Source organism: Crinia signifera, chromosome 4, assembly GCF_055691185.1.
Source record: "Crinia signifera chromosome 4, ASM5569118v1, whole genome shotgun sequence".
Taxonomy (NCBI): domain Eukaryota; kingdom Metazoa; phylum Chordata; class Amphibia; order Anura; family Myobatrachidae; genus Crinia; species Crinia signifera.
The window spans coordinates 35,497,141-35,568,146 of record NC_139220.1 but is presented as its reverse complement, the minus strand read 5'-3'; the positions used below and the strand labels follow the sequence as shown (position 1 = coordinate 35,568,146).

General features: G+C 46.9%; 3 protein-coding genes and 1 pseudogene across 4 annotated transcripts in view; all 4 read left to right on the top strand.

Annotated features, from left to right (window-relative positions):
- LOC146073948 (zona pellucida sperm-binding protein 4-like) overlaps positions 1-7,162 on the top strand; it is a 9,062-nt gene extending 1,900 nt beyond the window's left edge. The window contains exons 3-12 of the mRNA XM_083181561.1: positions 1,412-1,505; positions 2,915-3,070; positions 3,834-4,024; positions 4,815-4,912; positions 4,988-5,115; positions 5,602-5,791; positions 5,880-6,030; positions 6,307-6,385; positions 6,460-6,564; positions 6,994-7,162. Of these exons, the coding sequence (XP_083037687.1) occupies positions 1,412-1,505; positions 2,915-3,070; positions 3,834-4,024; positions 4,815-4,912; positions 4,988-5,115; positions 5,602-5,791; positions 5,880-6,030; positions 6,307-6,385; positions 6,460-6,564; positions 6,994-7,139 (1,338 nt within the window). The 3' untranslated portion in view covers positions 7,140-7,162. The remainder of the gene's footprint in view (positions 1-1,411; positions 1,506-2,914; positions 3,071-3,833; positions 4,025-4,814; positions 4,913-4,987; positions 5,116-5,601; positions 5,792-5,879; positions 6,031-6,306; positions 6,386-6,459; positions 6,565-6,993) is intronic.
- Positions 7,163-20,120: 12,958 nt separating this feature from the next.
- On the top strand, positions 20,121-51,274 carry LOC146073950 (zona pellucida sperm-binding protein 4-like; annotated as a pseudogene). Its single transcript, XR_014473349.1, has 12 exons — positions 20,121-20,303; positions 21,023-21,144; positions 41,654-41,747; positions 42,868-43,021; positions 43,782-43,972; positions 48,925-49,022; positions 49,098-49,225; positions 49,714-49,903; positions 49,992-50,142; positions 50,425-50,503; positions 50,580-50,684; positions 51,106-51,274. The product of XR_014473349.1 is annotated as a zona pellucida sperm-binding protein 4-like (transcript).
- LOC146072157 (zona pellucida sperm-binding protein 4-like) lies at positions 24,544-27,785 on the top strand. The gene is made up of 8 exons (XM_083179491.1): positions 24,544-24,718; positions 25,501-25,598; positions 25,674-25,801; positions 26,286-26,475; positions 26,564-26,714; positions 26,968-27,046; positions 27,122-27,226; positions 27,640-27,785. Exons 1-8 carry the CDS (start codon positions 24,650-24,652, stop codon positions 27,783-27,785), a joined length of 966 nt encoding a protein of 321 aa, XP_083035617.1. The 5' UTR covers positions 24,544-24,649.
- An 11,073-nt stretch (positions 51,275-62,347) lies between the features above and the next one.
- On the top strand, positions 62,348-70,585 carry LOC146073949 (zona pellucida sperm-binding protein 4-like). The gene is made up of 12 exons (XM_083181562.1): positions 62,348-62,530; positions 63,243-63,364; positions 65,476-65,569; positions 66,588-66,743; positions 67,278-67,468; positions 68,248-68,345; positions 68,421-68,548; positions 69,042-69,231; positions 69,320-69,470; positions 69,726-69,804; positions 69,880-69,984; positions 70,417-70,585. The coding sequence occupies exons 1-12, from the start codon at positions 62,356-62,358 to the stop codon at positions 70,560-70,562; spliced, it is 1,635 nt and encodes a 544-aa protein (XP_083037688.1). The 5' UTR covers positions 62,348-62,355; the 3' UTR covers positions 70,563-70,585.
- The last annotated feature ends 421 nt before the right edge of the window (positions 70,586-71,006 follow it).

Here is a 71,006-nt window from a genome sequence, read left to right as displayed (position 1 = left end):
GACCGGTCCCTGTGTTCCTGCTGCTAGTATGAAAAGTCCCCCACCTTACAGCAGTCTCCTCTAGCATCCAAAAAAGTGTGCTATAAGGGACTGACTTTTTGTGAGGGAGCTCTTTCATTATAGCAGGAGCTGGGACTGGTCACCGCAGAGAAGTAGATCTTCTTGTGTTAGAGGCGGCGGCAACTGGGGTAGGGCAGGCGGCAGTGGAGAAGTGATAAAGTGCCTGGTACTTTATCACTGGCCAATTGGCTCCTGACTGTTTATTTACGGGCTGGATCTAAAAAGGGACAGCTAGAAGCTGACTGGCCGGTTATAAAGTACCAGGCACTTTATCACTTCTACTCCCTTATTACTGGTCTGGTATGATATGCCGGCGGTCGGAATCCCAACCGCCGCAATGCTGACAGGGGGAGGGGGGCGTGGATCACCCCTCCCCCTTGTGGGCTCACCACGCAGTGGGCCTGGTGCCTCGCGCTACGCTCGGCACACTATTTTATTCCCCCTCTATGGGTGTGTTTTTCAGACTTTGCCAACTTGGTATGCGCCTTATCTGTAGAAATCTCATTATTCCCCTTTCTATTACCTAAGAATATTCGGTACTTGTGTAATATCTGGGCGCCCGATTTTGACATCGGGTCCGAAAAATCGGTCGCATTGCATGCGACTTGACCGATTCGACCCGCTTTTTACATCTGATTCGATGTTAAATACCCCATTTTTAATTGTATACCCACCCTGATGGGTAATTACTATGTGAAATGCCGCCGCCCCCCCATTGTTAACGCCACGATCAACCCAAAGCTTAGCGGGGCGGCGGTACGTGTCCTCAGACCTTTTCATAACCCCCACCTATCCACACATCGGCGTGGAGTTGATTTTATATAGTGTGGCGAGCCCTGCGAGGGGATGCGGAATACATGTTAAGTAATCCGCATCCGCTCGCCACGCTTCGGGCTTGGTGGCACACTGCGCTCGCCACACTAAATTAAATCAACTCCACGACGACGTGGATAGTGGGGGTATGAAAAGGTCGGAGGACGTGTACCGCTGCGCTTGCCATGCTTCAGGGTGTGGTGGCATTAACAATGGGGGGGGGGGGGGGGGGCATTTGATATAATAATTAACCATCAGGGTGGGTATACAATGAAAAACTGGGTCTGGGGGGCATTTAACATTGGGTCCAATGGAAAAATCGGGTTGGTCGACTCTTTTTTTTTTTTTATTATTGTACAGGAACGTCTTAAACCCCATCGCATGCTTTAAGTTAAGGCATGCGATTAATAAATCGGGCGCCCAGATATTACACAAGTACCGAATACTCTCCCTCTGTCATGCTAGACAAATGCTGTTACACGAGTCTATAAACCGAAATATGCCATGTAACCTGTGTAATATCCATCCTATTCCACAGAATGGAGAACATGTGATGACTCTGATCGCAGAACAAATTTCAAACGGTGCAGTGGATTACCACAAGCGAGACCTCCGGTGCCCGTTCCTGCCAGGTAACACTCTGTGTAGATGTAACCAGGGCAGACATGACCAGGGGTTGTGATTACTCACTATGAGTAAATCCTGCTCCAGCCAACTGGTGTTTAGCTGTCATGTGTATGTAAAAATGACAGGAGCTGATTGGCTGGAGCACAATGTGGTCACTTGTTACCAATGGCAGTGGCAAACACAGGATTTTCAGGAGGGGGTTTCCAGATTGGTGGAGCAAAGCACGGAGATGGACACTTAGGTGACCCAGTATATGCCGGGTCAGTAAAAGTATTATAGATAGACGATAATAATACTAATCTGGACATAGCAAGGTATTGGGGCCCCTTCCGATCCTCCAGCGGTAGGGGTGGGGGAAGCTTTGATGTCCTGCGGGTGGTAGGGGGTATTATATCAACCGCTCTGCATGTCATTTCCGCTAATTACCCCTTTACTGCACAGATGGTGGGAGAAGGGGGCATTGGGTTGAATGAAGGGGCCCTGATACATAACTTCCAGGGTGGTAGAGGATGTTTAATACGCAGATGAGGGGTGTATAGTGGAATGGGCTTATTCATAATTTTCTGGTGGGAGGACAGCTTGCTTGACTGCAGATCTCTCCAGTTTCCGGAAATAGATTTCTTAGATTTTAAAGAATCCCACCTACCAAATAGTATTGGGGACTAGGGGATCAGAGTTCAGGAGGCAGAGCAATCTGCCAACGAGTATATAAAACTACATACCAGGTGTGTGGAGCTGGAGCAGTAACCAGCTGCTGGAAGACTGATATCTCTGGTTATGGGAACAATAGAGACAAGCTTCTAGTGTCCATCAAATGGGGAGAGTCCCAGCTTTTGTAATATACCCTCAGAAAAACTCTAAGTCAGACAGAACCTGAAATATCTGACTGGGAATAACAGGCTTGGATGGGGACCACTGCTTTGAAGTCAGATATCTCCAGTTCCCAAGGGCCGATTTTTACAATTCTTGTACCCAGGGAAAGAGGGGACCCTCAGCTTTTAGTTGAGGGCCCTTAGACTCCTGGGGGGGTTTTTGGGTACTCAGAAACCCCCCCTGCATGCACTACTGAATGGTACAAAATGTCACTCGTTGTCAAATCTACTCCTAGGCTACACGAGGAACTGAGTGATCAAAGGCATAGTCTGAGAGGCAGTGACCGGTGCTATGCACATGCACACAGCCCCAATATGTACAAGTATAAAACAATCACTAGCCCCCTGATGCTCGGTGGGCTTATCACTATCATAATTAAGATGTAACTGACAGCCTGCAGGACGAAGAAACCAAGTAATCCCATTAACTGTCAGCTACTATATTGTCTTAAATAATGATAGGGGGTGGTGGACTTCTTTAAACACTGTTACTAGATAACTATGTATCTGGGACTACACTAAGGACTGTCTCTCCCCCACAGCTATGGATGCTCCGAGCCCCAGTGCCTGCGCTGCTGTCCAGAGTACTGACCGCTTGCCCTGTGCCAATGCCTCTGTGACCAGTGCAGTTTGTGCCAGCCTAGGCTGCTGCTTCTCTTCCAGTTACCCCTCCGTTCCCTGTTACTATGGAAACAAAGGTAAGCTTGTTCTATGGGGGGTCAGATACCTAACCTGGACCAGAGTTCTATAAGCACAAATGGGAGGGCCTCAAAGATGTTGCCCATAGTACAAGACAGATATTAGATGCAGATTTGGTTGCTGGGTGAAAGCTGGTTAAATCTGCCGCCGGGCTCCTGCTCCCAAGGGGGGCACCTCCCCTCCCCTGTGAGTTTGAATCCGTTAATTGAATGCTGTCAATATCACTACTTTGGCTGACTCCTCCTCCTAACATCATTTTTGCAAGTGTCACCCTGTATTAGACCCATTATCTGTCTTACTGGAGACAGACACCTTACTGATTTAATTATTGGGGGGGATACCAATATGTATCTTGCCTCCGGGCAACTGGGACTAACTTACACCACTGCCTGCCACCTTATACCAGGCATTGTACCAGCTCTGCCTGGAGTATCCCACGAAGCTACCCTCTTGTTCCTACTTAGCTGTATGTCTCACCCATGCCTCTGACTGCTGCTGTATCTGAGCAGCCTGGATAGTATCTGATTCAGGTAGGACTTTGTCTTATTCTAAAGTGAACATGCCAGTTGTGCCGCTATGGTGGGAACAGTCCTAACGCGGCATTGCAGATGGGCATCTGTTGTAGGTAGAATTATGGTCACCTGGAATATCTGGCCTTGCTACTAAACAGTCCAGAACCTAAGAGGGACAAGGCTCTTCCATATGAGATGAGGAACTTAAATTGACAAACTGCTGTTATGTCTGTCCATTCCCCCCCTCCAGTGACTGCACAGTGTACAGATGATGGCCAGGTTCTGATTGCTATCTCTGAGGATGTGACTACACCATCCCTGATCTTGGGTTCTGTCAGTGTCCACAACGTGGACTTGGCCTCATGTCCCGTGATGAGTGTTTCAGCGACTTCAGCTTTCATCCTGTTCCAGTTCCCTCTCTCCTGTGGAGGAGCCAGACAGGTAAGTCTGCTGTTGGTGGATGTGAGAAGCTAAACTGGTGCGTAGCCTGTATAGACTGTTTCTTGACCCTTTTATCTGAGTCTGTACCCAGTAAGAGCACTTAATCTTGTGCAAGTGGTGAGTATCTGTTCCAGGTAACCCACCATATGGGGCAACTGAAGTAATTAAATATTCATGGTTGGTTGGTGCTACAGGAAGATGAGGGTCCCTAATGTCTCTCTGGTTCTTTTCCTTTTGACAGCTTAGATTCTAGTCAACTGGCATGTTACAGGCTGTCTGAAAGATGAGTTCTATCCCTTTCACACCAGAAAATGCAGGGACATACCTGGGAATTCAGTCCTGGGATCATGCTGGCATTCCTAGCTAGTAGGGTTAAAATGCCTTGGAAGTCCCAGGATTTTTGGCCTGGGACCCATTCACACCAGCACTAGACCTGGGTCAACACAAGAATCTAGGCTGGTGTGAAAGGAGCCAACCCGTGAATGCCTGCCATGATCTTGGGACCACATTCCTGGGTATGTTCCTGCATTTTCTGGTGTGAAAAGGTTATTAGGAACTGGTTATTGCCCTCCAATTTTTAGGCCCTTACTGGCAAATTATCTGTAATTGCTGCATAATTCTAATCCAGGCTACCATCCATATACTGTATATATCTTGCCAGAGCGTGTCATTGTTTGCCTAGGAACGTCCACAACTGGCCCAAAGGCCCCCTCAGAATAGTCACTTAGCTATTTAGCATGAGTTATACAGTTTATTTAGCATTTGTCTATAACTGGTCTCCCTTTGGCAGGCACTGGCTAACACTGTGGTGTATGAGAATACAATCTATGCCACTAGAGACAAAAGGACATGGCAAGGATCATCCATCTCAAGAGACAGCACATTTAGGTAAGCCATAAAGTGGTGCAGGCCTGGGACTCTTCTGTATAGAGACCAAAGCTAACCCTGTATTTACTGCACTAGGCTGACTGTCCGCTGCATCTACTCTAACACTGGTGTTGTCCCGCTGCAAGTAGAGGTCCTCACCCTGCCGCCACCACTTCCAGTGTCCACCTCAGGCCCTCTGCTCCTGCAGATGAATATAGCTCAAGGTAATGACCAGTGTTAAATTCTTTACAGCTGGATGAATGCGCTTAAACTTGTATGATAGAATCGGTTGGGGCAGACAGTTTAGAAAACTCATCTTGTAAACCAGGTTAAGATATTGTAAACTAAAATGGGAGTGTGTTAGTAATGCAGAGGTTAGCAGTATGGACTACTAGTGCACTGACCAAGTCCTGCAGAACTATGCTACTAGCGTAACTTTGCAGAGCAGGCACACACTGCCTCTATCTAATTTCAGGAGAGGTGAGTTGACTGGCTAATGGGGCCCATACATCTACAGATCGATTGGGCAGGTTGGAACAAAATCCTGGTAATGGATGAGAGCAAATGACAGTTGACCATTTGCTTTGAAATGCTGGAAAACTGCCAAACTGGAACAAAAACCTGGTAGATTGTCAGATTGGGCTGGTTTCTATCTGTAGATGTATGGCCAGCTTAGGAATCAATGTTAACAAAGTTTCTCCTCCTGGCAGACATACAGTATTCCTCATACTACTTGACTAAAGACTACCCTGTGGTCAAAGTGCTCAGAGATCCAGTCTACTTGGAGGTCCAAATACTACAAAAAACAGACCCTAATTTGTTCCTGGTCTTAAATGACTGCTGGGCCACACCCTCTACAGACCCCACCCAACAAGTTCAATGGTCCATTCTTGTGGACGGGTAAGGCTGGCATTCCACTTTGTTGAATACAGAGTTATAGAACCAAGAGGCAGAATTCTATGCCCATGCCTGATCATTCTCGTTCCAGGTGCCCTTTTACTGGAGACAACTACCTGACTCAGCTTGTCCCACTTGGAGCGCCCACACAGAGCGTTCCATTCCCATCCCACTACCAACGCTTCATCGTCAGCACCTTCACCTTTGTGGACCAGAGTTCCCAGCTTGCACTTAAAGGAATGGTAAAGCCTCTCCTACATAGGTCATGGCACAGTTAATGCCTTGATTAGAATATTTGTATATTGTGCAGTGGTTGACTGAAGTCATTGGTATACAGTGACTGCTGAGCTATGATGGGTTTAAACATTTAAATAAAAAATCCTATGGTATTTTATCCATAAATGGTGTAGTTTCCTTGCAAATGTGGCTTTCAACTGATAATGTGACAGTAAAGAGATGTTTGGTATAAAAAAATCCTCTCTCTCAAACTGCTGCTGGTCTTTACCTCTATTCCACAGGTCTACTTCCACTGCAGTGCTTCTGTGTGTGTACCATCTGCTACTGCTTCCTGCACAACTTCCTGTGGCAACAGGAAAAGTAAGTCCTGTGTGTGTTCAGGCTGCCTCTTTTCTAGAGAAGGCACATGACTAACCTTCATTCTATATTTGCAGAACGAGCAGCCAATGAGCCAGTGCTGGAGACCACAGTAAGCCAAGGCCCAGTGGACTTCATTGAGGAATTTCCATCAAATAAGAAACATGTGATGTCTAGTGAAGGTAATATATTCTAATAAAGCAGTGCCATTGCTTGCTGCAGTGTACCCAGATCCTAGTTGCAGATGCTATTGTGTGGCTGGTTTGGCAGAACTTGTGTTGTCTTGGAGACATGGCTCTGACTGCTACCATATTGGCTCTTGATGCTCTAAAGCCGGATGCTGCTAGAGCCTGAGCCTCTACTGTGGCTTGTGGATGTATAGCAAAGAATTTATTAATTGCCTAAAGTAAGCGGTTAGGGAACTTGCCCACTTGCGTATTGACCATTGTAATAGTCCCCTGCCCCCATATTTACTATGAGCTGCCCTAATTGCTAGGTCTGCCATCTCTTGCTCTTCCAGTGTTCTGTCTTGTTAATTTGTAGGGGAAATCCTTCCTGGTGGCCTAGACACTACTTAGTTTTGAGTCTTGACTTTATTTTCCTATTCTCAGGTATCTCTGGTCCGGTCTCCTCTCCTGTGATGTGGCTAAGGGGAGCTGCTGTGGGAGGAGTCTTCTTGGTGGTGACGGTCACAGTACTAGGTGTCTGGCGGCATTGCAGGAGACAGAGCCACACCATGCTTACTGTCAAAATCTGAATAAAGTGTTACTCCCAAACTGACTTGCTCATGTGTTATTTGTTGGAGATGGGTTTTCAATTGGTGTACAGACAGGGCCTGATTAAAGGTTCCCTAGGCTAATCTACATGTAGCACCCCCTTGTAATGCTTCTAAACAGAAGCATATGTGTGCTCAGATGCTCTCCAGTTATACTGATTAGATAATAAGGGTTATCCAACAATGCGCCTCATGTACTGATCTATTCGCCATAGGGAAGGATAGATGAGCATGGCTACATCTATAGAACAACCCGCCACATGGTGCAGATACCACAAACCCCACTGCTACAGTTGAGGATAAAAGCAACTATCCTGTTTGCTGATGCTAGTCTTACTGCTGTAGGGGTGGGAGAACATCCTGAACAAGTTACTGTCTATGGGTGATGGCCAATGATCACTGATGGTCGATGGGTTTTCTGAACGTTGCTAGCAGTGACAGGTTTTTTTTTTCATTTCCATACCTATGTTACCCCATGTGAATGGGGCTTGGCTGTGACACCCTTCTGCTCAATTGTTTAGCCTGCTGAATGCTGGTTCCCACTTGCTGCTGCACTAATAGCAGTCAATGGGTTTCATGACTATCATCCACGGTAGACCTACTACTGACAATACCTGGGATGTGTGTTATAGGTAAATAGAAACCATATACCAGGCAGAATGAACAGTTGTCAGCACCACTTTTACCAGACGACAGTAAAAACTGTTGTGCCCATACACTAGTCCGCATTGGGCTGGTTTCACCATGCACATCGTACCTGAGTTGGAGGTAGAACTTGTTGCCCGTCTGACCTCCGACTTGGCCATAGACTACTGCGATACATTGCAGTAGTGTATGGACATCTTAAGGCTGTCCCCACCCATGTGTAATGTGATACTATTATACCACTTCTTACAAGGACTTGTCTTCTGCTTGGCTCGGATTAATAGGCACATCGGCAAGTCTGTAACTACAGCCCCCTGCCCTTCATGTATCTGGATCTGATGTGACTGGAGTATGACCAGAGGGTTTTTTGTTTTTTTTGGGAACTAAAAATTTGCAGTACACAATGGAAACACATTACAGGCAATCACCGGCTAGCAGGGGTTCTGGTGTAGATCAGGCATGGCATAACTATGGCCCTCCAGCTGTTGTGAAACTACAGTTCCCATCATTCCTTGCCACAATTTTGCTATTAGGGAATGCTAAAACTATGGCAAGGCATGCTGGGATGTGTAGTCTTTTTCAGCAGCTGGAGGGCCAAAGTTTGGTAATGCCTGGTATAGATGGTTGACAGTCACTAGATCAACCACTAGGGGTTGACACCTATGAATGGTAAACATGCATTAGATTGACAATGACAGAAGGTCAACATAAGCATGGTTGACTCAGGAAAGGGTTGAGTTTTTATTTTTTTCTGAAAAATTCCTGTCAAGCTTTTCCAGCGTTGACCATGTTCATGATGACGTTTTGCTTGTTTTGACCTGTCAATGTCGACCATTTTTAGGTGTAAAACTACATACCATAGTGGAGCATCTTCCTTCACCACATAGGCAGGTGTCCCCTTCCCCCAGCTAATACCCCTTTCACACCAGGAAATGCAGGGACTTACCTGCGAATACAGTTCAGGGATCACACTGGCATTCCTGGGTTGGCCCCTTTCAAATGGGCCAGTCCCTGTGTGATAACCACAGGTGTATGTCGGTGTGCTGTCTTACCGCTTGGATGGTGCTGCTGCTTCTAAGTCGTAGAGGATTGGAGGCAGGAGATTCAGAGTGGTTCAAAAGAGGTTAACACTTTATTTGCGCAGTATTGGACAACCTGCGCCTTCAAGAACAATAAGTAATGCACAATGACAGTTAAATAATTCACCCGCCTGTCTGATTAATTATAATTCCAGGGAGTCGCTACTTACTCTAACTGAAAACTTTAAACAAAAAACAACTACGTATACATCGCTTTCTCTATATCGTATGAAACTGCCTAGGCTTCACATGGCATAAAAACTTCAGCATCACACTTGCACAAATCAAAATATCACATATTTTCTTATTTGTAATCCACAGGATCTGTTAAGCTCAGTTCAGGTGTTTCCTTGAAAGTTCCTTGGCTGTGTAAGGAGCCCAAAGTCAGTGGCCAAACTAACAAGCAGAGTGATGCTCGTCAATAAATTAAACCGGTTCTTTAGTACTCCAAGCTATGGAGGGTAGCACAGGGGTTAATTGGGTTCAGGCTTTGGCAGGGTTCTGGTTGCACAGTCTACCATGTGAGGGTACAGTGGGCACCCTTTTGGTGTCACCAGCGTGGGGGGGTGGTTTAGGCATCTGTACTCACCAGCGGTCTTCTCATAGCCTCCCTGGCAGTGGGCTCTGCTCAATCTGGTCCCCGGCTGCACGCTACTGCCTTTCCCTCAGCTGATCTCCGCCTGGTTTCTCCTGCGTGATGTACCACTAGGCTGTTGCTGTATCAGGTCCCGGGGCTCCCTCCTCCTGTCAATCCCCGCCAGCAGCCCCCAGTTGCGGCTCTCATCTCCACCACCGCTGTGTCCAGGCACCCTCCAGTCCTTGCTGCCGCTGGTCACCCTTCCTCTATTCTTGTGGTGCCGTATGCTCTGAGTGAAGCGCAGTGACCGCTGGTGTCACTCACGCCTGGCATCCCCGTATGTGCCCGATCATCCCTGCTCCCACTCTTCATAAACCGGGAGACACACCGCTCCCTCCTTCAAGTGGGGCTCTCTTCTTCTGCTCCTCAAATCCCACTTTGCGCGCTTCCCCCTGCACAAGTCAGTCACCTCTTTCTCTGACACAATTTTATTTAACATGGACAAATGCCCAAAGTCTAAGTGGATAGGGCAGTCCATTCCTACATGCATATCACATTCTTCCCTTCTAAAATTTTGCATGTCCTCATGCAACTTTACACATCTTCTCTTATATCAATAAAAAATGTACATAAGCAAATTTAAATACAATTATTCTCTGAATCGGAGGGGTTTGACAGCCGGATGTCTGTTCTACACCATCTTCATGGAGGAATGGGCCACATCCCTCAGCTTCCTTTCTTTCATCTGCGGCAACACCGTGTGGTGCGGTTGGGGTTATTTCGCCTCTTGAGGTACACAGGAGTGGTTCTCCCATAAAGAGTATGGATCTGTTGGGTCTTGCAGAGGATGGTCGAGGGCTTGTGTTAACGCTAATTCTTCTGTGCAGTCTAGCACTCCGTCTTCCGGACTTGTTCTGCTACGGCCTAGCTCGAGTTGGTTTCTGGGTACTATTTTAAAAACAGGTTTGTCACTTCCATATCCCTTTGTCCCATACACCATAGCTTCTGTAGACGAAAGGTGGACAATCACATAAGGTATGGATTCCCAGAAGGGATCTAACTCGTTACTCCATTGGTTATACATCCTCCAAACTCGGTCTCCCACTTGGAACGATGCAGCCTTTTCATCCTGGCCATAACTTGTCCCTTGTCGGTGGTGGGCTATCTCCATCCTTTCTTACACTACTTTCTTGGCCAGTTCAAGCCGATGCTTGTGTTCGTTCACCCCGTCGGTATGTATAACTTCTGTCCCCTTGGGGAGGGTGTTAAGCTCCTGATTCGCTACTCTGTTTCCCCTACCAAAATGTAATTGGTGGAAGAATGGTGGTGGACTTCTGCACTGGACGGGTCTCTGCTAAGGGAACGCTTACTCCACTCTCTCCCCTTAACTTGCTTGGTCTGTCCTTATGCCTTCTCCACCAGATTCTGCAGCATACTCTACTTTTGGCTGGTAGGACCGTCTGCGGAACTGACATCTGTTGGGAGCAAACCAGCTTCCTTTTACACCACCAGGGCCCTTCTCTCCTTCTACCACATCAAATTCCACCATCTTGACATCTCCAACACTGCACAGCAACTTCCAGGGGTTGTTTCTCTTTATGGCCGTCTGATGGACAAAGACATAATCTTTTCTGTCATTCCTGTTGATGAAGCCATACCTCTTCCAGACATTAAACCACTTGATGGTTCCTTGTACCTGTGTAGCCAGCACTCTCTTCCCCACCTGGCTTCTCCAGTCATAGATGGTGTATTGCATGATTCGTCTCAGTCTGAGGTCGGATGAACAGTTCTTGTGTCAGTGTTGAGATTAGTTCTTTAGGGCAATTTCTTAAGACATTCATTCCAATAATTATGGGCGGTAAACATTGGTCTTTAACGGCCGTAATTAAACATCCTTGATTGATGAGTTGAGCTTGTCCTATCTCGATCTCGGCCTCCCAGTACCCGCAACACTCAATACTTTGTCCATTACTGGCTAACAAATTTAACCCGGCTGGTGGTGGGGCTATGATACTTTCCTCCATCCAATGCTTAATAAACTCGTCCCATCGAATTGTAGTCACTTGTGACCCGGTATCCAACAATGCTGGTAGACTGACTCCATTCACTTTGATTTCAATGATAGGGCAACACCCGACAAATTTTGGTATCCACTCTTGCGATGTGGGACCTTCTACTGAAGAGTCTCCTGGCGGTTGGTCCGGGACCTCGAGAGGTCTTCATTCAAATGTTTGGGTTGTCTACAGTTCCTCTCAGTGTGTCCGCTTTCCTGACATCGTCTGCATTTCGGCCTTTCCTGTTCGTCACACCAGTCCAATGGAAGGGGACGGGGGTTCCATGGGGTATTCCTCTCTTCATTACTGTACCAGGGTTCACTTTCCGTAATCCAAGAATTTCATTAGAATTTCAACCTTCTGCATTTCGTTCAGTCTGTGTACATTAAACAGGATCTCCATCTGATCCCTGAAGTCACGGAATCCGCTGGATTCTGATGATCTGTTCTCTCCAGCATAGGTGGGGAACCACGATGCTCAAAAGTCATATGGCATGTTAATCATCGCCGGTATCCATGCAGTGGAGCTACCTCCTCCTGGTGCATCTTCTTGGTCCAAGCCCCACATGGCTTGCGGGTTTCCTTGAGCTTCTTCTTGAGACATCTTGAATGACGCTGGGTTGGGTTTTCTCCGCTTTTAATGTATTTATCCTGTTCGTGACGCCCATTGTGATAACCACAGGTGTATGTCGGTGTGCTGTCTTACCGGAGTTGCCGCTTGGATGGTGCTGCTGCTTCTAAGTCGTAGAGGATTGGAGGCAGGAGATTCAGAGTGGTTCAAAAGAGGTTAACACTTTATTTGCGCAGTATTGGGCAACCTGCGCCTTCAAGAACAATAAGGGCCTTATTTTGGTTCATTCTTTCTGACAAAATCCTTCTTAGATGGACAAAACTATGTGCACTGCAGGGGGGGGGGGGCAGATGTAACATGTGCAGAGAGAATTAGATTTGGGTGAGTAATTTTGTTTCTGTGCAGGGAAAATACTGACTGCTTTATTTTTACACTGCAATACAGATCTCACTTTGAAGTAAAACCCCACCCAAATCTAATTCTCTCTGCACATGTTACATCTGCCCCACCTGCAGTGCACATGGTTTTGCCCATCTAAGAAGGATTTTGTCAGAAAGAATGAACCAAAATAAGGCCCTAAGTAATGCACAATGACAGTTAAATAATTCACCCGCCTGTCTGACTAACTATGACTCCAAGGAGTCGCTACTTCTTCTTACTCTAACTGAAAACTTTAAACAACTAATCGGTATACATCACTTTCTCCTCTATCACCTGAGTGATATCACCATCAGTCATTGACTCAACGTGTCCTTCCTTTGGTATATCCCAAACAGAGTCTTTAACAGAAGTTCCTTGCCTCCAAATGAGGCCTAAGGGGTATTTGTAATCCACAGGGTCTATTACATTGCTAAGCTCAGTTCAGGTGTTTCCTTGAAAGTTCCTTGGCTGTGTAAGGAGCCCAAAGTCAGGGGCCAAACTAACAAGCAGAGTGCTGCTCGTCAATAAATTAAACAGATGTTCTTTAGTACTCCCAGCTATAAAGGGGTAGAGGGTAGCACAGGGGTTAATTGGGCTCAGGCTTTCTCTCTTTCTCAGTGTTTGGCAGGGTTCTGGTTGCACAGTCTACCATGTGAGGGTACAGTGGGCACCCTTTTGGTGTCACCAGCGTGGTTTTTTTTTTTTAGGCATCTGCACTCACCAGCAGTCTTCTCATAGCCTCCCCGGCAGTGGGCTCTGCTCACTCTGGTTCCCTCAGCAAATCTCTGCCCGGTCTCTCATGGGTGATGTACAGCTAGGCTGCTGCTGTAGCAGGTCCCGGGGCTCTCCCCTCCTGTCAATCACCGCCAGCAGCCCCCAGTTGCGGCTCTCATCTTATCACCACCACGGCTCTGTATCCAGACACCTCGCCGTCGCTCTGCACAACGCACCCTCCAGTCCTTGCTGCCTCTGGTCTCTCCTCTCCTCTCCTCTATTTTTGTGGCGCCAGGTTGCGCCGTGTGCTCCGAGTGAAGTGCAGTGACCGCTGGCATCACTCCCGGCATCCCCGTCTGCGCCCGATCGTCCCTTCTCCCACTCTTCATAAACTGGGAGACACACCGCTCCCTGCTTCTTCTTCAAGTGGGGCTTTCTTCTTCCGCTCAAGTCCCACTTTGCACGCTTCCCTTGCGCAAGTCAGTCACCTCTTTCTCTGCCACAACTTTATTTAACATGGACAAATGCCCAAAGTCTAAGTGGATAGGGCAATCCATTCCTACATGCATATCACACCTGCATTTTCTGGTGTGAGGGGGGAGAGAAACCATCCCATTCCCCCCCCCCCCCCCGCCTATGTGCAGTAGTGGGTCCGGACAGCGGGAGCTTGTAGCGCTATTTGCCGGGCAGCAGGGGCGGAAAGCGCTGCTGAATTTGAAAACACTGTCCAGACGCTGCCCAGGTAAGCACCTTTCACACCTGCCAGTAACCCGGGCTGGTCCCAGGAGCAACTCTGCTGGCTAGCAGGGTTGAAATCCTGGCAAATTTTCCCGGGAATTTGGCCCAGGAACCTTTAGTATGGCACACTCTTAGGGGGAAATTTACTAAGATGGGAGTTCTATTTCACATGAGATGTTGCTATAAGCAACCAATCAGATACTATCTATCATCTTCTAGAAGGTGCTAAATCTTTAATAAGTAGATTTTGATTGGTTTCCCAAAGCAACATCCCATATAAAATACAGTAGAACTCCCATCTTAGTAAATTCCCAAGTGCAGTGAAATTAAAATTGAAATAAACTGTTACAGCAGTTTTAGTGATTTTGCATAAATAGGTGTGTCTTCAGATGCAACCAATGAGACACAGTCGTCATTTCAGCAGAGGTATAGTATGCCTCCAAAAGGTCGGTGCTAGGGTGTCCGGCGCCCTCCTTCAAACCATAACCTTTGCACCCTTTCACATTGCCATTGCAGCAAGCTGCAGCTCGTTTGTGGGAGCGTATGCACTGTCCACCATCCCCGCTGCCTATGGACTGTTGCAGGGGCATCACTTCAGCATTTAAGGCAAGCATCCGTCAACACCCACCCACCCTCCCCGCTGCTGATGGCCTGTTGTGAGGGCATTGCTTCAGCATTTCATGCGAGTGGTCGAGACAATGCAGGCATGTCAGGTGGAGGGCTTCGACGGCTAGGTGACATCACACACAACCCAACACATGGCTGGCCTGCATCTGGCTTCACAGCTACTGTAGGCTGCGCAGCCAGGATGCTGACGATACTGTGCAAGTGTTTCACTGTGTAGCAAACCGCTCCCATCTCAGTGCTGTGTCTGCGAAATGTTGTTGGCATTATTTAAAAAGATATACAATAAAAAAATATACAATTATTAAAAAAATGTGTTATAAACATATATAATAAAATACTCACTGTTCTTTGCTGTTTAAATCTTGTACAGTCCCTCCTCTTCTATCTGCGTAGGCAGGGCACTGAGGATGCCATTTCCCCTCTTGTGACTGAGGGGGAAAGGAGGGGAGAGAAGAGAAGGAGGAGATGGAAGAAGAGGGGAGGAGATAGAGAGGGCGGAGTGTTGAGGACTGGGCTGCACTGCACACTGCAAGAGGGAAGGAAGAGGAGGCGGCCTGTTCATCATTTGATTGACAGGCACAGGGAGCAATGGGTAGGGGGTGGACCTGGACATGACATCCAGGCATTCACAGTGTCAGTGAGTGAGGGGAGCTGCTCTTCAGGCTACTTTCTGCCTGTCACAATGTTTGACAGGCTGCAACAGCCAGTAGCCATGATCAAAATATATATAAAAAATATAAAGTTATGATGAGCGCAAGGCACGGCACTGGCTGCACAGGCTGTACAGAGACTGGGCAGGAGGGAATCAAGCACTGCAAGTAACCGCCGCTCTTTGTTATTACAGCGCTGCCTGCCACAGCACAAGAGTCCGATGACCTTACGTTGAGGAAGAGGGGGCAAGAGGAGAACTTTGGAGGACAGTGTGTGTGTGTGTTTTGTGCACTGGGGGTGAGGGAGCATCCTTTCATGCTGCCACCCACTATTAGACAGGCGCTGCAGGCGGCGTCCAGGCAGTGACAGTGAGGGCTGAGGCAGCTTTAGCAGAGCAGGGAGAGAACGCCTTTTCAGCATGGCGCCTCCCTGCTTTGCAGGAACTGCTGAGTGGGTAGCGCCGGCCCTGGCCTCCAACATCTGAAGCGCAAATTACGGTTCATATTAGGAAAGTGGGCATGGCCACGGGTAAAAGGGCTCTGCCCCCTTTCCTATACTTACAATGGGCAGTTTTAGAACCAAAAGAAGGTACAGGCCATAAAAAAAATGGTACTGTACCTGCCACGGCCATTTTAGACCATATGGCTGCTACTGCACACATACCCTGCAACATCACGCCCATTCCAGCCAAAGCTCTGGAATTCTAGTCATACACAGTCCACAGTGGCATATACTGTAAGAGAGAAAGAGGTCCATTTACAGTCTGGTTAGTGAGCACTGGTAGACTCTTGTGCTGCGTCAGAGTCTACTGTGCATGCACAAAACACCAGGAAAATGGCTGCTGTGGCATTTTGCCAGTGGTTTGTGCAGAGATGGAGCTATAGATTTGGGACTCTGCAGAGGTAAGTACTCATACCTCCCAACACTCACGATTTCAGCGGGACAGCTCATTTGCATAAGCCGTGCCCCTCATTTACATAAGCCGCGCTCCTCATTTACATAAACCGTGCCCCCTTTTTCGGCGCTCGCGCGGAGAAGCCGCTCGAGTGTCCCTATTTCTGCAGCTACAAAGTTAGGAGGTATGAGTACTGAAGAAGAGGGAGCAGGGTGTCCGGTGTGGGCGTCCCTGGAACCAGGGTATATGTACTCGGCACACCCTGCACCAATTATAGATACGCCACTGAGACTCGCACATCTGTAGCACAACGGATAAAAACATTCAAGACGTGCATGCATGTCCACAAATGAACGTGTGGCAAAAATGACACAAATTGTGTTGGGAAGCAGTGGAAAGGTCTACAGCAGGCCTGGCCGACCTATGGCTAGCTAGCTGTAGTGAAACTACAAGTCCCAGCATGCCTTGACACAGTTTTAACATTCCCTATCAGTAAAACTGTGGCAGGGCATGCTGGGAATTGTGGTTTCATAACAATTGGAGGGCCACAGGTTGGCCATGCCTGCTACAATATCTATGTAGGTCGACCCAAAAGGTGGGCATTCACTAGGTCGACATTGAAAAAGGTTGACATGCAATAGGTCAACTTTGACAAAGGTGAACACAAGTATTAGGTCGATCAGAATGTCGACATGAGGTTATCACAATTTTTTTTTACTTTTTTCATAAGTTACCATCCACGTGAAGTGGGAACCGCAAAAATGTGCTGAGCCTACCACCAAAGGAGAGAGGCACCTGTCCCGAAGTAAGGCCAGCAAAGTGCTACACTAATTGAGGATTTATATCAACATTTTGCTATTAGGGAATGTTAAAACTATGGCAAGGCATGCTGGGATGTGTAGTTTCACAACAGCTAGAGGGCCACAGTTTGGACATGCCTGCAGTAGACCTTTCAGTCCACACCTCTCACTCTGAATAAGGCCAATGGTGAATTATGTATTAGACACAGCCTAGGGGAGGCACTTGTTTGGGAGGCATCGCTTGTTGGGGGGCACTTGTTGGGATCTGATTTTAGATGTCTGTGTTGGTATTGTCAGCCTGAAATGCACCAGTAACATACCTCCCAACATGACCCTCTTCAGGAGGGACACAATGCTCTGTTTCTGGACTTCCCTCTTGTTGTATGATTGCCAGTGGTGTAGACAGCGTAAGGCAGCCCCCGCTGCTGCTTGGGGGCAGGGCCGGTGCAAGGCATCTAGGCGCCCTAGGCAAACCTACAGGCTACCGCCCCCCCCCCCCCCCCCACAAAAAAAAACAACAACTTACACCACAACACTTCCCCTGCCACTGAGCAAACTGGGATGCTCTGTGTGGCTAACCTTATATTTATAGACTGTTATTTTTAATTCTACAAAAGTGTGTAAGAATCAGGACAATCCCCATAGCCTATATGATATAGGCTATGGGGATTGTCCTGATTCTTAGATTCTTAGAAACAGGGACATTCCTTCTTAAACAGCTATTGCTCTGGATTCCTAAATTTGGATTGTGCTTTCTTAGCACGCACCTGGCATGCGCCTACACTTTTTTCTTCTTCTTTCTTTTTCTCTTTTCTTGTTTCTGATTCTCTCTTTTTTCTCCATGTTCTAGGTACGGAGGCATTTCCTCCCCTAATTGCTTAGTTAGGCTTATGGATTACTAAGAGAGTATTGTGTTGCATTTGACCCATATATTTTTCCACATGCTGTATCACTCTTTGGGCCAGATGTATCAAACTTCAAAGAGTGATAAAATGGAGAGTGATAAACAGGGATCCAAGCAGCTCCTACCTGCCATGTTACAGGCTGTGTTTGAAAAAAGACAGGTAGGAGCTGATTGGCTGGTTGTTTATCACTCTCCATTTTATCACTTTTCAAGCTTAGTAAATCTGGCCCTTTGTCTTATGTGAGTTTCTGCTCCTCAGCATGGGGGCTATTTATATTAGAATGTCCTGGTTTTGTCATGTCATATTTGTGTACCCTATATAATGTTCCCTTTCTTTTTATCTGTATCCCTATTTACCATTAATTCTTACCTAAATAAACCACTATTGTTTAAAAAAAAATATATTGGTTGTTCATCACAAGACACTTCAGTGTTGGCGATGTTTTTGGATTCTGTATATAATTTGTTCTTTTTCTAAAGTCTCTGGTCCTCGCTTCTTGCATTTTTCTGAACGCCGAAAGTTTTTCTTTCTCACATTTGCAGAAAAATATATTACACATTACAAATAAAACTCTCATGCTCACAACGATACTGTACACTTTATAAACTGAATCCATGGAACAAAACGGCCAACCCAGATACTAACAAGCAGTGGATTCATAGGTGCCCTATTAAAGGCTGTCATTGATGCTGTCTAATGTCAACCCTCTTAGACTGTTCACTTTCCTCATACGCCATGTGGTCTAGATTAGGGAAAGTATTTGGAAACAGTATTTAAAAATGGATAACTTCCCCAGGATTGCTGGGCGTGCGGGTGGCTTGGAAGGGGGCGGGCGGCCGGGCAGCGGCTCCTCCACACGCCGGAGATTGCTGTGTGTGTCCGGTTGTTGTCGGCTCAGCGCACCGGGAGGGGAAAGGGCAGCGGATTGCAGCTGACTTAGCTGGCGGGGGCTGGGGCGGCTGCCGCCCGCTGCAGAGGATTGCCGCTGACTGGGGGCTGGGGCGGCTGCCGCCCGCCGCAGAAGATTGCCGCTGACTGGGGGCTGGGGTGGCTGCCGCCCGCCGCAGAAGATTGCCGCTGACTGCTGGGATGGGGACTGTGACTGTCACACATAGTGAGACAGCAAGTTTACAGGCGGGCTCCGGTGGAGAGGGGGATTTGGGAAACACTCACCGCTTGTTGGTCGCTGCAGGCAGCTTCCAGTTCTTTCCTCTGCCGTAGCTTTCTTCCTGCTGCTGGCAGGCTGCAGCTCACTACCGCCCTCCAGTGGCCGGCGCCCTAGGCAAATGCCTAAACCTGCCTAGTGGTGGCGCCGGCCCTGCTTGGGGGAGCGGGGGCTGCGTGGGCGCCGGATGCTGGCACCGGCCACTGCCCTCCACCCCTTTCCTTACTGTGCCCCGGTCCCTGCCTCCCCCGCCGCGTCTGTATTCCACCGGGAGTTGGGACCGCATATCTACTAATCTGCATCCCGGCACCTGGCTCCTTATGAGTCAAATGTCCATCACAAAATGGCCGCCTCCTTACAGCAGACTGTTTTTTAAGATGCTAGAGGAGGCAGCGACGGCTATCTCTAGCATCCTTACAAACGGTCTGCTGTAAGGAGGCAGACATTTTGTAATGGACATTTGACTCAAGGAGCCAGGCGGCGGGACGCAGATTCGTAGATATGCGGTCCCGACTCCCGGCGGAATACAGACACGGCTGGGGAAGGCAGGGTAAGAACGGGAAAGCAGTGCTAAATTTAGGGAGGGGGGGTGCCGAAATTATCCAGCGGGGGGTGCAAAAATTGGCGCTACGCCCCTGATGATTACCATCACCTGTTTTAAACAGGTTAAGTAATGAGAAAGGTGTCTCAACACAGGTGATGGCAGCCATTAGGAGGGAAGTCCAGGAATAGAGTATTTTGTCCCTCCTGGAGACGGTCATGTTGGGAGGTATGCAGTAACATACCTCCCAACATGACCCATTCCAGGAGGGACACAATGCTCTGTTTATTGACTTCCCTCTTAATTTATAATTGTCATCACATGTTTTAAACAGGTTAAAAGAAAGGCGCTTCACCACAGATGATGGTCATTCTAAATTAAAAGGGAAGTACAGGAATAGAGCAATGTGTCCGTCCTGGAGAGGGTCATGTTGGGAGGCATGCAATGTGCTTATTACCCCCTGAGTGCCCTTATGACACACACCTGGGATGACATCAGCACCTGACTGATCACACTGCAGGCCCCGCCTCCTCCTCATGGTATAAATTACCGGCCTGTGCTCACCTGCAGTATTAGGAGCTACAGGCAGGATGGGGATTGCCAGGGGCTGGTTGTGCTGTGCAGTATTGCTGTGGGGCTGTAGCATGGTGGTTAGTACTGAGGGGTTTTTAGAAGATGTGTCTGATCTGCGTTGTGGCTCCAGTAAGATGCGGCTCTCCCTGCCCTCTGTGCGCCTGGATTTTGCTTCTGCCTTCACGGTATTGGGTGAGTAACTCTGACCTGTATGGTAGTTACAAATGGCTTTTAAAGGCCATATGTCTATTTGTGTGTGTTCCTGATGACCTGTGGAAGTGATCAATGCTTCTGAGGCAATGGCCCCTAGCTCTGCGATGTATTGTTAAGCTTACCTTCATATCCCTTTAAACTGGGGCACTCCTCACAGGTTTTGTGGCTGATTAGGGACAGGTGTACTAAGCATAAAGCGTTATAAAATGGTGAGTCCTAAACCACCAGTCAATTGGCCCCTAACTGACATGTTACAGGCTTAATTTGAAAAATGACCAGTAGGAGCTGATTGGTTGATCACTTTTCAATGCTTAGTACATCTTGACCTATGCCTGAATTTCAAATGGCTTTAATGCCAGCCACAGGACCTGTGTAGTGGCTAGATATACTAAGCCTTGGAGTGAATACCACCCAATCTGCTCATAACTGTCATTTTGCATGCTTTTTGGGAATACTAGTTAGGAGTGGACTGGATGGTACTTTAGCTCTCTCCAGTACAGGTATATCTCCCCAATGCTGAGGCAGAAATAAGTGTGTGTGTGGTGTGCGTCCCAGCTTAATCCTGGATGTCGGTGTAAAAACAAAGATGCCCATTATGTTTGCTGCATGCAAAAGCAGCATGTATTTTTCCCTGCATGTGAAACAGGACTTTGGAACATGGCTCATTTAAAGGAGAATTGTTATTTATTGTGTTCCAGATAATGCAGGAAAGCCTCACAGTCTCCAGAATGACTCTGCTTGCAGGCTCTGGGTAGGACAGAAACCAGATGGCGCACTGCTCATTGGTGCTGACTATGACGGGTGCTATGTAAGAGAGGAGGTAAGGCAAACTAGAATGAATGTAAAATGCTGCCACAGGCAATCGGACTGGGAGGGGCAAATGTACAAAGTACCTACCAATCAATGGTATGATGGATAAACTTAATGGTTTAAAAACTAACAATGGCGGATCGATCCGTATACCCCCTAGTCTGGAAATGGCTAGCTGTCAATGTCTCTTCCTGTCTCCCCCTCCCTGCCACCTTGTTTTAACCCCCCTTCTTTCTTTTCTGTCTTTGGTTAATATTGTTAGATAAGAGTGTTACGTCATATTAATATTTGTTATGTGGTTTTGTATGAATCAAACCAAGTGGGTTTTCTACCTCAACTCTGTACCGTTAGTAAACGGTTTGATCGTACTAGGAAACGCATTTATTTTTCGGTTAGCAGAGGTGTTGTTTTGATTCAACTGAACCACCACTGCATTTTTACAGAATTGTTAAAAAAATGGCAAGACATTGTCTTTTTTGCATAAAATTTTCTACTATTTCTGTATGTTTTATTGAAGACAAAATTGATCAATAAAAATATCTTACAAAAAAAAAAAACACACACTTTTAAGCAGGGGTGACACCATTGTTAAAGAGCTATAGGCTTCATTGCTATTGGGAGGAGATACAGAGCCTCAGTTACTATTAATAGTGGAGAAGCAGATTGGCAACATCATGTCAAAGAAGTTGTTGGTAATGGGCTATCTCTGTCAATAGCCATCCCTACCCCCCAAGTATCAAGGGCACAACTACCATTGGTGCAATGGGTGTAGCTACTATGGGGCCCATCTTTACTGGTTGTTTTATATACCTTTCTTCACCATCCGTTGCTATGTAGGGGGCCCTTACAAACCTTTGCTATGTGGCAAATGAATACCTAGTTATTCCCCTGCCAAGTGTCTTAGTTTAGTAAGACAGAGGCAGTGGTGTAAGTAACTACAAATACACCCCCTCCCCCCCTTCCTTACCTCGCTTGCCGCCGCCACCACCTCTGTAACGGGACACACAGATCTACTTCTCTGCAGTGACCGGTCCCGGTGCTCCTGCTACTAGTATGAAAAATGTCCCCCACCTTACAGCAGACCGTTTTTTGGTTGCTAGAGGAGGCCGCTGCCTCCCCCTAGCATCCAAAAGTCTGCTATAAGGGACTGGCATTTTGTGAGGGATATTTTTCATTATAGCAGGAGCTGAGCCAGGAGGAGCACTGGGACTGGTTACCGCAGATAAGTAGATCTATGTGTCCGGATTAGAGGTGACGGCAACTGGGGTAGGGCAGGCGGCAGTGGAGAAGTGATACAGTGCCTTGTACTGTATCACTGGCCAATCAGCTCCTGACTGTTAAGCTACAGGCTGGATTTAAAAAGGGACAGTCAGGAGCTGGATATAAAGTACCAGGCACTTTATCACTTATCACTTCATATGGGTCCGGTATGATATTCCGGCGGTCGAAATGCAGACTCGGGAATCCTGACCGCTGCAATGCTGACAAGGGGGGGGGGGGGGGTGGATCACCCCAGCCCCCGCCCACCCCCACCTTACAGGCTCGCTACGCTCGGCACACTATTTGATTCTCCCTCTATGGGTGTTGTGGTCGGATGCCAACCGCCGCCATATTGACCGTATGCCCTTCATACATCTACCCCTGAATACTGTACTGTTCAGTCTTTGCCAACTTGGTATGCGCCTTATTTGTAGAAATCTCATTATTCCCCTTTCTATTGCCTAAGAATTTTCTCCCTCTGTCATGCTAGACAGTACATAGTACAGGAGGGAAATTTTCTTCAAGGGAAAAGAAGTACTAGAACATGAGGACATGCACTGAAACTGGAGGTAGGTAGGTTCAGGGGAAATGTTAGAAAGAGTAGTGGATTAGCCTCCCATCAGAGGTGGTAGCGGCTAAGACCGTAGAACAATTTAAACATGCTTGGGATAGGCATATGAATATCCTTACAAAGAAATAAGGGTTGAGATTACCTCAAGGGTAAAAAAAGGGGCAGACTAGATGGGCCAAATTATTATCTGCCATCAAATTCTATGTTTCTATAGACACAAATGCTGTTACACAAGTCTATAAACCCGAAATCTGCCATGTAACCTGTGTAATATCCATCCTATATCACAGAATGGAGACCATGTGATGACTCTGATCGCAGAACACATTTCAAACGGTGCAGTGGATTACCACAAGCGAGACCTCCGGTGCCCGTTCCTGCCAGGTAACACTCTGTCCAGATGTAACCAGGGCAGACTTGGGGCCAGATTCTCTAAGCTTCAAAAGTGATAAAATGGAACAGCCAGCCAATCAGCTCCTGCCTGACATTTTTCAAACAGTCTGTGACTTGGCAGGTAGGAGCTGATTGGCTGGCTGTTTATCACTTTTGAAGCTTAGAAAATCTGGCCCTTTATCAGGGGTTGTGATTAGTCACTATGAGTAAATCCTGCTCCAGCCAATCGGTGCTTAGCTGTTATGTGTATCTAAAAATGACAGGAGCTGATTGGCTGGAGCACAATGTGGTCACTCTTTACCAGTGGTACAAAATGTCACTCATCAAATCTACTCCTAGGATACACGTGGAACTGAGTGATTAACTGTCAGCTACTATATTGTCTTAAATAATGATAGGGGGTGGTGGACTTCTTTAAACACTGTTACTAGATAACTATGTATCTCGGACTACACTAAGGACTCTCTCCCCCACAGCTATGGATTCTCCAAGCCCCAGTGCCTGCGCTGCTGTCCAGAGTACTGACCGCTTGCCCTGTGCCAACACCTCTGTGACCAGTGCAGTTTGTGCCAGCCTAGGCTGCTGCTTCTCTTCCAGTTACCCCTCCGTTCCCTGTTACTATGGAAACAAAGGTAAGCTTGTTCTATGGGGGTCAGATACCTAACCTGGATCAGAGTTCTATAAGCACAAAGGGGAGGGCCTCAAAGATGTTGCCCATAGCAACCAAATCTGCATCTAACATCTGTCTTGTACTGGGTGAAAGCTGATTGGTTACATTGGGCTGCATTTCATCTTGAAGGCTTTATACCTCCTCCAGCTTAGTGCTGCACTTAAATGACCTGCCACCATATAGCAGGCATTGTACCAGCTCTGCCTGGAGTATCCCAGAAATCTACCCTCTTGTTCCTACTTGTCTGCTGTATCGGATTCAGCCAGGACGTCGCTTATTCTAAAGTGAACATGCCAGTTGTGCCGCTATGGTGGAAACAGTCCTAACGCGGCATTGCAGATGGGCATCTGTTGAAGGTAGAATTATGGTCACCTGGAATATCTGGCCTTGCTACTAAACAGTCCAGAACCTAAGAGGGACAAGGCTCTTCCATATGAGATGAGGAACTTAAATTGACAAACTGCTGAACTGCTGTTCTGTTTGTCCATTCCCCCCCTCCAGTTACTGCTGTGTACAGGTGATGGCCAGGTTCTGATTGCTATCTCTGAGGATGTGACTACACCATCCCTGATCTTGGGTTCTGTCAGTGTCCTCAACGTGGACTTGGCCTCATGTCCCGTGATGAGTGTTTCAGCGACTTCAGCTTTCATCCTGTTCCAGTTCCCTCTCTCCTGTGGAGGAGCCAGCCAGGTAAGTCTGCTGTTGGTGGATGTGAGAAGCGAAACTGGTGCATAGCCTGTTTAGACTGTTTCTTGACCCTTTTGCCTGAGTCTGTACCCAGTAAGAGCACTTAATCTTGTGGTGGTTATCTGTTCCAGGTAACCCACCATATGGGGCAACTGAAGTAATTAAATATTCATGGGTGGTTGGTGCTACAGGAAGAAGAGGGTCCATAATGTCTCTCTAGAATCTAAGCCGTAGAGAAGCAAAGAACCAGTAAACTGGCATGTTACAGGCTGTCTAAAAGACGAGTTCTATCCCTTTCACACCAGAAAATGCAGGGACATACCTGGGGAATTCAGTCCTGGGATCATGCTGGCATTCCTAGCTAGCCGGGTTAAAATGCCTAGAAAGTCCCAGGATTTTTGGCCCGTGACCCATTCGCACTAGACCTGGGTCGACACAAGAATCTAGGCTGGTGTGAAAAGAGACAACCCGTGAATGCCTGGTATGATCTTGGGACCACATTCCCGGGTTTGTTCCGGCCTTTTCTGGTGTGAAAAGGTTATTAGGAACTGGCTATTGCCCTCTCTCCAATTTTTAGGCCCTTACTGGCAAATTATCTGTAATTGCTGCATAATTCTAATATAGGCTACCATCCATATACTGTATATATCTTGCCAGAGAGTGTCATTGTTTGCTTAGGAACGTCCACAACTGGCCCAAAGGCCCTCTCAGTATAGTCCCTTAACTGTATAACTCATGCTAAATAACTATTTAGCATTTGTCTATAACTGGTCTCCCTTTGGCAGGCATTGGCTAACACTGTGGTGTATGAGAACACAATTTATGCCACGAGAGACACAAGGACGTGGCAAGGATCATCCATCTCAAGAGACAGCACATTTAGGTAAGCCATAAAGTGGTGCAGGCCTGGGACTCCTCTGTATAGAGACCAAAGCTAACCCTGTATTTACTGCACTAGGCTGACTGTCCGCTGCATCTACTCTAACACTGGTGTTGTCCCGCTGCAAGTAGAGGTCCTCACCCTGCCGCCACCACTTCCAGTGTCCACCTCAGGCCCTCTGCTCCTGCAGATGAATATAGCACAAGGTAATGACCAGTGTTAAACTCTGTGCAGCTGGATGAATGCACTTAAACTTGTATGATAGAATCGGTTGGGGCAGACAGTTTAGAAAACTCACCTTGTAAACCAGGTTAAGATATTGTACACTAAAATGGAGTGTGTGTTGGTAATGCAGAGGTTAGCAGTATGGACTACTAGTGCACTGACCAAGTCCTGCAGAACTATGCTACTAGCGTAACTTTGCAGAGCAGGCACACACTGCCTCTATCTAATTTCAGGAGGTGTGAGTTGACTGGCTAATGGGGCCCATACATCTACAAATCAATTGGGCTGGTTGGAACAAAATCCTGGTAATGGATGAGAGCAAATGACAGTTGACCATTTGCTTTGAAATGTTGGAAAACTGCCAAACAAAAACCTGGTAGATTGGACTGGTTGCCATTCAGATTCTATCTGTAGATGTATGGCCAGCTTAAGACTCAATGTTAACAAAGTTTCTCCTCCTGGCAGACATACAGTATTCCTCATACTACTTGACTAAAGACTACCCTGTGGTCAAAGTGCTCAGAGATCCAGTCTACTTGGAGGTCCAAATACTACAAAAAACAGACCCTAATTTGTTCCTGGTCTTAAATGACTGCTGGGCCACACCCTCTACAGACCCCACCCAACAAGTTCAATGGTCCATTCTTGTGGACAGGTAAGGCTGGCATTCCACTTTGTTGAATACAGAGTTATAGAACCAAGAGGCAGAATTCTATGCCCATGCCTGATCATTCTCATTCCAGGTGCCCTTTTACTGGAGACAACTACCTGACTCAGCTGGTCCCACTTGGAGCGCCCACACAGAGGGTTCCGTTCCCATCCCACTACCAACGCTTCATCGTCAGCACCTTCACCTTTGTGGACCAGAGTTCCCAGCTTGCACTTAAAGGAATGGTAAAGCCTCTCCTACATAGGTCATGGCACAGTTAATGCCTTGATTAGAGTATTTATATATTGTGCAGTGGTTGACTGAAGTCCTTGGTGTTCAGTGGCTGCTGAGCTATGATGGGTTTAAACATTTAAAAAATCCAACGGTTTTGTTTCCATAAATGGTGGCTTTCAACTGATAATGTGACACTAAAGAGATGTTTGCTATATAAATCCTCTCTCAAACTGCTGCTGGTCTTTAATTACCTCTATTCCACAGGTCTACTTTCACTGCAGTGCTTCTGTGTGTGTACCATCTGCTACTGCTTCCTGCACAACTTCCTGTGGCAACAGGAAAAGTAAGTCCTGTGTTGTGTTCAGGCTGCCTCTTTTCTAGAGTAGGCATGTGACTAACCTTCATTCTATATTTGCAGAACGAGCAGCCAATGAACCAGTGCTGGAGACCACAGTAAGCCAAGGCCCGGTTGACTTAATTGAAGACTTTCCATCAAATAAGAAACATGTGATGTCTAGTGAAGGTGATATATTCTAATAAAGCAGTGCCATTGCTTGCTGCAGTGTACCCAGATCCTAGTTGCAGATGCTATTGTGTGGCAGAACTTGTGTTGTCTTGGAGACATGGCTCTGACTGTTACCATATTGGCTCTTGATGAGCTAAAGTGGGATGCTGCTAGAGCCTGAGCCTCTGCTGTGGCTTGTGGATGTATAGCAAAGAATTTATTAATTGCCTAAAGTAAATGGTTATGGAACTTGCCCACTTGCGTATTGACCATTGTAATAGTCCCCTGCCCCCATATTTACTGTGAGCTGCCCTAATTGCTAGGTTTGCCATCTCTTGCTCTTCCAGTGTTCTGTCTTGTTAATTTGTATGGGAAATCCTTCCTGGTAGACACTACTTAGTTTTGCGTCAACTTTATTTTCCTTTTCTCAGGTATCTCTGGTCCGGTCTCCTCTCCTGTGATGTGGCTAAGGGGAGCTGCTGTGGGAGGAGTCTTCTTGGTGGTGACGGTCACAGTACTAGGTGTGTGGCGGTATTGCAGGAGACAGAGCCACACCATGCTTACTGTCAAAATCTGAATAAAGTGTTACTCCCAAACTGACTTGCTCATGTGTTATTTGTTGGAGATGGGTTTTCAATTGGTGTACAGACAGGGCCTGATTAAAGGTTCCCTAGGCTAATCTACATGTAGCACCCCCTTGTAATGCTTCTAAACAGAAGCATATGGGTGCTCAGATGCTCTCCAGTTATACTGATTAGATAATAAAGGTTATCCAACAATGCGCCTCATGTACTGATCTATTCGCCATAGGGAGGGATAGATGAGCGTGGCTACATCTATAGAACAACCCGCCACATGGTGCAGATACCACAAACCCCGCTGCTCCAGTTGAGGATAAAAGCAACTATCCTGTTTGCTGATGCTAGTCTTACTGCTGTAGGGGTGGGAGAACATCCTGAACAAGTTACTGTCTATGGGTGATGGCCAATGATCACTGATGGTCGATGGGTTTTCTGAACGTTGCTAGCAGTGACAGGTTTTTTTTTTCCGTTTCCATACCTATCGTACCCCATGTAAATGGGGCTTGGCTGTGACACCCTTCTGCTCAATTGTTTAGCCTGCTGAATCCCACTTGCTGCTGCGCTAATAGCAGTCAATGGCTTCCATGACTGCATTATCCATGGTAGACCAACTACTGACAATACCTGGGATGTGTGTTTATAGGTAAATAGAAACCATATACCAGGCAGGATGAACAGTTGTCAGCACCAGTTTTACCAGACAGTAATACCTGTTAAGGTGCCCATACACTAGTCCGCATTGGGCTGGTTTCACCATGCACATCGTACCTGAGTTGGAGGTAGCATTTGTTGCCTGTCTGACATCCGACTTGGCCATAGGCTACTGCGATACATTGCAGTAGTGTATGGACATCTTAAGGCTGTCCCCACCCATGTGTAATGTGATACTATTATACCACTTCTTACAAGGACTTGTCTTCTGCTTGGCTCGGATTAATAGGCACATCGGCAAGTCTGTAACTACAGCCCCCCTGCCCTTCATGTACCTGGGTCTGATGTGACTGGAGTATGACCAGAGGGGTTTTTTTTTTTTTTTTTGGAACTAAAAATTTGCAGTACACAATGGAAACGCATTACAGGCAATCACCAGATAGCAGAGGTTCTGGTGTAGATCAGGCATGGCATAACTATGGCTCTCCAGCTGTTAAACTACAGTTCCCATCATTCCTTGCCACAATTTTGCTATTAGGGAATGCTAAAACTATGGCAAGGCATGCTGGGATGTGTAGTTTTTCAGCAGCTGGAGGGCCAAAGTTTGGTAATGCCTGGTATAGATGGTTGACAGTCACTAGATCAACCACTAGGGGTTGACACCTATGAAAGGTAAACATGCATTAGATTGACAATGACAGAAGGTCAACATAAGCATGGTTGACACAGGAAAGGGTTGAGTTTTTATTTTTTTCTGAAAAATTCCTGTCAAGCTTTTCCAGCGTTGACCATGTTCATGATGACGTTTTGCTTGTTTTGACCTGTCAATGTCGACCATTTTTAGGTGTAAAACTACATACCATAGTGGATAAGTGGAGCATCTTCCTTCACCACATAGGCAGGTGTCCCCTTCCCCAGCTAATACCCCTTTCACACCAGGAAATGCAGGGACTTACCTGCGAATACAGTTCAGGGATCACACTGACATTCCTGGGTTGGCCCCTTTCAAACGGGCCAGTCCCTGTGTGATAACCACAGGTGTATGTTGGTGTGCTGTCTTACCGCTTGGATAGTGCTGCTGCTTTTTATGTCTTAGAGGATTGGAGGCAGGAGATTCAGAGTGGTTCAAAAGAGGTTAACACTTTATTTGCGCAGTATTGGGCAACCTGCGCCTTCAAGAACAATAAGTAATGCACAATGACAGTTAAATAATTCACCCGCCTGTCTGATTAATTATAATTCCAGGGAGTCGCTACTTACTCTAACTGAAAACTTTAAACAAAACAACTACGTATACATCGCTTTCTCTATATCCTATGAAACTGCCTAGGCTTCACATGGCATAAAAACTTCAGCATCACACTTGCACAAATCAAAATATAACATATTTTCTTATTTGTAATCCACAGGGTCTGTTAAGCTCAGTTCAGGTGTTTCCTTGAAAGTTCCTTGGCTGTGTAAGGAGCCCAAAGTCAGTGGCCAAACTAACAAGCAGAGTGATGCTCGTCAATAAATTAAACAGGTTCTTTAGTACTCCAAGCTATGGAGGGTAGCACAGGGGTTAATTGGGTTCAGGCTTTGGCAGGGTTCTGGTTGCACAGTCTACCATGTGAGGGTACAGTGGGCACCCTTTTGGTGTCACCAGCGTGGGGGGGTGGTTTAGGCATCTGCACTCACCAGCGGTCTTCTCATAGCCTCCCCGGCAGTGGGCTCTGCTCAATCTGGTCCCCGGCTGCACGCTACTGCCTTTCCCTCAGCTGATCTCCGCCTGGTTTCTCCTGCGTGATGTACCACTAGGCTGTTGCTGTATCAGGTCCCGGGGCTCCCCCCTCCTGTCAATCCCCGCCAGCAGCCCCCAGTTGCGGCTCTCATCTCCACCACCGCTGTGTCCAGGCACCCTCCAGTCCTTGCTGCCGCTGGTCACCCTTCCTCTATTCTTGTGGTGCCGTATGCTCTGAGTGAAGCGCAGTGACCGCTGGTGTCACTCACGCCTGGCATCCCCGTATGTGCCCGATCATCCCTGCTCCCACTCTTCATAAACCAGGAGACACACCGCTCCCTCCTTCAAGTGGGGCTCTCTTCTTCTGCTCCTCAAATCCCACTTTGCGCGCTTCCCCCTGCACAAGTCAGTCACCTCTTTCTCTGCCACAACTTTATTTAACATGGACAAATGCCCAAAGTCTAAGTGGATAGGGCAGTCCATTCCTACATGCATATCACATTCTTCCCTTCTAAAATTTTGCATGTCCTCATGCAACTTTACACATCTTCTCTTATATCAATAAAAAATGTACATAAGCAAATTTAAATACAATTATTCTCTGAATCGGAGGGGTTTGACAGCCGGATGTCTGTTCTACACCATCTTCATGGAGGAATGGGCCACATCCCTCAGCTTCCTTTCTTTCATCTGCGGCAACACCGTGTGGTGCGGTTGGGGTTATTTCGCCTCTTGAGGTACACAGGAGTGGTTCTCCCATAAAGAGTAGGGATCTGTTGGGTCTTGCAGAGGATGGTCGAGGGCTTGTGTTAACGCTAATTCTTCTGTGCAGTCTAGCACTCCGTCTTCCGGACTTGTTCTGCTACGGCCTAGCTCGAGTTGGTTTCTGGGTACTATTTTAAAAACAGGTTTGTCACTTCCATCTCCCTTTGTCCCATACACCATAGCTTCTGTAGACGAAAGGTGGACAATCACATAAGGTATGGATTCCCAGAAGGGATCTAACTCGTTACTCCATTGGTTATACATCCTCCAAACTCGGTCTCCCACTTGGAACGATGCAGCCTTTTCATCCTGGCCATAACGTGTCCCTTGTCGGTGGTGGGCTATCTCCATCCTTTCTTACACTACTTTCTTGGCCAGTTCAAGCCGATGCTTGTGTTCGTTCACCCCGTCGGTATGTATAACTTCTGTCCCCTTGGGGAGGGTGTTAAGCTCCTGATTCGCTACTCTGTTTCCCCTACCAAAATGTAATTGGTGGAAGAATGGTGGTGGACTTCTGCACTGGACGGGTCTCTGCTAAGGGAACGCTTACTCCACTCTCTCCCCTTCACTCGCTTGGTCTGTCCTTATGCCTTCTCCACCAGATTCTGCAGCATACTCTACTTTTGGCTGGTAGGACCGTCTGCGGAACTGACATCTGTTGGGAGCAAACCAGCTTCCTTTTACACCACCAGGGCCCTTCTTTCCTTCTACCACATCAAATTCCACCATCTTGACATCTCCAACACTGCACAGCAACTTCCAGGGGTTGTTTCTCTTTATGGCCGTCTGATGGACAAAGACATAATCTTTTCTGTCATTCCTGTTGATGAAGCCATACCTCTTCCAAACATTAAACCACTTGATGGTTCCTTGTACCTGTGTAGCCAGCACTCTCTTCCCCACCTGGCTTCTCCAGTCATAGATGGTGTATTGCATGATTCGTCTCAGTCTGAGGTCGGATGAACAGTTCTTGTGTCAGTGTTGAGATTAGTTCTTTAGGGCAATTTCTTAAGACATTCATTCCAATAATTATGGGCGGTAAACATTGGTCTTTAACGGCCGTAATTAAACATCCTTGATTGAGGAGTTGAGCTTGTCCTATCTCGATCTCGGCCTCCCAGTACCCGCAACACTCAATACTTTGTCCATTACTGGCTAACAAATTTAACCCGGCTGGTGGTGGGGCTATGATACTTTCCTCCATCCAATGCTTAATAAACTCGTCCCATCGAATTGTAGTCACTTGTGACCCGGTATCCAACAATGCTGGTAGACTGACTCCATTCACTTTGATTTCGATGATAGGGCAACACCCGACAAATTTTGGTATCCACTCTTGCGATGTGGGACCTTCTACTGAAGAGTCTCCTGGCGGTTGGTCCCGGACCTCGAGAGGTCTTCATTCAAATGTTTGGGTTGTCTACAGTTCCTCTCAGTGTGTCCGCTTTCCTGACATCGTCTGCATTTCGGCCTTTCCTGTTCGTCACACCAGTCCAATGGAAGGGGACGGGGGTTCCATGGGGTATTCCTCTCTTCATTACTGTACCAGGGTTCACTTTCCGTAATCCAAGAATTTCATTAGAATTTCAACCTTCTGCATTTCGTTCAGTCTGTGTACATTAAACAGGATCTCCATCTGATCCCTGAAGTCACGGAATCCGCTGGATTCTGATGATCTGTTCTCTCCAGCATAGGTGGGGAACCACGATGCTCAAAAGTCATATGGCATGTTAATCATCGCCGGTATCCATGCAGTGGAGCTACCTCCTCCTGGTGCATCTTCTTGGTCCAAGCCCCACATGGCTTGCGGGTTTCCTTGAGCTTCTTCTTGAGACATCTTGAATGACGCTGGGTTGGGTTTTCTCCGCTTTTAATGTATTTATCCTGTTCGTGACGCCCATTGTGATAACCACAGGTGTATGTCGGTGTGCTGTCTTACCGGAGTTGCCGCCTGGATGGTGCTGCTGCTTCTAAGTCGTAGAGGATTGGAGGCAGGAGATTCAGAGTGGTTCAAAAGAGGTTAACACTTTATTTGCGCAGTATTGGGCAACCTGCGCCTTCAAGAACAATAAGTAATGCACAATGACAGTTAAATAATTCACCCGCCTGTCTGACTAACTATGACTCCAGGGAGTCGCTACTTCTTCTTACTCTAACTGAAAACTTTAAACAACTAATCGGTATACATCACTTTCTCCTCTATCACCTGAGTGATATCACCATCAGTCATTGACTCAACGTGTCCTTCCTTTGGTATATCCCAAACAGAGTCTTTAACAGAAGTTCCTTGCCTCCAAATGAGGCCTAAGGGGTATTTGTAATCCACAGGGTCTATTACATTGCTAAGCTCAGTTCAGGTGTTTCCTTGAAAGTTCCTTGGCTGTGTAAGGAGCCCAAAGTCAGGGGCCAAACTAACAAGCGGAGTGCTGCTCGTCAATAAATTAAACAGATGTTCTTCAGTACTCCCAGCTATAAAGGGGTAGAGGGTAGCACAGGGGTTAATTGGGCTCAGGCTTTCTCTCTCTCTCTTAGTGTTTGGCAGGGTTCTGGTTGCACAGTCTACCATGTGAGGGTACAGTGGGCACCCTTTTGGTGTCACCAGCGTGTTTTTTTTTTTTAGGCATCTGCACTCACCAGCGGTCTTCTCATAGCCTCCCCAGCAGTGGGCTCTGCTCACTCTGGTCCCCGGCTGCACGCTGCTGCCTTTCCCTCAGCAAATCTCTGCCCGGTCTCTCATGGGTGATGTACCGCTAGGCTGCTGCTGTAGCAGGTCCCGGGACTCTCCCCTCCTGTCAATCACCGCCAGCAGCCCCCAGTTGTGGCTCTCCTCTCATCACCACCACGGCTCTGTACCCAGACACCTCGCCGTCACTCTGCACAACGCACCCTCCAGTCCTTGCTGCCGCTGGTCTCCTCTCCTCTATTTTTGTGGCGCCGTGTGCTCCGAGTGAAGTGCAGTGACCGCTGGCATCACTCCCGGCATCCCCGTCTGCGCCCGATCGTCCCTTCTCCCACTCTTCATAAACTGGGAGACACACTGCTCCCTGCTTCTTCTTCAAGTGGGGCTTTCTTCTTCCGCTCAAGTCCCACTTTGCACGCTTCCCCTGCACAAGTCAGTCACCTCTTTCTCTGCCACAACTTTATTTAACATGGACAAATGCCCAAAGTCTAAGTGGATAGGGCAATCCATTCCTACATGCATATCACACCTGCATTTTCTGGTGTGAGGGGGGAGAGAAACCATCCCATCCCCCCCCCCCCCCGCCTATGTGCAGTAGTGGGTCCGGATAGCGGGAGCTTGTAGCGCTATTTGCCGGGCAGCAGGGGCGGAAAGCGCTGCTGAATTTTAAAACACTGGCCAGACGCTGCCCAGGTAAGTACCTTTCACACCAGCCAGTAACCCTGGCTGGTCCCGGGAGCAACCCTGCTAGCTAGCAGGTTTGAAATCCTGGCAAATTTTCCCGGGAATTTGGCCCAGGAACCTTTCACACCAGCGCTAGTCACGGGAACCAACCCAGGAATTTAGGCTGGTGTGAAAGGGGTATAAGTATGGCACACTCTTAGGGGGAAATTTACTAAGATGGGAGTTCTATTTCACATGAGATGTTGCTATAAGCAACCAATCAGATACTATCTATCATCTTCTAGAAGGTGCTAAATCTTTAATAAGTAGATTTTGATTGGTTTCCCAAAGCAACATCCCATATAAAATACAGTAGAACTCCCATCTTAGTAAATTCCCAAGTGCAGTGAAATTAAAATTGAAATAAACTGTTACAGCAGTTTTAGTGATTTTGCATAAATAGGTGTGTCTTCAGATGCAACCAATGAGACACAGTCGTCATTTCAGCAGAGGTATAGTATGCCTCCAAAAGGTCGGTGCTAGGGTGTCTGGCGCCCTCCTTCAAACCATAACCTTTGCGCCCTTTCACATTGCCATTGCAGCAAGCTGCAGCTCGTTTGTGGGAGCGTATGCACTGTCCACCATCCCCGCTGCCTATGGCCTGTTGCAGGGCCATCACTTCAGCATTTCAGGCAAGCATCCATCAACACCCACCCACCCTCCCCGCCGCTAATGGCCTGTTGTGAGGGCATTGCTTCAGCATTTCATGCGAGTGATCGAGACAATGCAGGCATGTCAGGTGGAGGGCTTCGACGGCTAGGTGACATCACACACAACCCAACACATGGCTGGCCTGCATCTGGCTTCACAGCTACTGTAGGCTGCGCAGCCAGGATGCTGCCGATACTGTGCAAGTGTTTCACTGTGTAGCAAACCGCTCCCATCTCAGTGCTGTGTCTGCGAAATGTTGTTGGCATTATTTAAAAAGATATACAATAAAAAAAATATACAATTATTAAAAAAATATGTTATAAACATATATAATAAAATACTGCTGTTTAAATCTTGTACAGTCCCTCCTCTTCTATCTGCGTAGGCAGGGCACTGAGGATACCATTTCCCCTCTTGTGACTGAGGGGGAAAGGAGGGGAGAGAAGAGAAGGAGGAGATGGAAGAAGAGGGGAGGAGATAGAGAGGGCGGAGTGTTGAGGACTGGCCTGCACTGCACGCTGCAAGAGGGAAGGAAGAGGAGGCGGCCTGTTCATCATTTGATTGACAGGCACAGGGAGCAATGGGTAGGGGGTGGACCTGGACATGACATCCAGGCATTCACAGTGTCAGTGAGTGAGGGGAGCTGCTCTTCAGGCTACTTTCTGCCTGTCACAATGTTTGACAGGCTGCAACAGCCAGTAGCCATGATCAAAATATATATAAAAAATATAAAGTTATGATAAGCGCAAGGCACGGCACTGGCTGCACAGGTTGTACAGAGACTGGGCAGGGGGGAATCAAGCACTGCAAGTAACCGCCGCTCTTTGTTATTACAGCGCTGCCTGCCACAGCACAAGAGTCCGATGACCTTCCGTTGAGGAAGAGGGGGCAAGAGGAGAACTTTGGAGGACAGTGTGTGTGTGTGTGTGTTTTGTGCACTGGGGGTGAGGGAGCATCTTTTCATGCTGCCACCCACTATTAGACAGGCGCTGCAGGCGGCGTCCAGGCAGTGACAGTGAGGGCTGAGGCAGCTTTAGCAGAGCAGGGAGAGAACGCCTTTTCAGCATGGCGCCTCCCTGCTTTGCAGGAACTGCTGAGTGGGTAGCGCCGGCCCTGGCCTCCAACATCTGAAGCGCAAATTACGGTTCATATTAGGAAAGTGGGCATGGCCACGGGTAAAAGGGCTCTGCCCCCTTTCCTATACTTACAATGGGCAGTTTTAGAACCAAAAGAAGGTACAGGCCATAAAAAAAATGGTACTGTACCTGCCACGGCCATTTTAGACCATATGGCTGCTACTGCACACATACCCTGCAACATCACGCCCATTCCAGCCAAAGCTCTGGCATTCTAGTCATACACAGTCCACAGTGGCATATACTGTAAGAGAGAAAGAGGTCCATTTACAGTCTGGTTAGTGAGCACTGGTAGACTCTTGTGCTGCGTCAGAGTCTACTGTGCATGCACAAAACACCAGGAAAATGGCTGCTGTGGCATTTTGCCAGTGGTTTGTGCAGAGATGGAGCTATAGATTTGGGACTCTGCAGAGGTAAGTACTCATACCTCCCAACACTCACGATTTCAGCGGGACAGTCCCGATTACCGGGTCCTGTCCCGCTGTCCCACCCGCGGCCCGGAGGTGTCCCGCTGCGGGGGGGGGGGGGCAGTTGGGAGCCCCCCCCAATTTAACAGAATAGACGCTGTGCGCATGCGCACAGCGTCTATTCCCGGCCGAAAACGGAGATGCGGCTCATTTGCATAAGCCGTGCCCCTCATTTACATAAGCCGCGCTCCTCATTTACATAAACCGCGCCCCTTTTCCGGCGCTCGCGCGGAGAAGCCGCGCGAGTGTCCCTATTTCTGCAGCTACAAAGTTGGGAGGTATGAGTACTGAAGAAGAGGGAGCAGGGTGTCCGGTGTGGGCGTCCCTGGAACCAGGGTATATGTACTCGGCACACCCTGCACCAATTATAGATACGCCACTGAGACTCGCACATCTGTAGCACAACGGATAAAAACATTCAAGACGTGCATGCATGTCCACAAATGAACGTGTGGCAAAAATGACACAAATTGTGTTGGGAAGCAGTGGAAAGGTCTACAGCAGGCCTGGCCGACCTATGGCTAGCTAGCTGTAGTGAAACTACAAGTCCCAGCATGCCTTGACACAGTTTTAACATTCCCTATCAGTAAAACTGTGGCAGGGCATGCTGGGAATTGTGGTTTCACAACAATTGGAGGGCCACAGGTTGGCCATGCCTGCTACAATATCTATGTAGGTCGACCCAAAAGGTGGGCATTCACTAGGTCGACATTGAAAAAGGTTGACATGCAATAGGTCAACTTTGACAAAGGTGAACACAAGTATTAGGTCGATCAGAATGTCGACATGAGGTTATCACAATCTTTTTAAACTTTTTTCATAAGTTACAATCCACGTGAAGTGGGAACCGCAAAAATGTGCTGAGCCTACCACCAAAGGAGAGAGGCACCTGGCCCGAAGTAAGGCCAGCAAAGTGCTACACTAATTGAGGATTTATATCAACATTTTGCTATTAGGGAATGTTAAAACTATGGCAAGGCATGCTGGGATGTGTAGTTTCACAACAGCTAGAGGGCCACAGTTTGGACAGCATGCAGTAGACCTTTCAGTCCACACCTCTCACTCTGAATAAGGCCAATGGTGAATTATGTATTAGACACAGCCTAGGGGAGGCACTTGTTTGGGAGGCATCGCTTGTTGGGGGGCACTTGTTGGGATCTGATTTTAGATGTCTGTGTTGGTATTGTCAGCCTGAAATGCACCAGTAACATACCTCCCAACATGACCCTCTTCAGGAGGGACACAATGCTCTGTTTCTGGACTTCCCTCTTGTTGTATGATTGCCAGTGGTGTAGACAGCGTAAGGCAGCCCCCGCTGCTGCTTGGGGGAGCGGGGGTTGCGGGGGCGCCGGATGCTGGCACCGGCCACTGCCCTCCAACCCTTTCCTTACTGTGCCCCGGCCCCTGCCTCCCCCGCCGCGTCTGTATTCCGCCGGGAGTTGGGACCGCATATCTACTAATCTGCATCCCGGCGCCTGGCTCCTTATGAGTCAAATGTCCATCACAAAATGGCCGCCTCCTTACAGCAGACCGTTTTTTAAGATGCTAGAGGAGGCAGCGACGGCCTCCTCTAGCATCCTTACAAACAGTTTGCTGTAAGGAGGCAGACATTTTGTAATGGACATTTGACTCAAGGAGCCAGGCGCCAGGACGCAGATTAGTAGATATGCGGTCCCGACTCCCGGCGGAATACAGACGCGGCTGGGGAAGGCAGGGTAAGAACGGGGAGGCAGCGCTAAATTTAGGGAGGGGGGGTGCCGAAATTATCCAGTGGGGGGGCGCAAAAATTGGCGCTACGCCCCTGATGATTACCATCACCTGTTTTAAACAGGTTAAGTAATGAGAAAGGTGTCTCAACACAGGTGATGGCAGCCATTAATTAGGAGGGAAGTCCAGGAATAGAGTATTTTGTCCCTCCTGGAGACAGTCATGTTGGGAGGTATGCAGTAACATACCTCCCAACATGACCCATTCCAGGAGGGACACAATGCTCTGTTTATTGACTTCCCTCTTAATTTATAATTGTCATCATTTGTTTTAAACAGGTTAAAAGAAAGGCGCTTCACCACAGATGATGGTCATTCTAAATTAAAAGGGAAGTCCAGGAATAGAGCATTGTGTCCGTCCTGGAGAGGGTCATGTTGGGAGGCATGCAATGTGCTTATTACCCCCTAAGTGCCCTTATGACACACACCTAGGATGACATCAGCACCTGACTGATCACACTGCAGGCCCCGCCTCCTCCTCATGGTATAAATGACCGGCCTGTGCTCACCTGCAGTATTAGGAGCTACAGGCAGGATGGGGATTGCCAGGGGCTGGGTGTGCTGTGCAGTATTGCTGTGGGGCTGTAGCATGGTGGTTAGTACTGAGGGTTTTTTAGAAGATGTGTCTGATCTGCGTTGTGGCTCCAGTAAGATATGGCTCTCCCTGCCCTCTGTGCGCCTGGATTTTGCTTCTGCCTTCATGGTATTGGGTGAGTAACTCTGACCTGTATGGTAGTTACAAATGGCTGCTAAAGGCCACATCTCTACTTCTCTCTGCAAGGTGTCCTCCATTTACTTGTGTGTGTGCCTGATGAACTGTGGAAGTGATCAATGCTTCTGAGGCATTGTGCCAATGGCTGGTGTGGCCCCTGGCTCTGTGATGTATTGTTAAGCTTACCTTCATATCCCTTTAAACTGGGGCACCCCTCACAGGTTTTGTGGCTGATTAGGGACAGGTGTACTAAGCATAGAGTTATAAAATGGTGAGTCCTAAACCACCAGTCAATTGGCCCCTAACTGACATGTTACAGGCTTAATTTGAAAAAATGACCAGTAGGAGCTGATTGGTTGGTTTATCACTTTTCAATGCTTAGTACATCTTGCCCTATGCCTGAATTTCAAATTGCTTTAATGCCAGCCACAGGACCTGTGTAGTGGCTAGATATACTAAGCCTTGGAGTGAATACCACCCAATCTGCTCATAACTGTCATTTTTGCAGGCTTTTGGGGAATACTAGTTGGGAGTGGACTGGATGGTACTTTAGCTCTCTCCAGTACAGGTATATCTCGCCAATGCTGAGGCAGAAATAAGTGTGTGGTGTGAGTCCCACCTTAATCCTTGATGGTGTAAAAACAAAGCTGCCCATTATGTTTGCTGCATGCAAAAGCAGTGTGTATTTTCCCTGCATGTGAAACAGGACTGTGGAACATGGCTCATTTAAAGGAGAATTATTGTTTATTGTGTTCCAGATAATGCAGGAAAGCCTCACCGGCTCCAGAATGACTCTGCTTGCAGGCTCTGGGTAGGACAGAGACCAGATGGCGCACTGGTCATTGGTGCTGCCTATGACGGGTGCTATGTAAGAGGAGGTAAGGCAAACTAGAATGAATGTAAAATGCTGCCACAGGCAATCGGACTAGGAGGGGCCACAAGTACCAACCAATTTTTCTACCTCAAACCACACAACACCTCTGTACCGTTAGTAAACGGTTTGATCGTACTAGGAAACGCATTTATTATTCTGTTAGCAGAGGTGTTGTCTTGATTCAACTGAACCACCACTGCATTTTTACAGAATTGTTAAAAAAAAAATGGCAAGACATTGTTTTTTTTTTTGCTATCTCTGTCCTCAATAGCCATCCCTACCCCCAAGTATAAAGGGCATAACTACCATTGGTGCAAGGGGTGTAGCTACTATGGGGCCCATCCTTACTGTCTAATGTTTTATATACCTTTCTTCACCATCAGTTGCTAAGTAGGGGCCCTTTCAAACCTTTGCTATGGGGCCTACAAATATCTAGTCATTCCGTTGCCAAGTATCTTGGTTTAGTAAGGCAGTGGTGTATTTACAAATACAACCCCCCCCTCTCTTCATTACCTCGCTTGCCACCTCTGTAACCGGGACATGCAGATCTACTTCTCTGCGTTGACCGGTGCTCCTGCTGCTAGTATGAAATAAGTCCCCCACCTTACAGCAGTCTCCTCTAGCATCCAAAAAAGTCTGCTATAAGGGACTGACTTTTTGTGAGGGAGATCTTTCATTATAGCAGGAGCTGGGACTGGTCACTGCAGAGAAGTAGATCTTCTTGGGTTAGAGGTGGTGGCAGTGGAGAAGTGATAAAGTGCCTGGTACTTTATCACTGGCCAATTGGCTCCTGACTGTTTATTTACGGGCTGGATTTAAAAAGGGACAGCTAGAAGCTGACTGGCCGGTTATAAAGTACCAGGCACTTTATCACTTCTACTCCCTTATCACCTGTCTGGTATGATATGCCGGCGGTCGAAATCCCGACGCAGGAATCCCAACCGCCGCAATGCTGACAGGGGCGTGGATCACCCCTTCCCCTTGTGGGCTCACCACGCAGTGGGCCTGGTGCCTCGCGCTACGCTCGGCACACTATTTTATTCCCCCTCTATGGGTGTGCTTTTCAGACTTTGCTAACTTGGTATGCGCCTTTTCTGTAGAAATCTCATTATTCCCCTTTCTATTACCTAAGAATATTCGGTACTTGTGTAATATCTGGGCGCCCGATTTTGACATCAGGTCCGAAAAATCGATCGCATTGCATGCGACGCGACCGATTCGACCCGATTTTTACATTGGATCCAATGTTAAATACCCCATTTTTAATTGTATACCCACCCTGATGGGTAATTACTATGTGAAATGCCGCCCCCCCCATTGTTAACGCCACGATCAACCCAAAGCTTAGCGGGGTGTGGTGGCATTAACAATGGGGGGGCATTTGATATAATAATTAACCATCAGGGTGGGTATACAATGAAAAATTGGGTCTGGGGGGCATTTAACATTGGGTCCAATGGCAAAATCGGGTTGGTCGCATGCCATTATAATGGCATGTGCGACTTTTAAAAAAAAAAAAAAAAAAAATTTTTATTGTACAGGAACGTCTTAAACCCCATCGCATGCTTTAAGTTAAGGCATGCGATTAATAAATCGGGCGCCCAGATATTACACAAGTACCGAATACTCTCCCTCTGTCATGCTAGACAAATGCTGTTACACGAGTCTATAAACCCAAATATGCCATTTAACCTGTGTAATATCCATCCTATTCCACAGAATGGAGACCATGTGATGACTCTGATCGCAGAACAAATTTCAAACGGTGCAGTGGATTACCACAAGCGAGACCTCCGGTGCCCGTTCCTGCCAGGTAACACTCTGTGTAGATGTAACCAGGGCAGACATGACCAGGGGTTGTGATTACTCACTATGAGTAAATCCTGCTCCAGCCAATTGGTGTTTAGCTGTCATGTGTATGTAAAAATGACAGGAGCTGATTGGCTGGAGCACAATGTGGTCACTTGTTACCAGTGGCAAGCGCAAGATTTTCAGGAGGGGTTTTCCAGATTGGTGGAGCAAAGCACGGAGATGGACACTTAGGTGACCCAGTATATGCCGGGTCAGTAAAAGTATTATAGATAGACGATAATAATACTAATCTGGACATAGCAATGTATTGGGGCCCCTTCCGATCCTCCAGCGGTAGGGGTGGGGGAAGCTTTGATGTCCTGCGGGTGGTAGGGGGTATTATATCAACCACTCTGCATGTCATTTCCACTAATTACCCCATTTACTGCACAGATGGTGGGAGAAGGGGGCATTGGGCTGAATGAAGGGGTCCTGATGCATAACTTCCAGGGTGGTAGAGGATGTTTAATACGCAGATGTGGAGTGGGCTTATTATTCATAATTTTCTGGTGGGAGGACAGCTTGCTTGACTGCAGATATCTCCAGTTTCCGGAAATAGATTTCTTAGATTTTAATGGAATTAAAAACTAAAGAATCCCACCTACCAAATGGTACTGGGGACTAGGGGATCAGAGTTCAGGAGGCAGAGCAATCTGCCAACGAGTATATAAAACTACATACCAGGTGTGTGGGGCTGGAGCAGTAACCAGCTGCTGGAAGACTGATATCTCTGGTTTTGGGAACAGTAGAGACAAGCTGCTAGTGTCTATCAAATGGGGAGTCCCAGCTTTTGTAATATACCCTCAGAAAAACTCTAAGTCAGATAGAACCTGAAATATCTGACTGGCCCCAATATGTACAAGTATAAAACAATCACTAGCCCCCTGATGCTCGGTGGGCTTATCACTATCATAATGAAGATGTAACTGACAGCCTGCAGGACGAAGAAACAAAGTAATCCCATTAACTGTCAGCTACTATATTGTCTTAAATAATGATAGGGGGTGGCAGACTTCTTTAAACACTGTTACTAGATAACTATGTATCTGGGACTACACTAAGGGCTGTCTCTCCCCCCACAGCTATGGATTCTCCGAGCCCCAGTGCCTGCGCTGCTGTCCAGAGCACTGACCGCTTGCCCTGTGCCAATGCCTCTGTGACCAGTGCAGTTTGTGCCAGCCTAGGCTGCTGCTTCTCTTCGTTACCCCTCCGTTCCCTGTTACTATGGAAACAAAGGTAAGCTTGTTCTATGGGGGTCAGATACCTAACCTGGACCAGAGTTCTATAAGCACAAAGGGGAGGGCCTCAAAGATGTTGCCCATAGTACAAGACAGCTATTAGATGCAGATTTGGTTGCTAGGTGAAAGCTGGTTAAATCTGCCGCCGGGCTCCTGCTCCCAAGGGGGCACCTCTCCTCCCCTGTGAGTTTGAATCAGTTAATTGAATGATGTCAATATCACTTCTTTGGCTGACTCCTCCTCCTAACATCATTTTTGCAAGTGTCACCCTGTATTAGAACCCATTATCTGTCTTACTGGAGACAGACACCTTACTGATTGAATTATTGGGGGAGATACCAATATTTATCTTGCCTCCGGGCAACTGGGACTAACTTACGCCACTGCCTGCCACCTTATACCAGGCATTGTACCAGCTCTGCCTGGAGTATCCCAGGAATCTGCCCTCTTGTTCCTACTTGGCCGTATGTCTCACCCATGCCTCTGACTGCTGCTGTATCTGAGCAGCCTGGATAGTATCTGATTCAGGCAGGACTTGTCTTATTCTAAAGTGAACATGCCAGTTGTGCCGCTATGGTGGGAACAGTCCTAACTCTGCATTGCAGATGGACATCTGTTGTAGGTAGAATTATGGTCACCTGGAATATCTGGCCTTGCTACTAAACAGTCCAGAACCTAAGAGGGACAAGGCTCTTCCATATGAGATGAGGAACTTAAATTGACAAACTGCTGTTCTGTCTGTCCATTCCCCCCTCCAGTGACTGCACAGTGTACAGGTGATGGCCAGGTTCTGATTGCTATCTCTGAGGATGTGACTACACCATCCCTGATCTTGGGTTCTGTCAGTGTCCTCAACGTGGACTTAGCCTCATGTCCCATGCTGAGTGTTTCAGAGACTTCAGCTTTCATCCTCTTCCAGTTCCCTCTCTCCTGTGGAGGAGCCAGACAGGTAAATCTGCTGTTGGTGGATGTGAGAAGCTAAACTTGTGCGTAGCCTGTATAGACTGTTCCTTGACCCTTTTGTCTGAGTCTGTACCCAGTAAGAGCACTTAATCTTGTGGTGAGTATCTGTTCCAGGTTACCCACCATATGGGGCAACTGAAGTAATTAAATATTCATGGGTGGTTGGTGCTACAGGAAGATGAGGGTCCCTAATGTCTCTCTGGTTCTTTGCCTTTTGACAGCTTAGATTCTAGTCAACTGGCATGTTACAGGTTGTCTGAAAGACGAGTTCTATCCCTTTCACACCAGAAAATGCAGGGACATACCTGGGATCATGCTGGCATTCCTAGCTAGCAGGGTTAAAATGCCTTGGGAAGTCCCAGGATTTTTGGCCTGGGACCCATTCACACCAGCACTAGACCTGGGTCGACACAAGAATCTAGGCTGGTGTTGAGTTTTAGGAATCATATATCTCTCTTATCCCAATAATAATTATTGAGAGAAATATTATATAAAATATATTTATTATATCTTGTATTGATATAACATATATATTTGACATCTGCAATTATATTTTAATAGACTTTACAATACAATATGCAGAGTACTAATCAATCTAATTCCCAAAATATAAGAGTTCTAGACTTGTAATTTTAGCTCAAAGTCTGATATTTATTTACAGGCAAAACAAACCATTACAGAATACATTAACACAGTAATTTATGTATATGCTATTATATATATATATATATCTATCTATCTATATACGCCTCCTTGCTTATATTACATAAAACAACATTAAAACAATTGACAGTCCTAGACTGCTACAATACTGACATACTTATACCCATAAACGAACATTCATAACTACCATATTACATAGAAACATAGAATTTGACGGCAGATAAGAACCATTTGGCCCATCTAGTCTGCCCCTTTTTTACCCTTCAGGTAAACTCAACCCTTTTTAATCCTTATTTCTTTGTAAGGATATTCATATGCCTATCCCAAGCATGTTTAAATTGTTCTACTGTCTTAGCCTCTACCACCTCTGATGGGAGGCTATTCCACTTATCCACTACCCTTTCTGTGAAGTAATTCTTTCTTTCATTTCCCCTGAACCTACCTCCCTCCAGTTTCAGTGCATGTCCTCGTGTTTTATTACTTGTTTTCCTTTGAAGAAAATTTCCCACCTGTACTATGTTAAAACCCTTGATATATTTGAAGATTTCTATCATGTCCCCCCTTTCCCTTCTCTGCTCCAAACTATACATGTTAAGATCTTTTAGTCTATCCAGGTAAGTTTTGTGATGTAGGCCATGCACCATTTTAGTTGCCCTTCTTTGTACACTCTCCAATGTATTTATATCCTTCTGAAGATATGGTCTCCAGAACTGGACACAGTATTCCAGATGAGGTCGTACCAATGACCTATAAAGTGGCATTATTACGTCTTTTTTTCTGCTACTGATTCCTCTCCCTATGCAACCAAGCATCTGACTAGCCTTCCTCATTGCTTTGTTACATTGCCTCCCTGCCTTCAAGTCACTTGAAATAGTGACTCCTAGATCTCTTTCCTCCTCAGTAGTTTCCATTATAGTACCCTTGATACTATATTGAGCCTTTGGGTTTTTGAGTCCCAAGTGCATAATTTTGCATTTTTTAGCATTAAACTGTAGTTGCCATTCTCTTGACCAATTCTCAAGTTTACTTAGATCATCAGTCATTTGATTTACCCCTCCTGGTGTGTCTACTCTGTTGCATATCTTTGTATCATCTGCAAAAAGGCATACTTTCCCTTCAATACCATTTGCAATGTCACTAACAAAGATATTAAAGAGCACTGGTCCAAGTACAGATCCCTGGGGTACTCCACTGGTAACATGTCCCTCCATAGAATGCACTCCATTTACGACAACTGTCTGTTTCCTATCCTGCAACCAGGTTCTTATCCATTTAATTGTTTTATAATCCAATCCCACACTTTCAAGTTTATTTAGCAGCCTGCGATGTGGGACAGTGTCAAATGCCTTACTAAAGTCTAGATATGCCACATCTACAGCCCCCCCTTCATCTAGTATTTTGGTCACGGAGTCAAAACAGTCAATGAGACTTGTTTGGCATGATCTCCCTGCAGTAAAACCATGCTGTTTTGGATCCTGTAAGTTGTTTAATTTAAGATATTCCACTATTCTTTCTTTTAATAGTGTTTCCATTATTTTCCCTACTACTGATGTAAGGCTCACTGGTCTGTAGTTATTTGCTTCTTCTTTGCTTCCGCTTTTGTGCAGTGGAACTACATTTGCTTTTCTCCAGTCCTCTGGAACTGCACCTGTATCTAGTGACTGATTGAATAAATCTGTTAATGGCGCTACCAACACATCTTTTAGTTCTTTTAGTATCCTTGGATGCACTCCGTCTGGCCCCATTGATTTATCCACTTTCAGTCTTGAAAGTTCTGTTAGGACTTTCTCCCTAGTAAATGTACCTCCATCTACCTTATTTTTATGAATGTCCTTGCAACTTAACTGTGGTCCCTTCCCTTCTCCTTCTATAGTGAATACAGAGCAAAAGTAATTATTTAGATGATCTGCAATTGCCTTGCCTCCCTCCACCAAATTCTCAGTGTCTGTCCGCAGTCTTATTATTCCTCCATTTGATTTTCTCCTTTCATTTATATACTTAAAAAAAAGTTTTGTTTCCTTTATCTACCGACTGAGCCATTTTCTCCTCAGCTTGTGCCTTGGCACGCCTGATCACTTTCTTAGCCTCTTTGCGTCTGGCAAGATACACTTCTTTGTCATTATTATTTTGAGTCTGCTTGTATGTCCTAAAGGCCATCTTTTTTGCTTTTACACTAGTTGATACCTCTTTTGTAAACCACACTGGCTTCCTTTTCCTGGTACTTTTCTTAACCCTTTTGATACAAAGGTCCGTTGCCTTTAGTATTGCACTTTTTAATTTTCTCCACCTCTCCTGCACTCCTTTCAAGTTCGTCCAATCCGCTAATGAGTCGCTTAAACATCTCCCCATTTTTGCAAAGTCAGCCTTCCTAAAATCCAACACCTTAGTTTTTGTGTGACTGGAGTTGGACCCTGCCTTGATACTAAACCATACTGCTTGATGATCACTGGATCCCAGGTTCTCACCCACATATATGTCTGATATCCTGTCACCATTTGTGAGTATTAAATCTAATATTGAGTCTTTGCGAGTAGGCTCCCTCACCAATTGCTTGAGAGAGGCTCCCTGTAGGGAATTTAGAAATTTGCCACTTGTAGATGATCTTGCAAAAGACTCCTCCCAATTCACATCAGGTAGATTAAAGTCTCCCATGATTATGACTTCCCCCTTTAAAGCCATTTTAGTGACATCAAGCAATAGGCTCCTGTCCAAATCCTGCCCCTGGCCTGGTGGCCTATAGATGACCCCAGTACGAATAATGTCCTTCTCCCCCATTTCTATGGTCACCCAAAGGGCCTCAGTTTTTTCTTCAATGTTTTGTATTAAAGTAGCATTTATGCTTTTCTTTACATACATTGCTACCCCTCCTCCGATTCTTCCCATTCTGTCCTTCCTAAATAAATTGTATCCTGGTATAGCTACGTCCCAGCCATGGTTCTCATTCCACCATGTCTCTGTGATAGCCACAATGTCTAGGTCATCCCTTGTCATTATTGCGATTAGATCAGGAATTTTGTCTCCTAGGCTTCTAGCGTTTGCACACATAGTTTTAAAAATTTTGCCTGTGCCTCTGTTATTCCTAGCCATGTTCATACAGTACAAAATCAAAATCTAAAGTTGAAATTACCTGTTTGATGATGTTGTTCAATGTCTGTTTTTATTTTTTTACTTTTCAGAAAAGCTGCAGGTCACTAATTCTAAGAATATAGTGAGTCTGTTCAGGTCAGGCTACACCTGAACACTAATGGCCAAATGGTCAAAGGAGATAATTTGCACTGTGTTTGAGTAGACATCAGGCAGAATGCAACACTAAACTATACTTCACTATTTACTGTTAGTCTCTCACTCCAGCCCATTGCTTCGGTTCCGTTCTCTCTCCTCCTCGTGTCTCACATCTCTCCTCCTGACTCACTGAATGGGTTTCTTACTGACTGTCCATGTGTGCCTGTATGTGTGTCAGTGTGTGTGTCTACTCTATCTGTCTCTTTCCTTATATCACCAATTCAGTGATTGAAATTGCCTGTTCCCATGGGATAATATTGGTTCCCAAGACTCAAGGTGTCATAAAATCTAGTCTTCCTTTGAAGTACCCCAGTTTAAACGGTTGTATCCTGTCCCGCAGTATAACAAGACAATAGCTAGTTTGTATTTGCTAAACATATATAGTCTGTGCTAATTATATACAAGTTTGACTGGGGGTGAATTAACACATCTCCATCTGCTAACCAGTATGCCTTAGACATTTTGTCTCCTAAATGAATTCAGTTGCATTTGATATGCTACAAAGTGGTCATTTATATTATTTAGTAACCCAAAAGCTATACTACGATGTCTAAACATTAAACTCTGATATCCTAATTATTAAGCTATTCCTATTTTTATATACACATACATATAATATACTATGGTTAAAATCACATTACATTAATGATGGTTTAAAACAATATCTATATGGTAACACTGGTGTGAAAGGAGCCAACCCGTGAATGCCTGCCATGATCTTGGGACCACATTCCCGGGTATGTTCCTGCATTTTCTGGTGTGAAAAGGTTATTAGGAACTGGCTATTGCCCTTACTGGCAAATTATCTGTAATTGCTGCATAATTCTAATCCAGGCTACCATCCATATACTGTATATATCTTGCCAGAGTGTCATTGTTTGCCTAGGAACATCCACAACTGGCCCAAAGGCCCTCTCAGAATAGTCACTTAGCTATTTAGCATGAGTTATACAGTTATTTAGCATTTGTCTAGAACTGGTCTCCCTTTGGCAGGCATTGGCTAACACTGTGGTGTATGAGAACACAATCTATGCCACGAGAGACAAAAGGACATGGCAAGGATCATCCGTCTCAAGAGACAGCACATTTAGGTAAGCCATAAAGTGGTGCAGGCCTGGGACTCCTCTGTATAGAGACCAAAGCTAACCCTGTATTTACTGCACTAGGCTGACTGTTCGCTGCATCTATTCTAACACTGGTGTTGTCCCGCTGCAAGTAGAGGTCCTCACCCTGCCGCCACCACTTCCAGTGTCCACCTCAGGCCCTCTGCTCCTGCAGATGAATATAGCACAAGGTAATGACCAGTGTTAAATTCTGTGCAGCTGGATGAATGCGCTTAAACTTGTATGATAGAATCGGTTGGGGCAGACAGTTTAGAAAACTCATCTTGTAAACCAGATTAAGAGATTGTAAACTAAAATGGAGTGTGTGTTGCTAATGCAGAGGTTAGCAGTATGGACTACTAGTGCACTGACCAAGTCCTGCAGAACTATGCTACTAGCGTAACTTTGCAGAGCAGGCACACACTGCCTCTATCTAATTTCAGGAGGTGTGAGTTGACTGGCTTATGGGGCCCATACATCTACAGATCGATTGGGCTGGTTGGAACAAAATCCTGGTAATGGATGAGAGCAAATGACAGTTGACCATTTGCTTTGAAATGCTGGAAAACTGCCAAACTGGAACAAAAACCTGGTAGATTGGGATGGTTGCCATTCAGATTCTATCTGTGGATGTATGGCCATTAAGACTCAATGTTAACAAAGTTTCTCCTCCTGGCAGACATACAGTATTCCTCATACTACTTGACTAAAGACTACCCTGTGGTCAAAGTGCTCAGAGATCCAGTGTACTTGGAGGTCCAAATACTACAAAAAACAGACCCTAATTTGTTCCTGGTCTTAAATGACTGCTGGGCCACACCCTCTACAGACCCCACCCAACAAGTTCAATGGTCCATTCTTGTGGACGGGTAAGGCTGGCATTCCACTTTGTTGAATACAGAGTTATAGAACCAAGAGGCAGAATTCTATGCCCATGCCTGATCATTCTCGTTCCAGGTGCCCTTTTACTGGAGACAACTACCTGACTCAGCTGGTCCCACTTGGAGCGCCCACACAGAGGGTTCCATTCCCATCCCACTACCAACGCTTCATCGTCAGCACCTTCACCTTTGTGGACCAGAGTTCCCAGCTTGCACTTAAAGGAATGGTAAAGCCTCTCCTACATAGGTCATGGCACAGTTAATGCCTTGATTAGAGTATTTATATATTGTGCAGTGGTTGACTGAAGTCCTTGGTGTTCAGTGGCTGCTGAGCTATGATGGGTTTAAACATTAAAAAAAAAAAAAAAAAAAATCCATGGTATTTTATCCATAAATGGTGTAGTTTCCTTGCAAATGTGGCTTTCAACTGATAATGTGACAGTAAAGAGATGTTTGGTATAAAAATACTGTATCTCAAACTGCTGCTGGTCTTTACCTCTATTTCACAGGTCTACTTCCACTGCAGCGCTTCTGTGTGTGTACCATCTGCTACTGCTTCCTGCACAACTTCCTGTGGCAACAGGAAAAGTAAGTCCTGTGTGTGTGTTCAGGCTGCCTCTTTTCTAGAGAAGGCACATGACTAACCTTCAGCCTATATTTGCAGAACGAGCAGCCAATGAGCCAGTGCTGGAGACCACAGTAAGCCAAGGCCCAGTTGACTTCATTGAGGAATTTCCATCAAATAAGAAACATGTGATGTCTAATGAAGGTGATATGTTCTAATAAAGCAGTGCCATTGCTTGCTGCAGTGTACCCAGATCCTAGTTGCAGATGCTATTGTGTGGCAGAACTTGTGTTGTCTTGGAGACATGGCTCTGACTGTTACCATATTGGCTCTTGATGAGCTAAAGCCGGATGCTGCTAGAGCCTGAGCCTCTGCTGTGGCTTGTGGATGTATAGCAAAGAATTTATTAATTGCCTAAAGTAAATGGTTATGGAACTTGCCCACTTGCGTATTGACCATTGTAATAGTCCCCCTTCCCCCATATTTACTGTGAGCTGCCCTAATTGCTAGGTCTGCCATCTCTTGCTCTTCCAGTGTTCTGTCTTGTTAACTTGTAGGGGAAATCCTTCCTGGTGGCCTAGACACTACTTAGTTTTGCGTCTTGACTTTATTTTCCTATTCTCAGGTATCTCTGGTCCGGTCTCCTCTCCTGTGATGTGGCTAAGGGGAGCTGCTGCGGGAGGAGTCTTCTTGGTGGTGACTGTCACAGTACTAGGTGTCTGGCGGCATTGCAGGAGACAGAGCCACACCATGCTTACTGTCAAAATCTGAATAAAGTGTTACTCCCAAACTGACTTGCTCATGTGTTATTTGTTGGAGATGGGTTTTCAATTGGTGTACAGACAGGGCCTGATTAAAGGTTCCCTAGGCTAATCTACATGTAGCACCCCCTTGTAATGCTTCTAAACAGAAGCATATGGGTGCTCAGATGCTCTCCAGTCATACTGATTAGATAATAAAGGTTATCCAACAATGCGCCTCATGTACTGATCTATTTGCCATAGGGAGGGATAGATGAGCGTGGCTACATCTATAGAACAACCCGCCACATGGTGCAGATACCACAAACCCCGCTGCTCCAGTTGAGGATAAAAGCAACTATCCTGTTTGCTGATGCTAGTCTTACTGCTGTAGGGGTGGGAGAACATCCTGAACAAGTTACTGTCTATGGGTGATGGCCAATGATCACTGATGGTCGATGGGTTTTCTGAACGTTGCTAGCAGTGACAGGTTTTTTTTTTCCGTTTCCATACCTATCGTACCCCATGTAAATGGGGCTTGGCTGTGACACCCTTCTGCTCAATTGTTTAGCCTGCTGAATCCCACTTGCTGCTGCGCTAATAGCAGTCAATGGCTTCCATGACTGCATTATCCATGGTAGACCAACTACTGACAATACCTGGGATGTGTGTTATAGGTAAATAGAAACCATATACCAGGCAGGATGAACAGTTGTCAGCACCAGTTTTACCAGACAGTAATACCTGTTAAGGTGCCCATACACTAGTCCGCATTGGGCTGGTTTCACCATGCACATCGTACCTGAGTTGGAGGTAGCATTTGTTGCCTGTCTGACATCCGACTTGGCCATAGGCTACTGCGATATATTGCAGTAGTGTATGGACATCTTAAGGCTGTCCCCACCCATGTGTAATGTGATACTATTATACCACTTCTTACAAGGACTTGTCTTCTGCTTGGCTCGGATTAATAGGCACATCGGCAAGTCTGTAACTACAGCCCCCCTGCCCTTCATGTACCTGGGTCTGATGTGACTGGAGTATGACCAGAGGGGTTTTTTTTTTTTTTTTGGAACTAAAAATTTGCAGTACACAATGGAAACGCATTACAGGCAATCACCAGATAGCAGAGGTTCTGGTGTAGATCAGGCATGGCATAACTATGGCTCTCCAGCTGTTAAACTACAGTTCCCATCATTCCTTGCCACAATTTTGCTATTAGGGAATGCTAAAACTATGGCAAGGCATGCTGGGATGTGTAGTTTTTCAGCAGCTGGAGGGCCAAAGTTTGGTAATGCCTGGTATAGATGGTTGACAGTCACTAGATCAACCACTAGGGGTTGACACCTATGAAAGGTAAACATGCATTAGATTGACAATGACAGAAGGTCAACATAAGCATGGTTGACACAGGAAAGGGTTGAGTTTTTATTTTTTTCTGAAAAATTCCTGTCAAGCTTTTCCAGCGTTGACCATGTTCATGATGACGTTTTGCTTGTTTTGACCTGTCAATGTCGACCATTTTTAGGTGTAAAACTACATACCATAGTGGATAAGTGGAGCATCTTCCTTCACCACATAGGCAGGTGTCCCCTTCCCCAGCTAATACCCCTTTCACACCAGGAAATGCAGGGACTTACCTGCGAATACAGTTCAGGGATCACACTGACATTCCTGGGTTGGCCCCTTTCAAACGGGCCAGTCCCTGTGTGATAACCACAGGTGTATGTTGGTGTGCTGTCTTACCGCTTGGATAGTGCTGCTGCTTTTTATGTCTTAGAGGATTGGAGGCAGGAGATTCAGAGTGGTTCAAAAGAGGTTAACACTTTATTTGCGCAGTATTGGGCAACCTGCGCCTTCAAGAACAATAAGTAATGCACAATGACAGTTAAATAATTCACCCGCCTGTCTGATTAATTATAATTCCAGGGAGTCGCTACTTACTCTAACTGAAAACTTTAAACAAAACAACTACGTATACATCGCTTTCTCTATATCCTATGAAACTGCCTAGGCTTCACATGGCATAAAAACTTCAGCATCACACTTGCACAAATCAAAATATAACATATTTTCTTATTTGTAATCCACAGGGTCTGTTAAGCTCAGTTCAGGTGTTTCCTTGAAAGTTCCTTGGCTGTGTAAGGAGCCCAAAGTCAGTGGCCAAACTAACAAGCAGAGTGATGCTCGTCAATAAATTAAACAGGTTCTTTAGTACTCCAAGCTATGGAGGGTAGCACAGGGGTTAATTGGGTTCAGGCTTTGGCAGGGTTCTGGTTGCACAGTCTACCATGTGAGGGTACAGTGGGCACCCTTTTGGTGTCACCAGCGTGGGGGGGTGGTTTAGGCATCTGCACTCACCAGCGGTCTTCTCATAGCCTCCCCGGCAGTGGGCTCTGCTCAATCTGGTCCCCGGCTGCACGCTACTGCCTTTCCCTCAGCTGATCTCCGCCTGGTTTCTCCTGCGTGATGTACCACTAGGCTGTTGCTGTATCAGGTCCCGGGGCTCCCCCCTCCTGTCAATCCCCGCCAGCAGCCCCCAGTTGCGGCTCTCATCTCCACCACCGCTGTGTCCAGGCACCCTCCAGTCCTTGCTGCCGCTGGTCACCCTTCCTCTATTCTTGTGGTGCCGTATGCTCTGAGTGAAGCGCAGTGACCGCTGGTGTCACTCACGCCTGGCATCCCCGTATGTGCCCGATCATCCCTGCTCCCACTCTTCATAAACCGGGAGACACACCGCTCCCTCCTTCAAGTGGGGCTCTCTTCTTCTGCTCCTCAAATCCCACTTTGCGCGCTTCCCCCTGCACAAGTCAGTCACCTCTTTCTCTGCCACAACTTTATTTAACATGGACAAATGCCCAAAGTCTAAGTGGATAGGGCAGTCCATTCCTACATGCATATCACATTCTTCCCTTCTAAAATTTTGCATGTCCTCATGCAACTTTACACATCTTCTCTTATATCAATAAAAAATGTACATAAGCAAATTTAAATACAATTATTCTCTGAATCGGAGGGGTTTGACAGCCGGATGTCTGTTCTACACCATCTTCATGGAGGAATGGGCCACATCCCTCAGCTTCCTTTCTTTCATCTGCGGCAACACCGTGTGGTGCGGTTGGGGTTATTTCGCCTCTTGAGGTACACAGGAGTGGTTCTCCCATAAAGAGTAGGGATCTGTTGGGTCTTGCAGAGGATGGTCGAGTGCTTGTGTTAACGCTAATTCTTCTGTGCAGTCTAGCACTCCGTCTTCCGGACTTGTTCTGCTACGGCCTAGCTCGAGTTGGTTTCTGGGTACTATTTTAAAAACAGGTTTGTCACTTCCATCTCCCTTTGTCCCATACACCATAGCTTCTGTAGACGAAAGGTGGACAATCACATAAGGTATGGATTCCCAGAAGGGATCTAACTCGTTACTCCATTGGTTATACATCCTCCAAACTCGGTCTCCCACTTGGAACGATGCAGCCTTTTCATCCTGGCCATAACGTGTCCCTTGTCGGTGGTGGGCTATCTCCATCCTTTCTTACACTACTTTCTTGGCCAGTTCAAGCCGATGCTTGTGTTCGTTCACCCCGTCGGTATGTATAACTTCTGTCCCCTTGGGGAGGGTGTTAAGCTCCTGATTCGCTACTCTGTTTCCCCTACCAAAATGTAATTGGTGGAAGAATGGTGGTGGACTTCTGCACTGGACGGGTCTCTGCTAAGGGAACGCTTACTCCACTCTCTCCCCTTCACTCGCTTGGTCTGTCCTTATGCCTTCTCCACCAGATTCTGCAGCATACTCTACTTTTGGCTGGTAGGACCGTCTGCGGAACTGACATCTGTTGGGAGCAAACCAGCTTCCTTTTACACCACCAGGGCCCTTCTCTCCTTCTACCACATCAAATTCCACCATCTTGACATCTCCAACACTGCACAGCAACTTCCAGGGGTTGTTTCTCTTTATGGCCGTCTGATGGACAAAGACATAATCTTTTCTGTCATTCCTGTTGATGAAGCCATACCTCTTCCAAACATTAAACCACTTGATGGTTCCTTGTACCTGTGTAGCCAGCACTCTCTTCCCCACCTGGCTTCTCCAGTCATAGATGGTGTATTGCATGATTCGTCTCAGTCTGAGGTCGGATGAACAGTTCTTGTGTCAGTGTTGAGATTAGTTCTTTAGGGCAATTTCTTAAGACATTCATTCCAATAATTATGGGCGGTAAACATTGGTCTTTAACGGCCGTAATTAAACATCCTTGATTGAGGAGTTGAGCTTGTCCTATCTCGATCTCGGCCTCCCAGTACCCGCAACACTCAATACTTTGTCCATTACTGGCTAACAAATTTAACCCGGCTGGTGGTGGGGCTATGATACTTTCCTCCATCCAATGCTTAATAAACTCGTCCCATCGAATTGTAGTCACTTGTGACCCGGTATCCAACAATGCTGGTAGACTGACTCCATTCACTTTGATTTCGATGATAGGGCAACACCCGACAAATTTTGGTATCCACTCTTGCGATGTGGGACCTTCTACTGAAGAGTCTCCTGGCGGTTGGTCCCGGACCTCGAGAGGTCTTCATTCAAATGTTTGGGTTGTCTACAGTTCCTCTCAGTGTGTCCGCTTTCCTGACATTGTCTGCATTTCGGCCTTTCCTGTTCGTCACACCAGTCCAATGGAAGGGGACGGGGGTTCCATGGGGTATTCCTCTCTTCATTACTGTACCAGGGTTCACTTTCCGTAATCCAAGAATTTCATTAGAATTTCAACCTTCTGCATTTCGTTCAGTCTGTGTACATTAAACAGGATCTCCATCTGATCCCTGAAGTCACGGAATCCGCTGGATTCTGATGATCTGTTCTCTCCAGCATAGGTGGGGAACCACGATGCTCAAAAGTCATATGGCATGTTAATCATCGCCGGTATCCATGCAGTGGAGCTACCTCCTCCTGGTGCATCTTCTTGGTCCAAGCCCCACATGGCTTGCGGGTTTCCTTGAGCTTCTTCTTGAGACATCTTGAATGACGCTGGGTTGGGTTTTCTCCGCTTTTAATGTATTTATCCTGTTCGTGACGCCCATTGTGATAACCACAGGTGTATGTCGGTGTGCTGTCTTACCGGAGTTGCCGCTTGGATGGTGCTGCTGCTTCTAAGTCGTAGAGGATTGGAGGCAGGAGATTCAGAGTGGTTCAAAAGAGGTTAACACTTTATTTGCGCAGTATTGGGCAACCTGCGCCTTCAAGAACAATAAGTAATGCACAATGACAGTTAAATAATTCACCCGCCTGTCTGACTAACTATGACTCCAGGGAGTCGCTACTTCTTCTTACTCTAACTGAAAACTTTAAACAACTAATCGGTATACATCACTTTCTCCTCTATCACCTGAGTGATATCACCATCAGTCATTGACTCAACGTGTCCTTCCTTTGGTATATCCCAAACAGAGTCTTTAACAGAAGTTCCTTGCCTCCAAATGAGGCCTAAGGGGTATTTGTAATCCACAGGGTCTATTACATTGCTAAACTCAGTTCAGGTGTTTCCTTGAAAGTTCCTTGGCTGTGTAAGGAGCCCAAAGTCAGGGGCCAAACTAACAAGCGGAGTGCTGCTCGTCAATAAATTAAACAGATGTTCTTCAGTACTCCCAGCTATAAAGGGGTAGAGGGTAGCACAGGGGTTAATTGGGCTCAGGCTTTCTCTCTCTCTCTTAGTGTTTGGCAGGGTTCTGGTTGCACAGTCTACCATGTGAGGGTACAGTGGGCACCCTTTTGGTGTCACCAGCGTGTTTTTTTTTTTTAGGCATCTGCACTCACCAGCGGTCTTCTCATAGCCTCCCCAGCAGTGGGCTCTGCTCACTCTGGTCCCCGGCTGCACGCTGCTGCCTTTCCCTCAGCAAATCTCTGCCCGGTCTCTCATGGGTGATGTACCGCTAGGCTGCTGCTGTAGCAGGTCCCGGGACTCTCCCCTCCTGTCAATCACCGCCAGCAGCCCCCAGTTGTGGCTCTCCTCTCATCACCACCACGGCTCTGTACCCAGACACCTCGCCGTCACTCTGCACAACGCACCCTCCAGTCCTTGCTGCCGCTGGTCTCCTCTCCTCTATTTTTGTGGCGCCGTGTGCTCCGAGTGAAGTGCAGTGACCGCTGGCATCACTCCCGGCATCCCCGTCTGCGCCCGATCGTCCCTTCTCCCACTCTTCATAAACTGGGAGACACACTGCTCCCTGCTTCTTCTTCAAGTGGGGCTTTCTTCTTCCGCTCAAGTCCCACTTTGCACGCTTCCCCTGCACAAGTCAGTCACCTCTTTCTCTGCCACAACTTTATTTAACATGGACAAATGCCCAAAGTCTAAGTGGATAGGGCAATCCATTCCTACATGCATATCACACCTGCATTTTCTGGTGTGAGGGGGGAGAGAAACCATCCCATCCCCCCCCCCCCCCCCCCCGCCTATGTGCAGTAGTGGGTCCGGATAGCGGGAGCTTGTAGCGCTATTTGCCGGGCAGCAGGGGCGGAAAGCGCTGCTGAATTTTAAAACACTGGCCAGACGCTGCCCAGGTAAGTACCTTTCACACCAGCCAGTAACCCTGGCTGGTCCCGGGAGCAACCCTGCTAGCTAGCAGGTTTGAAATCCTGGCAAATTTTCCCGGGAATTTGGCCCAGGAACCTTTCACACCAGCGCTAGTCACGGGGACCAACCCAGGAATTTAGGCTGGTGTGAAAGGGGTATAAGTATGGCACACTCTTAGGGGGAAATTAACTAAGATGGGAGTTCTATTTCACATGAGATGTTGCTATAAGCAACCAATCAGATACTATCTATCATCTTCTAGAAGGTGCTAAATCTTTAATAAGTAGATTTTGATTGGTTTCCCAAAGCAACATCCCATATAAAATACAGTAGAACTCCCATCTTAGTAAATTCCCAAGTGCAGTGAAATTAAAATTGAAATAAACTGTTACAGCAGTTTTAGTGATTTTGCATAAATAGGTGTGTCTTCAGATGCAACCAATGAGACACAGTCGTCATTTCAGCAGAGGTATAGTATGCCTCCAAAAGGTCGGTGCTAGGGTGTCTGGCGCCCTCCTTCAAACCATAACCTTTGCGCCCTTTCACATTGCCATTGCAGCAAGCTGCAGCTCGTTTGTGGGAGCGTATGCACTGTCCACCATCCCCGCTGCCTATGGCCTGTTGCAGGGCCATCACTTCAGCATTTCAGGCAAGCATCCATCAACACCCACCCACCCTCCCCGCCGCTAATGGCCTGTTGTGAGGGCATTGCTTCAGCATTTCATGCGAGTGATCGAGACAATGCAGGCATGTCAGGTGGAGGGCTTCGACGGCTAGGTGACATCACACACAACCCAACACATGGCTGGCCTGCATCTGGCTTCACAGCTACTGTAGGCTGCGCAGCCAGGATGCTGCCGATACTGTGCAAGTGTTTCACTGTGTAGCAAACCGCTCCCATCTCAGTGCTGTGTCTGCGAAATGTTGTTGGCATTATTTAAAAAGATATACAATAAAAAAATATACAATTATTAAAAAAATATGTTATAAACATATATAATAAAATACTCACTGTTCTTTGCTGTTTAAATCTTGTACAGTCCCTCCTCTGCTATCTGCGTAGGCAGGGCACTGAGGATGCCATTTCCCCTCTTGTGACTGAGGGGGAAAGGAGGGGAGAGAAGAGAAGAAGGAGATGGAAGAGGAGGGGAGGAGATAGAGGGGGCGGAGTGTTGAGGACTGGGCTGCACTGCACACTGCAAGAGGGAAGGAAGAGGAGGCAGCCTGTTCATCATTTGATTGACAGGCACAGGGAGCAATGGGTAGGGGGTGGACCTGGACATGACATCCAGGCATTCACAGTGTCAGTGAGTGAGGGGAGCTGCTCTTCAGGCTACTTTCTGCCTGTCACAATGTTTGACAGGCTGCAACAGCCAGTAGCCATGATCAAAATATATATAAAAAATATAAAGTTATGATGAGCGCAAGGCACGGCACTGGCTGCACAGGCTGTACAGAGACTGGGCAGGGGGGAATCAAGCACTGCAAGTAACCGCCGCTCTTTATTATTACAGCGCTGCCTGCCACAGCACAAGAGTCCGATGACCTTCCGTTGAGGAAGAGGGGGCAAGAGGAGAACTTTGGAGGACAGTGTGTGTGTGTGTTTTGTGCACTGGGGGTGAGGGAGCATCTTTTCATGCTGCCACCCACTATTAGACAGGCGCTGCAGGCGGCGTCCAGGCAGTGACAGTGAGGGCTGAGGCAGCTTTAGCAGAGCAGGGAGAGAACGCCTTTTCAGCATGGCGCCTCCCTGCTTTGCAGGAACTGCTGAGTGGGTAGCGCCGGCCCTGGCCTCCAACATCTGAAGTGCAAATTACGGTTCATATTAGGAAAGTGGGCATGGCCACGGGTAAAAGGGCTCTGCCCCCTTTCCTATACTTACAATGGGCAGTTTTAGAACCAAAAGAAGGTACAGGCCATAAAAAAAATGGTACTGTACCTGCCACGGCCATTTTAGACCATATGGCTGCTACTGCACACATACCCTGCAACATCACGCCCATTCCAGCCAAAGCTCTGGCATTCTAGTCATACACAGTCCACAGTGGCATATACTGTAAGAGAGAAAGAGGTCCATTTACAGTCTGGTTAGTGAGCACTGGTAGACTCTTGTGCTGCGTCAGAGTCTACTGTGCATGCACAAAACACCAGGAAAATGGCTGCTGTGGCATTTTGCCAGTGGTTTGTGCAGAGATGGAGCTATAGATTTAGGACTCTGCAGAGGTAAGTACTCATACCTCCCAACACTCACGATTTCAGCGGGACAGTCCCGATTACCGGGTCCTGTCCCGCTGTCCCACCCGCGGCCCGGAGGTGTCCCGCTGCGGGGGGGGGGGGCAGTTGGGAGCCCCCCCCCAATTTAACAGAATAGACGCTGTGCGCATGCGCACAGCGTCTATTCCCGGCCGAAAACGGAGATGCGGCTCATTTGCATAAGCCGTGCCCCTCATTTACATAAACCGCACTCCTTATTTACATAAACCGCGCCCCCTTTTCCGGCGCTCGCGCGGAGAAGCCGCGCGAGTGTCCCTATTTCTGCAGCTACAAAGTTGGGAGGTATGAGTACTGAAGAAGAGGGAGCAGGGTGTCCGGTGTGGGCGTCCCTGGAACCAGGGTATATGTACTCGGCACACCCTGCACCAATTATAGATACGCCACTGAGACTCGCACATCTGTAGCACAACGGATAAAAACATTCAAGACGTGCATGCATGTCCACAAATGAACGTGTGGCAAAAATGACACAAATTGTGTTGGGAAGCAGTGGAAAGGTCTACAGCAGGCCTGGCCGACCTATGGCTAGCTAGCTGTAGTGAAACTACAAGTCCCAGCATGCCTTGACACAGTTTTAACATTCCCTATCAGTAAAACTGTGGCAGGGCATGCTGGGAATTGTGGTTTCACAACAATTGGAGGGCCACAGGTTGGCCATGCCTGCTACAATATCTATGTAGGTCGACCCAAAAGGTGGGCATTCACTAGGTCGACATTGAAAAAGGTTGACATGCAATAGGTCAACTTTGACAAAGGTGAACACAAGTATTAGGTCGATCAGAATGTCGACATGAGGTTATCACAATTTTTTTTTACTTTTTTCATAAGTTACCATCCACGTGAAGTGGGAACCGCAAAAATGTGCTGAGCCTACCACCAAAGGAGAGAGGCACCTGGCCCGAAGTAAGGCCAGCAAAGTGCTACACTAATTGAGGATTTATATCAACATTTTGCTATTAGGGAATGTTAAAACTATGGCAAGGCATGCTGGGATGTGTAGTTTCACAACAGCTAGAGGGCCACAGTTTGGACATGCCTGCAGTAGACCTTTCAGTCCACACCTCTCACTCTGAATAAGGCCAATGGTGAATTATGTATTAGACACAGCCTAGGGGAGGCACTTGTTTGGGAGGCATCGCTTGTTGGGGGGCACTTGTTGGGATCTGATTTTAGATGTCTGTGTTGGTATTGTCAGCCTGAAATGTACCAGTAACATACCTCCCAACATGACCCTCTTCAGGAGGGACACAATGCTCTGTTTCTGGACTTCCCTCTTGTTGTATGATTGCCAGTGGTGTAGACAGCGTAAGGCAGCCCCCGCTGCTGCTTGGGGGAGCGGGGGTTGCGTGGGCGCCGGATGCTGGCACCGGCCACTGCCCTCCAACCCTTTCCTTACTGTGCCCCGGCCCCTGCCTCCCCCGCCGCGTCTGTATTCCGCCGGGAGTTGGGACCGCATATCTACTAATCTGCATCCCGGCACCTGGCTCCTTATGAGTCAAATGTCCATCACAAAATGGCCGCCTCCTTACAGCAGACCGTTTTTTAAGATGCTAGAGGAGGCAGCGACGGCCTTTTCTAGCATCCTTACAAACGGTCTGCTGTAAGGAGGCAGACATTTTGTAATGGACATTTGACTCAAGGAGCCAGGCGCCGGGACGCAGATTCGTAGATATGCGGTCCCGACTCCCGGCGGAATACAGACACGGCTGGGGAAGGCAGGGTAAGAACGGGAAAGCAGTGCTAAATTTAGGGAGGGGGGGTGCCGAAATTATCCAGCGGGGGGTGCAAAAATTGGCGCTACGCCCCTGATGATTGCCATCACCTGTTTTAAACAGGTTAAGTAATGAGAAAGGTGTCTCAACACAGGTGATGGAAGCCATTAGGAGGGAAGTCCAGGAATAGAGTATTTTGTCCCTCCTGGAGACGGTCATGTTGGGAGGTATGCAGTAACGAACCTCCCAACATGACCCATTCCAGGAGGGACACAATGCTCTGTTTATTGACTTCCCTCTTAATTTATAATTGTCATCACATGTTTTAAACAGGTTAAAAGAAAGGCGCTTCGCCACAGATGATGGTCATTCTAAATTAAAAGGGAAGTACAGGAATAGAGCAATGTGTCCGTCCTGGAGAGGGTCATGTTGGGAGGCATGCAATGTGCTTATTACCCCCTAAGTGCCCTTATGACACACACCTGGGATGACATCAGCACCTGACTGATCACACTGCAGGCCCCGCCTCCTCCTCATGGTATAAATTACCGGCCTGTGCTCACCTGCAGTATTAGGAGCTACAGGCAGGATGGGGATTGCCAGGGGCTGGGTGTGCTGTGCAGTATTGCTGTGGGGCTGTAGCATGGTGGTTAGTACTGAGGGTTTTTTAGAAGATGTGTCTGATCTGCGTTGTGGCTCCAGTAAGATGCGGCTCTCCCTGCCTTCTGTGCGCCTGGATTTTGCTTCTGCCTTCACGGTATTGGGTGAGTAACTCTGACCTGTATTGTAGTTACAAATGGCTTTTAAAGGCCATATGTCTACTTGTGTGTGTTCCTGATGACCTGTGGAAGTGATCAATGCTTCTGAGGCAATGGCCCCTAGCTCTGCGATGTATTGTTAAGCTTACCTTCATATCCCTTTAAACTGGGGCACCCCTCACAGGTTTTGTGGCTGATTAGGGACAGGTGTACTAAGCATAAAGAGTTATAAAATGGTGAGTCCTAAACCACCAGTCAATTGGCCCCTAACTGACATGTTACAGGCTTAATTTGAAAAATGACCAGTAGGAGCTGATTGGTTGATCACTTTTCAATGCTTAGTACATCTTGCCCTATGCCTGAATTTCAAATGGCTTTAATGCCAGCCACAGGACCTGTGTAGTGGGCAGAAGCCTTGGAGTGAATACCACCCAATCTGCTCATAACTGTCATTTTGCATGCTTTTTGGGAATACTAGTTAGGAGTGGACTGGATGGTACTTTAGCTCTCTCCAGTACAGGTATATCTCCCCAATGCTGAGGCAGAAATAAGTGTGTGTGTGGTGTGCGTCCCAGCTTAATCCTGGATGTCGGTGTAAAAACAAAGATGCCCATTATGTTTGCTGCATGCAAAAGCAGCATGTATTTTTCCCTGCATGTGAAACAGGACTTTGGAACATGGCTCATTTAAAGGAGAATTGTTATTTATTGTGTTCCAGATAATGCAGGAAAGCCTCACAGTCTCCAGAATGACTCTGCTTGCAGGCTCTGGGTAGGACAGAAACCAGATGGCGCACTGCTCATTGGTGCTGCCTATAACGGGTGCTATGTAAGAGAGGAGGTAAGGCAAACTAAAATGAATATAAAATGCTGCCACAGGCAAATCGGACTGGGAGGGGCAAATGTACAAAGTACCTACCAATCAATGGTATGATGGATAAACTTAATGGTTTAAAAACTAACAATGGCGGATCGATCCGTATACCCCTTAGTCTGGAAATGGCTAGCTGTCAATGTCTCTTCCTGTCTCCCCCTCCCTGCCACCTTGTTTTAACCCCCCTTCTTTCTTTTCTGTCTTTGGTTAATATTGTTAGATAAGAGTGTTACGTCATATTAATATTTATGTTATGTGGTTTTGTATGTATCAAACCAAGTGGGTTTTCTACCTCAACTCTGTACCATTAGTAAACGGTTTGATTGTACTAGCAAACGCATTTATTTTTCAGTTAGCGGAGGTGTTGTCTTGATTCAACTGAACCACCACTGCATTTTTACAGAATTGTTAAAAAATGGCAAGACATTGTCTTTTTTGCATAACATTTTCTACTATTTCTGTATGTTTTATTGAAGATAAAATTGAGCAATAAAAATATCTTTAAAAAACACACTTTTAAGCAGGGGTGACACCATTGTTAAAGAGCTATAGGTTTCATTGCTATTGGGAGGAGATGCACAGAGCCTCAGTTACTATTAATAGTGGAGAAGCAGATTGGCAACATCATGTCAAAAAGGTTGTTGGTAATGGGCTATCTCTGTCAATAGCCATCCCTACCCCCCCAAGTATCAAGGGCACAGCTACCATTGGTGCAATGGGTGTAGCTACTATGGGGCCCATCTTTACTGGCTGTTTTATATACCTTTCTACACCATCCGTTGCTAAGTAGGGGGCCCTTACAAACCTTTGCTATGGGGCATATGAATACCTAGTTATTCCCCTGCCAAGTATCTTAGTTTAGTAAGACAGAGGCAGTGGTGTAAGTAACTACAAATACCCCCCCCCCCCCTCCCCGCCACCACCTCTGTAACAGGACACACAGATCTACTTCTCTGCAGTGACCGGTCCCGGTGCTCCTGCTACTAGTATGAAAAATGTCCCCCACCTTACAGCAGACCGTTTTTTGGTTGCTAGAGGAGGCCGCTGCCTCCCCTAGCATCCAAAAGTCTGCTATAAGGGACTGGCATTTGTGAGGGATATTTTTCATTATAGCAGGAGCTGAGCCAGGAGGAGCGCTGGGACTGGTTACCGCAGAGAAGTAGATCTGTGTGTCCAGATTAGAGGCGACGGCAACTGGGGTAGGGCAGGCGGCAGTGGAGAAGTGATAAAGTGCCTGGTACTGTATCACTGGCCAATTAGCTCCTGACTGTTAAGCTACAGGCTGGATTTAAAAAGGGACAGCCAGGAGCTGGTTATAAAGTACCAGGCACCTTATCACTTCATATGGGTCAGGTATGATATGCCGTCGGTCGAAATGCCGACTCAGGAATCCTGACCGCCGCAATGCTGACAAGGGGGGTGGATCGCCCCCCCACACCTTACAGGCTCGCTATGCAGTGGGCCCGGTGCCTCGCTACGCTCAGCACACTATTTGATTCTCCCTCTATGGGTGTTGTGGTCGGGATTCCAACCGCCGCCATATTGACAGTATCCCCTTCATACATCTACCCCTGAATACTGTACTGTTCAGACTTTGCCAACTTGGTATGCGCCTTATTTGTAGAAATCTCATTATTCCCCTTTCTATTGCCTAAGAATAGTCTCCCTCTGTCATGCTAGACAGTACATAGTACAGGAGGGAAATTTTCTTCAAAGGAAAAGAAGTAATAGAACACAAGGACATGCACTTAAACTGGAGGGAGGTAGGTTCAGGGGAAATGTTAGAAAGAATTACTTCACAGAAAGGGTAGTGGATAAGTGGAATAGCCTCCCATCAGAGGTGGTAGCGGCTAAGACAGTAGAACAATTTAAACATGCTTGGGATAGGCATATGAATATCCTTACAAAGAAATAAGGGTTGAGATTACCTGAAGGGTAAAAAAAGGGGCAGACTAGATGGGCCAAATGGTTCTTATCTGCCGTCAAATTCTATGTTTCTATAGACACAAATGCTGTTCCACGACACTATAAACCCAAATATGCCATGTAACCTGTGTAATATCAATCCTATATCACAGAATGGAGACCATGTGATGACTCTGATCGCAAAACACATTTCAAACGGTGCAGTGGATTACCACAAGCGAGACCTCCGGTGCCCGATCCTACCAGGTAACGCTCTGTCCAGATGTAACAAGGGCAGACTTGATCAGGGGTTGTGATCACTCACTATGAGTAAATCCTGCTCCAGCCAATCGGTGCTTAGCTGTTATGTGTATGTAAAAATGACAGGAGCTGATTGGCTGGAGCACAATGTGGTCACTCGTTACCAGTGGAACAAAATGTCACTCGTCAAATCTACTCCTAGGATACACGTGGAACCAGTGGCGTAAGTTCGTCCCAGTTGCCCGGAGGCAAGATAAATATTGGTGCCCCCCCCCCCAACACACACCATCTTATATAAATATATGTATGCATGTACAGTATGTTATGGATATTATGTTTAGAATAAAGAGTGTGTGACATCTATGGTTCTGCTAGGAGGAAGAGACAGCCACAGAAGCGATATCAACGGCTTTCAATTAACTGATTCAAACTCAGTGGAGAAGAGATGCCCCCTTGGGAGCAGGAGCCCGGCGGCAGATATCTCCATTGCCTCCCAGAGTTCTGCCTCTGCGTGGAACTGAGTGATCAAAGGCATAGTCTGAGAGGCAGTGACTGGTGCTATGTATACACACACACACACACACACACACACACGTAAAAGTATAAAACAATCACTAGCCCCCTGATGGGGTGTGGTATAATACTCCGACAGTCATCAGTCAGACAGCGGAATCCCGACTGCACAGCATGGAGAGCGCAATGAAGCCCCTTGCGGGCTCGCTGCGCTCGCCACATATTCTCCCTCTATGGGGGTCGTGGACCCCCATGAGGGAGCAGTCGGGATTCCGACATCGGAGTACTGACTGTCGGAATCCCGACTGTCGGGGAGCCGTCCGGCACCCCCCTGATGCTCGGTGGGCTTATCACTATCATAATGAAGATGTAACTGACAGCCTGCAGGACGCTGAAACTGTCAGCTACTATATTGTCTTAAATAATGATAGGGGGTGGCGGACTTCTTTAAACCCTGTTACTAGATAACTATGTATCTGGGACTACACTAAGGACTGTCTCTCCCCCACAGCTATGGATTCTCCAAGCCCCAGTGCCTGCGCTGCTGTCCAGAGTACTGACCGCTTGCCCTGTGCCAATGCCTCTGTGACCAGTGCAGTTTGTGCCAGCCTAGGCTGCTGCTTCTCTTCCAGTAACCCTTCCATTCCCTGTTACTATGGAAACAAAGGTAAGCTTGTTCTGGGGGGGGGGGTCAGATACCTAACCTGAATCAGAGTTCTATAAGCACAAAGGGGAGGGCCTCAAAGATGTTGCCCATAGCAACAAAATCTGCATCTAACATCTGTCTTGTACTGGGTGAAAGCTGATTGGTTACATTGGGCTGCGTCTCATTTTGAAGGCTTTATACCTCCTCCAGCTTAGTGCTGCACTTAAATGACCTGCCACCATATAGCAGGCATTGTACCAGCTCTGCCTGGAGTATCCCAGGAATCTGCCCTCTTGTTCCTACTTGGCTGCTGTATCGGATTCAGGCGGGACTTTGCTTATTCTAAAGTGAACATGCCAGTTGTGCCGCTATGGTGGAAACAGTCCTAACGCAGCATTGCAGATGGGCATCTGTTGAAGGTAGAATTATGGTCACCTGGAATATCTGGCCTTGCTACTAAACAGTCCAGAACCTAAGAGGGACAAGGCTCTTCCATATGAGATGAGGAACTTAAATTGACAAACTGCTGTTCTGTCTGTCCATTCCCCCCTCCAGTGACTGCACAGTGTACAGATGATGGCCAGGTTCTGATTGCTATCTCTGAGGATGTGACTACACCATCCCTGATCTTGGGTTCTGTCAGTGTCCTCAACGTGGACTTAGCCTCATGTCCCGTGATGAGTGTTTCAGCGACTTCAGCTTTCATCCTGTTCCAGTTCCCTCTCTCCTGTGGAGGAGCCAGACAGGTAAGTCTGCTGTTGGTGGATGTGAGAAGCTAAACTGGTGCGTAGCCTGTATAGACTGTTTCTTGACCCTTTTGCCTGAGTCTGTACCCAGTAAGAGCACTTAATCTTGTGGTGAGTATCTGTTCCAGGTAACCCACCATATGGGGCAACTGAAGTAATTAAATATTCATGGGTGGTTGGTGCTACAGGAAGAAGAGGGTCCATAATGTCTCTCTAGAATCTAAGCCGTAGAGAGGCAAAGAACCAGTAAACTGGCATGTTACAGGCTGTCTAAAAGACAAGTTCTATCCCTTTCACACCAGAAAATGCAGGGACATGCCTGGGGAATTCAGTCCTGGGATCATGCTGGCATTCCTAGCTAGCCGGGTTAAAATGCCTAGAAAGTCCCAGGATTTTTGGCCCGTGACCCATTCGCACTAGACCTGGGTCGACCAAGAATCTAGGCTGGTGTGAAAAGAGCCAACCCGTGAATGCCTGGTATGATCTTGGGACCACATTCCCGGGTATGTTCCGGCCTTTTCTGGTGTGAAAAGGTTATTAGGAACTGGCTATTGCCCTCTCTCCAATTTTTAGGCCCTTACTGGCAAATTATCTGTAATTGCTGCATAATTCTAATATAGGCTACCATCCATATACTGTATATATCTTGCCAGAGAGTGTCATTGTTTGCTTAGGAACGTCCACAACTTGCCCAAAGGCCCTCAGTATAGTCCCTTAACTGTATAACTCATGCTAAATAACTATTTAGCATTTGTCTATAACTGGTCTCCCTTTGGCAGGCATTGGCTAACACTGTGGTGTATGAGAACACAATTTATGCCACGAGAGACACAAGGACGTGGCAAGGATCATCCGTCTCAAGAGACAGCACATTTAGGTAAGCCATAAAGTGGTGCAGACCTGGGACTCCTCTGTATAGAGACCAAAGCTAACCCTGTATTTACTGCACTAGGCTGACTGTCCGCTGCATCTACTCTAACACTGGTGTTGTCCCGCTGCAAGTAGAGGTCCTCACCCTGCCGCCACCACTTCCAGTGTCCACCTCAGGCCCTCTGCTCCTGCAGATGAATATAGCACAAGGTAATGACCAGTGTTAAATTCTGTGCAGCTGGATGAATGCACTTAAACTTGTATGATAGAATCGGTTGGGGCAGACAGTTTAGAAAACTCATCTTGTAAACCAGGTTAAGATATTGTAAACTAAAATGGAGTGTGTGTTGGTAATGCAGAGGTTAGCAGTATGGACTAGTGCACTGACCAAGTCCTGCAGAACTATGCTACTAGCGTAACTTTGCAGAGCAGGCACACACTGCCTCTATCTAATTTCAGGAGGTGTGAGTTGACTGGCTAATGGGGCCCATACATCTACAGATCGATTGGGCTGGTTGGAACAAAATCCTGGTAATGGATGAGAGCAAATGACAGTTGACCATTTGCTTTGAAATGCTGGAAAACTGCCAAACTGGAACAAAAACCTGGTAGATTGTCAGATTGGGCTGGTTGCCATTCAGATTCTATCTGTGGATGTATGGCCATTAAGACTCAATGTTAACAAAGTTTCTCCTCCTGGCAGACATACAGTATTCCTCATACTACTTGACTAAAGACTACCCTGTGGTCAAAGTGCTCAGAGATCCAGTCTACTTGGAGGTCCAAATACTACAAAAAACAGACCCTAATTTGTTCCTGGTCTTAAATGACTGCTGGGCCACACCCTCTACAGACCCCACCCAACAAGTTCAATGGTCCATTCTTGTGGACGGGTAAGGCTGGCATTCCACTTTGTTGAATACAGAGTTATAGAACCAAGAGGCAGAATTCTATGCCCATGCCTGATTATTCTCGTTCCAGGTGCCCTTTTACTGGAGACAACTACCTGACTCAGCTGGTCCCACTTGGAGCGCCCACACAGAGGGTTCCATTCCCATCCCACTACCAACGCTTCATCGTCAGCACCTTCACCTTTGTGGACCAGAGTTCCCAGCTTGCACTTAAAGGAATGGTAAAGCCTCTCCTACATAGATCATGGCACAGTTAATGCCTTGATTAGAGTATTTGTATATTGTGCAGTGGTTGACTGAAGTCCTTGGTGTTCAGTGGCTGCTGAGCTATGATGGGTTTAAACATTTAAAAAATCCAACGGTTTTGTTTCCATAAATGGTGGCTTTCAACTGATAATGGGACACTAAAGAGATGTTTGCTATATAAATCCTCTATCTCAAACTGCTGCTGGTCTTTAATTACCTCTATTCCACAGGTCTACTTCCACTGCAGTGCTTCTGTGTGTGTACCATCTGCTACTGCTTCCTGCACAACTTCCTGTGGCAACAGGAAAAGTAAGTCCTGTGTTGTGTTCAGGCTGCCTCTTTTCTAGAGTAGGCATGTGACTAACCTTCATTCTATATTTGCAGAACGAGCAGCCAATGAACCAGTGCTGGAGACCACAGTAAGCCAAGGCCCGGTTGACTTAATTGAAGACTTTCCATCAAATAAGAAACATGTGATGTCTAGTGAAGGTGATATATTCTAATAAAGCAGTGCCATTGCTTGCTGCAGTGTACCCAGATCCTAGTTGCAGATGCTTTTGTGTGGCTGGTTTGCCAGAACTTGTGTTGTCTTAGAGACATGGCTCTGACTGCTACCATGTTGGCTCTTGATGAGCTAAAGCCGGATGCTGCTAGAACCTGAGCCTCTACTGTGGCTTGTGGATGTATAGCAAAGAATGGATAATTGCCTAAAGTAAGCGGTTATGGAACTTGCGTATTGACCATGTAATAGTCCCCTGCCCCATATTTACTGTGAGCTGCCCTAATTGCTAGGTTTGCCATCTCTTGCTCTTCCAGTGTTCTGTCTTGTTAGTTTGTAGGGGAAATCCTTCATGGTGGCCTAGACACTACTTAGTTTTGCGTCTTGAGTTTTGCGTCTTGACTTTATTTTCCTATTCTCAGGTATCTCTGGTCCGGTCTCCTCTCCTGTGATGTGGCTAAGGGGAGCTGCTGCTGGAGGAGTCTTCTTGGTGGTGACGGTCACAGTACTAGGTGTCTGGCGGCATTGCAGGAGACAGAGCCACACCATGCTTACTGTCAAAATCTGAATAAAGTGTTACTCCCAAACTGACTTGCTCATGTGTTATTTGTTGGAGATGGGTTTTCAATTGGTGTACAGACAGGGCCTGATTAAAGGTTCCCTAGGCTAATCTACATGTCGCACCCCCTTGTAATGCTTCTAAACAGAAGCATATGGGTGCTCAGATGCTCTCCAGTCATACTGATTAGATAATAAGGGTTATCCAACAATGCGCCTCATGTACCGATCTATTCGCCATAGGGAGGTATAGATGAGCGTGGCTACATCTATAGAACAACCCGCCACATGGTGCAGATACCACAAACCCCACTGCTACAGTTGAGGATAAAGGCAACTATCCTGTTTGCTGCTGTACGGGTGAGAGAACCTCATGAACAAGTTACTGTCTATGGGTGATGGCCAATGATCACTAATGGTCGATGGGTTTTCTGAACGTTGCTAGCAGTGAGAG

Excerpts from the sequence above, each read along its gene's own strand:
- LOC146072157 (XM_083179491.1), top strand. The coding sequence starts at position 24,650 with ATGAGTGTTTCAGCGACTTCAGCTTTCATCCTGTTCCAGTTCCCTCTC. Across the intron at positions 24,719-25,500 it reads CCTGTGGAGGAGCCAGCCAG|GCATTGGCTAACACTGTGGT; the intron begins GTAAGTCTGCTG and ends TCCCTTTGGCAG. Across the intron at positions 27,227-27,639 it reads ACATGTGATGTCTAGTGAAG|GTATCTCTGGTCCGGTCTCC; the intron begins GTGATATATTCT and ends TCCTTTTCTCAG.
- LOC146073949 (XM_083181562.1), top strand. The coding sequence starts at position 62,356 with ATGGGGATTGCCAGGGGCTGGGTGTGCTGTGCAGTATTGCTGTGGGGC. Across the intron at positions 66,744-67,277 it reads CTGTTACTATGGAAACAAAG|TGACTGCACAGTGTACAGAT; the intron begins GTAAGCTTGTTC and ends TCCCCCCTCCAG. Across the intron at positions 69,805-69,879 it reads TTCCTGTGGCAACAGGAAAA|AACGAGCAGCCAATGAACCA; the intron begins GTAAGTCCTGTG and ends CTATATTTGCAG.